The sequence below is a fragment of the Lactuca saligna genome, chromosome 4 (assembly GCF_052625555.1).
Source record: "Lactuca saligna cultivar CGN05327 chromosome 4, ASM5262555v1, whole genome shotgun sequence".
Classification (NCBI taxonomy): domain Eukaryota; kingdom Viridiplantae; phylum Streptophyta; class Magnoliopsida; order Asterales; family Asteraceae; genus Lactuca; species Lactuca saligna.
Genome location: NC_136420.1, coordinates 216,281,849 through 216,353,937, shown reverse-complemented (window position 1 = coordinate 216,353,937; position 72,089 = coordinate 216,281,849).

Here is a 72,089-nt window from a genome sequence, read left to right as displayed (position 1 = left end):
GCATTTAGGTACGTTCATGTGTAACACAATTAGGATATCAGAATACCTAGTTAATATAACAAGTACGAAAGGTAATCAAACATTACATCGAAATTCAATAACTAAACTTACTTTTAGGAAAATATAGGATTTTCCTGGGATAACAATTGTTCATAACCAGAATGAAGTAATAATACAGTTAACAAAACTTTACATATAAGAAAATATGGGATTTTCTTGGATAGCAAACTTTTCAGAAAACCAAAGGAAACTCGTACATTTTCAGAAAACAAACATCTTATGAACTCACCAGCTTTATGTTGATTTTAAAATTGCTTGTATTCTCAGGTCAACATTAGACAGGTACCTAGCGATCCTTTTGGAGAAGACGCAGCGTATAGAATACTCGTCTCTACTCTTGTTCATATATACTATGTATCAAAAATGTAGAACTTTACTTTTGAACAAATGTAAACTTTGATATGTAATGTAATGGTTGTTTACTTTGCTTACTATGTGCATTGAATTTGATACTCAACGTGGAGTCCGCCCCGAAAATATTTCCGCCTTCGGTTTTCGGGGTGTGACAAATGTCATGGGCTACCCCACATGGTCTTTCATCCAATGTCATGGGCTAACCCACATGGTCTTTACCTAGGATTTCCATGGGATACCCCACATGGTCTTATATCCAATGTCATGGTCTACCCTACATGGTCTATACCTAAGAATGCCATGGGATACCCCACATGGTCTTACATCCAATGCCACGGGCTCTCCTTGGGGTTTTCCATGCAAACCACCCATTCACATATCATATCAAATAACATAATGACTATTACATAAATCATAATCACATAATAGGTTGGCCTTGGTGCCTTAGACCCATGTGTATGGTGAAAAGACTCACCTCTGTCTGCTGAATACAAAATCTACTCTCCTAACAGTCTATAACCTCCCGTGCTGAATAATAATATTAATCACAGTTAGGATTTTAATTAACCAAAATAAACCCAAACTCCAAACCCTTCCATGAGGCCGAATTATCCTTCCCTTGTTAATGGGCCCCAAAGTCCAAGTCCAAGATCATTAATCGTCCTCTTGTCGCAATAAGACCCGATCGATATGTCCATGGCCCATAACAGATGAAATGACTTGCAATTCCCAAAATATAACCATATCCAATAACCAAATGAGGCCCAATAGCTCAAAGGCCCAAAAACAGACATGGGCCCAACTGTGATGTGTACGCTTGGCATACCATCCTGGTATGCGCAATGTACTGTGGTCTTCGCACTACGCGTGATGTACATTGGGTTAAACCCAACTTACAATCGTGTTAAGAACTTTCTCCATCAAGTGCTTAATACTTGATTCCCTTACGTCCAAAAGCCACATCTATGTTTGTTAGGACATCGTAAGGCATAAAGTTGGAAACTTTATGCCTTTGCATGCGCCATATATACCCAACACCTCCATTAAGACCTTTCCAAGGCCTTTAACCCATGCATGAGGCCAAAACTCCCATTAAGATTATATATTTATGATACTAAAGGACCAAGGGACCTCATATCTATCATTCCCATCTTTTGGAGTTGTGTAACTCAAAAGTGGAGGTCCAAAATCAACCACAATGACAAATCTAGAAAACCCTAGCTAAGTCTAGAGATTTAAGTGGAAAGGTGCAAGCTTTTTAACTCCAGAAGCGTTGCAAGATGTCTAAGATGCAGATTCTTGAAGCACCAAACCATCCCAAGCTTTCTTGGCCACTTCTTGTTCTTGAAAGAACACTAAAATTTTCACCAAAACCCACTCCTTAAGCTCAAAACCCTCACACACAATATCTCAGTTGAAGGCAGACGAAAAAAGGCTAAATAGGCTAATAGGGTTTGGTCCAAGAGGCTAAAACAGTTTTAAATAGGGGACAAGTCTGAGATTTAGGGTTTTTTCCCTCTGTTGTATATGCCTGGCGTACCCTTATGTACGCCCAGTGTACGTAAATCTCCTCCGCGATCCTTCATCCAGAGTACGCTAAGCGTACTCATAAGTACGCCAAGCGTATTCAAGGGACCAATTATGTCAAAATAGGAATTCTTCGAGGGATTAAGCCATACCTGATTTAGGGCATTATAAAAGACTTATGAATGAGAAGAAACATTGTTGGAATGTAAATTCTATAAAGATAAATAAAGACAAATCTTGAAAGTTTTAAATTCTTTTGCATGAATTAGCTATATCTTGATAGAGGTCAAGATACAAGATTAATTTGGAGGATTATTAGAATTCTCACTTGACACCATTTTTGAGTCTATCTCAAAAGGACCTAGCACATAGGTTTAAACTAGATTAAACGATTTATATTCTATTTTCTTGGCAAATAAATCCCTTATTTATGTCATATTATGCATAAGACTAGGTATATGATTATGCTATGAGGATATCATAAGATAATAATTGAATACATGCTTAAGCCACTAGATGACTATAAGAACATTCTAGGACTACTTAAGAATAAATAAGAGAATGTACATGATATAATCAATTTAGAAGAAGACCATGATGTAAAGAGCTACATAAAAAGTTGAATTAAAAAAGGATATGTATAATTATGAGTTATAATAGGATTATGACTTCATTATGGAATAAAGAGTAAGTTTTGTTGGAGTGAGGCCCTAGTAAAGCGTAATAGCACAATCTACTAAATAAAAATACACTATTACTTTAGAACCCAAAATCAGAAATGATTAGATTAATAAGTTCAATGAAAAACTATGTTGATTTCTTCCATTCAAGTATCACATAGAAATATTTGTGACTTCGAGAGTATAATTAATCAAGCTAAGAGACTCTTTCTCATGAAGGAACACCAATAATATTATCCAAGATATTTAACTATACTTAGAGTAAAGTCAAATATAGAGATCATAGTATTTGCAGGGTTCACACAAATTAAATTTAGTCAGACCTATTAATAAATTCTTTCCTTCTAAGCTAAGTATGAGGGGTTGCACTTCAATTATATGACTTCGTTATTCTAGACATGAATTTTGGTTTGAATTTTTTATTTGGATATGATAACATTATGACAAAAACTATTATATATTGTTTTGATATAGTGGGATATGATCATTACATCAATACTTGTTGTTAGACATGCACACAAAAACCGGTTTGGGCTATAGGATCCGATCCGATCCGAAAACCGGATTTGGTCAAAACCGGTTTTGACCGAACCGGATCGGATTGAACCGGCCACCGGATCGAGACTTCGAATACGAATCGGTTTAGACCCCCGGATCGAGAACCGGATTATGACGGAACCGGATCCAAAACCGGTTTGAAACCGGATTTTTTGTTACCGTTAAAAAACGGGAATTTTCAAATTTTTTTTTTTTTTTTTTTTTTTTAAAAAAAAACTAGCCATTGGAACTTAAAAAAAACGGCTACTTTGACTTTTTTTGACTTTTTGGCAATTCTAAACACCTATATATACCTTTCATTTGCTACATTTCAATTTTACACAAAAAATTTACTACTTATTCTCATAATACTCAAAAAAATGAGCTCGAGAAATTCAACCGCGGGTCAAGATTCGGATGCAACGGTGGTTAAAATCATACCAACCACTCGGAGTAAAGAAGTGTGGGAACATTACGATTTGTGTTTGTTGTCGAACGGGAAGGAAAAAGCGAGATGCAAGAAGTGCGGAATGTTTTTGGGAAAAGATGGCAATAGCACGTTAAGGAGTCATACAACAAAAACTTATCCGGCTGTAAAAGGTCAAAGCGATCCAAGTCAACCAAATATTACTCCCGACGGGTCGATCTTCATTTACAACAATGATGACCTTCGTGAAAGCTTTTGCAAGTTTGTGATTCAAGAGGGATATCCTTTCAACCACTTCGACAACCCACAATTAACAAGGATTTTGCGGGAAAAAATGCAACCGCAATACCGGCAAGTAAGTCGCACTTCTCTTAGACGTGATGCTTTAAAGTATTGGGATATAGCCAAAAATGATATGCAATTGGGATTTTTAAATATAAAAACCGGTGTTTCTTTAACCTGTGACGTTTGGTCCTCCGCCGGTAGTTGTCCCAAAAGCTATCTTTGTGTCACGGCACATTGGATAGATCCCTCTACTTGGGTAATGAACAAACGAGTTATTGCTTTTGAACTTTTTGCGCATCCTCACACGGGGGCAAGATTATTTGCAATTTTAGTAAGCGTTATAGAGACTTATAATTTACGCGACAAAATCTTCTTTATTTCGTTTGACAATGCAAGTAACAATACCGCAACGGCAAAAAGATTAATTGCAAAATATAAACCTATTTTGGATGGCTCGTTTTTTCATACTAGATGTGTTTGTCACATTATTAATCTTGCGGTACAAGATGGTTTAAAAATGATAGATTCGACGATTGAAAAATTCAAAACTGTGTTAACTAGAGTTTTTGGAAGACATAAAGCTACAATGGAAAAATATCGAAAGTTTGCCATTTCCATTAACGTAACTCCATATAGTCCTCATTGAGATTGTGACACTAGATGGAGTTCAACATGCATGATGTTTGAAAGTTTGACACGTCAAAGAATCGCTTTGCATTTATTTTACGACACAATTTCAAAAGGAAAAAACCCGGTTTCGGATTATGATTGGGATTTGATGGAAGAGTTTGTGGAAATGTTAAAAGTTTTTAAACAATCAACCACTTTTCTATCGGGTGTGTATTACCCTACAAGTCCGTTGTTACTAAATGAATTATGGTTGATGTCCGCACAATTGGAACGTTTTGAACAAAGAAGTGAAATATTTATTTTGGTTACGAGACCAATGAGACAAAAACTAGTCAAATATTTCAAAGAAATGCCACCACTTTTTACTTGCGCCGCAGCATTAAACCCATGTATCAATGTTACGGGTGTAGAGGCTTTGATTACTAAAATTGCTATGTCTTTAAATTTGCACAAAGATAACTCAAACTACATCCGTAACCAAATAAACATTTTTAATGATACTTTTACTAATTTGTTTGACATTTACGCTACAAAATATGGCAATATGTCAAACACTTTTGCAAGTGTAACCGACTCTACTAGCGGTGCATCGGGTAGTGGTGGGGGTCGAACGGATTTTCATATCGACCTCTATAACTACCTTTTGGAGGAGTAAAACAAAAGAGCACGCACATTAACGCCTAGTAGCGAACTTGGAATTTATATGGGTTCAAACTTTTTAAAATTCATGAGTGCACCACAATTTAAAAATTTGGATCTTTTGGCTTGGTGGAGAGAAAAGGAAGCACAATTTCCTATTCTCTCCGTCATGGCCCGTGATTTACTAACCGTCCAAGCTTCCACGGTAGCTTCGGAATCCGCTTTTTCTTTTAGTGGAAGAGTTTTATCAAAGTTGAGGACGAATCTTACCCCGGTTGCGGTAGAGGTTTGCGTTTGCTTGAAGGATTACTTGGATTCTGTGGAACGTATACAACACTTGGCATCACTAGAAGGCCCACTATCACAAAATGTTGAACCGGAGATCATGGATGAAGAATATGCACAAGGCTTATCAACACCTCCGGAAGACGAAGACGATGACGATGAAGTCGAAGATGAAGACGGGGATGAAGAATATGGCATTGATGAGACCCCTAGTTACATGCGTGGCGGTTGAAGAATAATTAAATGAAGGCGACACGAAGTGGAAGACCACAAAAACTATTTCCATTTGGCTAAATGTTATAACGCCACTTTATTATTATTATTATTATTTAACTAGTTTAAAAACTCTTTCTAATTCGACGTTTGATGTATGTTTTAACTATTTTAATGTACCCATGTTGCATTTTGTGTTATATTTGAAGTCCAAAAAATGTGAATTTAAAAAAAAAAAAAAAATAGAGAAAATCGGATCGGATTACACCGAATCGGATGCGGGGCTCGGAAAACCGGTCAAATCCGGTCAAAAACCGGTTTGAAACCGGTTCGGATTAAATGCCGAATCGGATTGGGTGTGTCGTAATCAAACCGGATCGGATCGGATCGGATCGGGTCTTTGTGCATGTCTACTTGTTGTGTTCTATATTAACATGTTTAATCCATGATTACTCTTATTATTCTAAAAGTTCATAAACATTTATAATTGTAGGAGTAACTATAAAGTAAGCCTAATATGAATTAGATTAGTTAACTCTCCATAGATGAAAGTAGGCATGTGGTTGTAATTTTTGGATTAGTGTCTAAGTCCATAACTATTTTGGTATGTACTTGACCCGATGGTGCATAGTCCTTTTGGGTTGCCTTCACCAAAGCAACTTGATTGGAGAAATAAATAAAGAGAGAGAGGTTATTATGATTTATTAATATGTTATAAGAATAATATATTAAAGGAGAAATCATATTTGCTTAATTAATATTGGTCAATAATTAATTAGGAATTAATTTTGTGATCAAGTGTAATTAATTAGACTAGAGGGGCTGAATTCTAATTATGTGATAGTTACAAAATATGGTAATGGTTATCCTAAATATGGGTTGAACGAATTCAAGGAGATAAGGATCCTTGAAATCGTCCAAAGGATAAAGGATAAGGGTTTTCAAGGCTTATCTTATGGTTGTTTTGTGGATAAGCAACTAGATAAGGATAATGATTGAAACCCTATCTCTACACCTATATAAAGACCCTAAGGACTTAGAATTCGTGTACTTGTTCCCAATGAATCCTAAGGACGAATTCTAACCTCTCTCCTCTCTCTTTATACCTTCTACATTTTCTCTTGGTGTTTGTAAGCCATTAGAGGAGTGATACTTGTGACTCTAAGAATTCCAAAGTCAAATCAAGGAGATTTGGGATTGTTATTGCTACATAACAATCAAGGTAACACTATAAATTTATTCTCATGTTAATATGATTATATGTATGCTAGAATTAGGGTTTGTAGTCTTGGATTCAAAGCATGTACAATAGAGAAACCTAGATCCAAGCATTAGGGTTTATATGAGCACATAGGATGTCTTATGACCAAAACCCATCAGTGGTATCAGAGCCATTGGTTTGGTTTCAATTGTATGAACTTGATATATTAGGGTTTATTGCCAATAAACCCTAAGAGGCTAGGGTTTTTCGAGATTAGGGTTTGCAAACCCTAATTTGCAAGAGTTTGAATAAGATCTACAAATCCTTTCCTTAAACCCTTAAATTTTGAAATCTAGGGTTTGTTATAATCCCTTGATTTTCGAAATTTGCCTCCTCCCCAAGATAAGATCCTAATTTTTAGGGATTTGGATTATCCCATATCTTGTAATTATCTTCTAATTGTTATATATGGTAATTCATGATCTTGCATTATCCATCCATATTTTCGAAATCTATATAGATATTTAAGGGATTAGGATAACTTAAATGTCTAAATGGTAATTATCGTCATTATTTAGATAATCCCTTATGATCTAATAATTAAACTAATAGTCTAATTCAAGATAATTATTGAATCAAGAGTTTTAATATTTAAAATTATGATTTAAATGTCATAAATTCGAAATTTTAAGATAGATTAAAACTAAATTGTTTTGAAATGTTTCAAAACTTGCCCTCAAGTTTTGGAATTTAAAAGTTGATTAAAAGTTTAATTAGGAATGTTAAATTCTAAAACCCTAGTAATGTTTTGAAAAGTTCAAATCACACCCTTATGGTTTATTAATCAATTAAGGTGTATAATTAAAAGAAGTTTAATAAATCCATAAAAGTTTAGGTTTACAATTTAATTAAATTAAAAGTATAATTGTTAAATTTGACCACCTAGTATTTTAAAAGTGTAAAATCCACCCTATACTATATATATAACATTAAAAGTCTAACATTATATATATGTATGAGTAAAAGTCAGTCTTACCGTTAGTAGGCCTCATTCACGAAGCTGGTCTATAAGGGGTGTTTAAGGAAACTGTCAATAAAATGGCGATTGAATGGGTATCCACTCTTACCCACCGCACTCTTGACTAGTGGAGGGTCGTTAGCCGAACGTGTAGGATAGGACGAAACCTTCCATTATAAGTATAATGAAATACAAAGTAACTAAATGTTTTTCAAATTCCCAATCTTAGTTACTTAGGCAAAAGTAAATTGATGCAATTCCATGGAATTACATTTTGTGCCCTTGCAAAGACGTTAGTGGAGCATGTGCGGTTTACCGGCACACTAAATGGTTCTAAGAAAAGGTAGCAAAGGGTGACTCAATGTTTGTCATAGTTCGGTGGAGCGTGTATGGTTTACCGGCACACCAAATAGGTGATTGTAACATGTGAGGGCACCATGTAAGTTTGCATGGTTATTCACACCCGCTTTGTGATCCTCGGCATCCCAATCACAAACAAGAGGGGCATATCAAGATTTAAACATCCCATTGAGTGTTCAATGAATCTCAAAGGATCTAGGATTTTTCATAGATTTAAAACTTAAATTTCTTTTTCGTTTTTCATGGTGGAAATTAGTGAATCGTCATTCACTTACCTTCAAATATTCTGCAACTAGATTACGACATCCCATTTCTAGGTTGTAGTGTATTGTGTTGGGTCCTAGCCTTAGTTTTTCATTTGGGTGATTTACTAAGGACTCAATCTATCAACTAACTTGAATTCATTTTTCTCCCGTTTTGTAGATGTCAAAGTTCGACAACTATGGTCTTCCCAAATCCCGTGGAACAAGCATTCCACATGAAGATGATATTCCACTATTTGATCGAGGAACAAGAAATCATGCTTCACTTCCTCCTCCTCCTCGAATTATTCTCCCTAACCCACAAGATTGTAAAATTGAAAGGTTCAATATCACTCAAGCCCTTTTGGCAAGTAAACATAAAGAAGGAAAGTCGGTGTGTGCACACATCTTAGGGATGAAGTAACACATTGATAGGTTAAGAATGATGGGATCCGTTGTCGGTGAAGAGATGGCTGTTGATTGGGTTCTTCAGTCACTTCCTAACTCGTATAGTGAGTTCGTAAGAGAGTACTATATGATGAACCACGAGGTGACCCTTATTGATCTCACCTATATGCTTATTGTTGCTGAATCAGCAATGGTTTGGCCCAATAGAAAAGCAAAGTTGATTGGTGAATCTGCCTTCAAGACCTCTATGGATATAGACAATGGCAATGAAATACATGCAATGATCGAAAAGTTTGATCATAAGAGAAAGGCGATGTTTGAAGTTGTTCCATGTGTTGTTCCTAAAGAGTCAATTTGCTTTTATTGCCAAGAGAATGGGCATTGGAGACGAAGTTGCCCTATTTACCTAAGAGATCTAAGAGATGGGAGAGTCAAAAGTATGACTACGCTTCAGGTAAAATCCACTATCTAACTCCGTTAAGTTCCTATTCATTGATTCTTAATACATGATGTGATAAGACTGCATTTGAATGTTTTGAAGGATCGGTGAAAAGAAAGGAAGCTTGATAAGAGAGCAAGATGAATCTAATCACAAGAGATGGATCTCGATCGCATAGACTTGAAGATTGGATTTTGAGCTTAGATAGTTATGATAGAGTTGTTAGAAATTTTCCTTTTTCATAGTTTTCAATAGATTTTGCATTGTAAGGACAAATGTTTTTCCGCTGCTTTTAAAAATAAAATAAATTTTGTTTGACTTATTTATTTATTTGTTTACTTCCTTGCAATGAAATCGTTATGAAAATTGATGTTTGCATATTTCTACAACGGATGGATATGATTCTTAGTTATGTTAGTTATGGAAATGTCGAGAATTTACCAAATAGGGAGAGTTTCTCATCGCCTAAATTTCAATGGACAGAAATTTGGAATCACACAACTTGGTTGCATGATGAATGAGAAATTTCATATTTGGAAATTAGACAAATTCGTTGACAAAGTGTCAAGTGAAGGACTAGGAGATCGAGTACACAAAGTTGTGTGTTGATCAAGTTCACCATAAGAGTAACAAAGATATTCGTCATGATTTACTAAAGTCTTAGTAAATAGGATTACACTTACAAGATTAAGTGTAATTCTGAATTTATTAAAGGGTTTAGATCAATAGTAGAACGAATAAGAAGAATCAAGTAGGTAGAAAGATAAAAGTTACTCCATTCTAAGAATAAGGGAGGGTAGCTTTTATGCTTTATGATAGATCTTAATGATTAAGAACCATATCTCAATTGATCCTCTAAATGAGTCTTAGTACAATTGTATGTTTAAGAAGAGGAATCAAGGATTGAAGAAATGGGTAAATCAAGAAGTCTATCATATTTCGTTCCAATAACAAGTCTTAAAGTTAAGATTGTGATAATGAGTGAAAAGTATTAAAGGTTTATAACATTCATCAAATGTGGAAATTTGTAATGTCTTGAATAAGACAAAGACCGACTAGGAACAATTTATGAAGTGTTTTGATAAAAACTACACTAACTCTTGAATATTTGTTTGTCAAGAATTGTTTATTGAGAAGAGAATCTTATATGTCAAGGAGTCAGTGGGAGTCTTAATGGTCTTGAAAGGTTTCATGAACAAATCAAATAAACCTTATTGATCATCACCAGCACACGAGTTGAGGTTTACAACCTATCGTGTTAACATTATTTTGTTTCTGTGCTGTTTCCAGTTGTGTTAATTATGTTGGGTTTTGAGCAATCTAACACTTCCTAAGTGTGCATGCAACCCTAATAAACCTTGGATCTATGTTTGTCTAAATACATGCAAAATAATAATTTTTCCAAGGTTTATAACCTATCTAACATGGCATGGGGAACATTTCAACATAAAAGAGTTAGAAGAGATTACATACCTTTTGATGAGTTTGGTTCTAAGTAGTTTGAGGGCCAAGCACCAATAGTGTGAATGCCTCAAATGGAAAACTTTGAGAGAGTGTATACACTTGTATATTTCGGCCACACACAAGCTCACACACACTAGTTCACTAGTTACACTTAGGCCCCATTTCATGCTCCATAAGCATGGTTATATAGTGTACATGGTTAGGGTGAAACCCTAATAACCCATGACCTTTCCTTTCCAAGGATCCATGCGTTAAAAGCTCCATGGATCATCCATGGACTTCCATATAAGCCTAGCCCATTAACAAAAGAGCATTAGCCCACACTATCTAAAACCAATAGCCCATAATCTAATTAGTCTTCCTTTTAATCTCTAAATTAATTCATAATTAATTTAAGACTAAAACTAATTAAATAACATAATCTTATATTAATATATTATAACTTATAATATATTAATGAACATATGTGTATAACTCTCATAAAATTATCCATAAATAGTTTGGATAAGATGCAACCCAAATGGACCATGCTGGGTCTGGTCAAGTATATACCAAATAAGTTATGGACTTAGACACCTTATCCAATAGACTCCCACTTGGATAAGTCTAATAACTATATTTGTGTATGTTACTTCAGGAACCAACCAGCAATCGTAGCTCTCGAAAACTCCGTTGAACTATGAAGACTCTGTTGAACTATGAAGCGCCATTTTAGATAAGTGATCATATAATCCTCTGTTCTCATGATATCAGTCGGACAAATACATGGAACAACGTCGTACTTATTATACAACAGTTTGTTTCCCGATTTTCAGATTTGTTTGACAAAGAACTTAATTGAACACATCAATTTAGTTCTGACCGGCCGGTACATAGGTCACAACAAAATCATCGAGAGGCCCATATATCGCTTCTATTTCTAGAAGGAACAGATAAACTTCGACTCATATACTTGTTCTACTACTTGTTGAATTGTATACAAAGGCACATTTTATAACATCAAGTTACTGATGCGTTTACGTGCAATCAATGCACAACCAACTCATAGGTAACAACTCATATCTCTAGGTTTGAAGATTTATATGATATTACTGTCTCACGATCACTCAAGATAAATTCCATGAAGTGATACAACTGAGCGTGGGTTTATTCCAATACTCATAACTTATGAGCACTCATGAATGTTGTAGCAACCATTGCTATGAGTAAACCCATTTAGCCATCTACAAACCCGATTCATGACAGTCTTGATTCATACCTACTTCCAACGTATGAACGACTATGGAGTGTTTAAATAACTTAGTCATTCGGAAAGAATAACCTAGCTATTTTGGAAGTCAAAACATGAAAAGTGAAACACAATAATAATCGAATCAATATGGTCTCAGAACCCTTTTGAATATAAATAAAACCACCTTTTATTTATCACCATATTGATTACACATTATTCATTGTATAATGTTTCAAACAAACAAATTAAGACTTGAATAAAAACAACAGTCGTCCCATGCTCCTAGCATGTACACTTTATTTTTCTAAACAATAGTTATGACATACTCCAAGTATGCGCACTATGTTTGTCTATGATCCTTACAATGTGATGTAGATCAATTGAACATGATTCCAATGATACTCATTTCACAATCCCAAATCCTTATTGTAAATGTAAGAATTTCTAATTTCTACCATTTACCAAAAATCTTTTAGACTTCAACTTATATGCATTGATCCTCTCATAATGATTATGCGCAAGGTCACCAAAACCTTGTCATCAGTCATTACAGAGAATTCCAAAGAAGTTCAACTTCTATGGAACGGAAGTCTCATATTCAAAGTACATTTCTTTGAACATCCTTCTTGCATTAAGGTTTTCTAATATTACATAGATTGAATAACTTCCACCTATGGAGACATTTCCATAGTCCCATTTTGACTATCACTTCCGAACAAGAGTTACTTCTTTTAAGAACATGTCAATACGGTCCTTTCTGACAACTTACATCATACTTCCAACTTTCACTGAGCAACCAATCTTTGGCGAACCTCAGATTGTCCTCGACAATTGCTTAATCACTTTAGTCATATCCAGTTCTAGACTTTTCCCTTCTCAGTGCCTTAAGCATTTGGAAAATCTAGAAAGGATGAATATTATAGCACATGAAATCGATCCTATATCCGAAGCATATGGGACACGATTCATGATGTCTCACATAAAGACATGATACTAGACCAGTCTTTTGCTACAATATTTTTTATTTGCCATGTTTTCAAAATTTAACTATGAAGAGGGATGACGTAGTCATAATTGAATTTTGAGAACGCAATATATAGAATTTCCTTAAGTCGAACCATTCAGACATAAAATTCATATATATATATTCTTGACTAAAGATGATTAAAATCTCAATCTAAGCTTTAGAATTGAAATGAAGTGTAATTTCCTCTCCCTTAATTATAGCAAAACAGCTTTTCAACCCCTGTAACTTCAAGAATTGAAACTTTGTTTTCTATAATTAACATTGCTAACTTGCAACACTAAACGTAATAATCATGCTCCCACTAACATGATGATAATCAGCATAACCCTTATGCTCCCACTAGCTCTGACATATTTCCAGAAATCTGCTGGACTTCTGAAATTTAGATTCATACACCCTTTCTTAGATAGCTTACATGTGTGTCTAAACAGTTTTCAGAACTATGAAAAGGGATGCCGTAATCATAGTCTCAATTTTCTTAGGCGTTTGCCATTTCTCACAAGTCCATGTTAGTGTGCCGGTTAACCACACACGCTCCACTAACGACTTTTGAAAATGCAAATAACACAATCGATATCTACGTAAAATCTACTTAGTGAAAGCGTTTCCTCACCATCATTTTCATGAATCGGAGAGGAACCTTATGACACTTAGATTTTATAGTGTATGAGTTCCTATCCATGTGAATTTGTCAAAACCATAATCACAATATAAGGTTAGTGACAAATTCAGCCTTACATGGATTAAACTTGTTCAATCTTAGTTTCTTGTCACCTTGGTAGCACAAGGCCCACCAATGCTTCCAAGTTGAACTCTGATAACTCACATGCAAATTCAACTTATTTTAAGTAGGTATAGAAATAAGAATTATGTCAACACGATAGGTTGCAAACATTAAGTCGTGTGCTAGTGATAAATTACAGGTTTTACTCTTGATTAAATCTTGAAACTCTTTCAAGATCTTTAAGGCTCCCACTGTCCCCTTGACATATAAGTTTCCCAGTCAAGAACCATTCCTTGACAAAACAAATATTCAAGGGATAGTGCGGATTCTTATCAAGACTAATACTTCACACAATTGGTCTTAGTTGGTCTTTGTCTCATCCAAGACATCACAACTTACCAATCTCAAATGTACAAGAGTAGAAAACATTTTACTCTTACATTTGACTAGTGTTAATAAATCTTTCTTTATGTCACTCAAGGTTACAATCTTGGAGTATGACTCTAAGAATTGTTTTGGAACGAAGTATGACTCATCTTCTTGATTTTAACCAATCCAACAATTCATGACCTCTCTTCTTAGCCATAACAATGCACTAAGACGTCCTTAGAGTATGAATTTGCGATATGGTTTCATAATCATTAAGATGATCATGAAATATGATACTAAAGTACTCTCCCATCCTTTCAGATTTGAGAAACTTTTATCTTTCTGCCTAATTTGATTCTTCTCATTTGTTTTGTCGTACATTGTATCCTTTCCAATGTTACAGAATTATACTTAACCTCATAAGTATAATCATATTTACTAATCTTTAGTAAATCATGACAAATCAATCTTTGTGGTGGACCTTGACCAGCGCACACCCAGTGTACCTAATTCCTTAGTCCTTCAATTGACTCCCATATACTTGTGATCAAAGAATTACTCTTAATTTTCAAAGATGAAAATTCTCATTCATCATACAATACAACTTGTATGATTCCAAGTTTCTATCCAATTGAAACTTGGGTGATGAAAAAACATCTTCATTTGGTAAATTCAGACACTACCATAAATGAAAGAATCAAATCCACTTTCCAGTATTGCTATTACTGGAAACATATAAGCAACAATTTTCCATGCATGCCATTGTAAGGATATTTTTAAAATAAATAAATAAAATTAAAACCCTTTTTTTTCTCTTATTTTAAAACTTTGCGGAAATTTATCCTTACAATCCACATGAAAACCTTGTTGTTATCTATTCATAAGCAATATATTATAACTCTTAAGCAACAACTCAAAATTCTGATTACCGAACAATGCGATCGAAACCCACCTTCGCAATCAGAATCAACATATACTTACTTTAAGCTTCCTATCTTTTCTTTGATTCTTAAAACATCAGCATCTGACCCATTCACATTATGTAATAATAATCTCCAAATAGGAACTTAATAGAGTTAGTCAGTCGACTTTAACTGAAGTAGAGTCAAACTTTTTTACTTGATCAATCTTATGACCTTTCAGGTAAATATAGCATCTTCGCAACCAATGCCCCTTCCTTTGGCAATAAAACATATAGACCCTTTGGTAATGGCACATGAGACTATCTAAGACTTAACCTTTCTCTTTACCATTTGGTCAACCGAGTTGACTATGTCGATCCCTTTCCATTGGGAAGAGAAATGCTATTCTAGATATCCAATGCTACCATTGCCAATGTCCATTTAAGCTTTGGGATGTCGATATTCTAATAAAATTTGCTTTACTGGTGTTCCAAATCATTGCTGATTCCACAACACCAAGCAAATAAATAACATCATTAAGGGTCATGTCATAGTCTGTCTCATAGTAGTCCCAAAGAGACTCACTATGTTACTAAGAAAGTGATTGAACATCCAACTTTCACGAGACTTTGACACCCAACTCTCCCGGCTTGTCAATATGTGACTTTATCTCCAAGATGTGAGCACACATAGACTATGCTTGCCAATAGGGATTGAGTGACTTTAAACTTTTCAAGAACTTGTGGGTGAGGGAGAATAATTGGAGGAGGTGGAGGAAGTGAAGCATGATGTTGAGGGACACCATCTTCAAGAGATTTGGGAAGATCATAGTTGTCTAAACCAGACATCTATAGTGGGAGAAAATCAAGTTAGTTGATTTAAAGTCCTTAATATAACACCCAATATGAAATATTAAGGCTAGGACCCAACACAATATTTTATAATTTGAAAGAGGGATGTCGTAATCCAAGCTATAGAATATTTCAAGGTAGGCGAATGACGATTCACCAATTTCCACCATGAAAAACGAAATAATTTATTAGGTTTTAATTGGATTTGAAATTCCTAGATCTTTTGAGATTCATTGAACTTTTCAATGGCATGTTTCAATCTCAAGTGTGCCCTCTCAATTTTTGTGACTGGGATGTCGAGGATCACAAAACAAGGTGTGAATAACCATACCAATTCACTTGGTACCCTTAATATTATCACCTAATTAATGTGCTGCTTAACCACACACGCTCCATTGATCTATGACAAACATTCAGTCACCCTTCTTGATCCTTACTAGTCCAAGTTAGTGTGCCGGTTACCCACACACGCTCCACCAACGACTTGGTAAGGTAGAAAGTGTGAATTCCATGGGCTAGCACCAAATTCACATTTTTCCTAAAGTAACTAAGATTGGGAATTAAATAAAAAAAAAAATATTTAGTTACTTTATAATAATCATTATACTTTTAATGAGAATTTAAAGTCATTGTCCTACCCGTTCGGCTAACGACCATCCACCGATCAAACAAGCGGTAGGTGAGAGTATACACCCATTAAGTCGCCATTTTATAGGCAACAACCTTATACCCACCTTATAGACCGGCTTCGTGAATGAGGCCTACTAATGGTAAAACGACTTGTCCTTATACATATATATAATAATTTACCATTAATGTTATAAATAGAATAAGTGTTGAATTTTAACTTTTAAAATTCTAAGTGTTGGAATTAAAGTTTATTAAAGTGTGTGAAAACTTTACAAATTCCAAAACTTGAGGACAAGTTTTGTAACTATGCAAAACTTTTCATTTCATAACTTCTGAATTAAAGGTTCATAAAAAATGAAGACTCTTCATTTTCATGTAACTTATGTGTTTTAAGTGTGTGTTAAATAAAAGTGACCTTTGGAAATCCATAACTTGAGAACAAATTATGGACTCCATTAAAACACATAAATGATCAAGAATTAATTCTAAACAATTCAGCAAATAATTCCTATCATTTTCTAAATTCATAAGAACATGAACATGATCATCAAAATTTCAAGAATTATATGAACACATAAAATCATGGAATTTTGATATATGCTATTGTAAATGGATTAGAACAACCATTACACCAACTAAAATAAGTTTTAAAACACCAAAACAGTTTAGGGTAATGTTTCTAGTCCATTTCCAGCATCAAAAGTCGAAAATATGCACTCTGTCGATCCTACTCGTCGAGTGCATGAACCTACTCGGTGAGTAGGTTGAAGATACACATGGACTCGACGAGTCCCCCCATGGACTCGGCGAGTTCATCAGTCAGACAACAAGTTTTTTCGACTTTTCCAACTATTTTGCATCAAGTATCAAACAAGTAAGCCTAGGCTCTGATACCACTATTGGGTTTTGAGCAATCTAACACTTCCTAAGTGTGCATGCAACCCTAATAAACCTTGGATCTATGTTTGTCTAAATACATGCAGAATAATAATTTTTCCAAGGTTTATAACCTATCTAACATGGCATGGGGAACATTTCAACATAAAAGAGTTAGAAGAGATTACATACCTTTTGATGAGTTTGGTTCTAAGGAGTTTGAGGGCCAAGCACCAATAGTGTGAATGCCTCAAATGGAATCACAAAACACCACAAACTCTTGGAAAACTTTGAGAGAGTGTATACACTTGTATATTTCGGCCACACACAAGCTCACACACACTAGTTCACTAGTTACACTTAGGCCCCATTTCATGCTCCATAAGCATGGTTATATAGTGTGCATGGTTAGGGTGAAACCCTAATAACCCATGACCTTTCCTTTCCAAGGATCCATGGGTTAAAAACTCCATGGATCATCCATGGACTTCCATATAAGCCTAGCCCATTAACAAAAGAGCATTAGCCCACACTATATAAAACCAATAACCCATAATCTAATTAGTCTTCCTTTTAATCTCTAAATTAATTCATAATTAATTTAAGACTAAAACTAATTAAATAACATAATCTCATATTAATATATTATAACTTATAATATATTAATAAACATATGTGTATAACTCTCATAAAATTATCCATAAATAGTTTGGATGAGATGCAACCCAAATGGACCATGTCGGGTCGGGTCAAGTATATACTGAATAAGTTATGGACTTAGACACCTTATCCAACAAATTATGCATGCGAGTTCTTTGAGTCTTATTTTGAATGCGTAAAAGGCAAGGCACCTTGATCAATGAAAGGTACATTGATAAGAAAAGGTGAGTTGCTTAACTACTTGGAAGACGTGGTGGGTAGCTGTGCAACCATAAGGCACGAAATCAAAATTAAAAGAGTTTGGTCCATATGAGTTTGAATTTGTCGTAAACTCTGGTTTTAACAAATTCACATGGATAGGAGCATATACACCATTAAAATCTAAGTGTCATAAGATTTCCTCCTTTATGAAAATGATTGCGAGGAAATGCTTTCACTAAGAAAGATTTTAAGAAGATAGTGATTGTAAAGTTGCATTCTCAAATTCAATCATGGTTACGATATCCCTTTCCATAATATGAATTGTGAGGTTTGGCAATTAGTCTTAATTGTTAAGACAAACATATGCACTAACTAAGGCAAAGGTGTATAAGTTCAAGAAGCCTTGATATAAGATTATGAAAGCATTAAGTATTAGAAACATGGACTTAAGAAATTCAATAGGTATTGTTTTCTGAAAGTTAAGATGTTTATGAATACATGTCAAAGCTAGTGGGAGCATAAGTGTTATGTTTTATAGTAATCATCATAATAGTGGGAGCATAAATGTTATGAGTGTATGATTATTGTGGAAAGTTTTGCAAGTTGGCAATATTAATTATAGAAAACAAGTATAATACCTTGCAAAGTCGTAAGGGTTGTAAAGTTGTATTGCTATAATTAAGGGAGAGAATATTATGCTTCATTTCAAATCTAAAGGATTAGGTTGTGGAATGTTAATAAATTTAGTCAATGGTACATTGTGTGTTCTTAAAATTTCGATTATGATTACGGCATTCCTCTTCACAATTCGAATTTTGAGAACATAGCAAATAAAACATTGTGCATCGTGTCTCATACACTTCGGGTATAGGATCGATTGAAAATGCTTTAATGTTTGACCATTCTAAAATTTTCCAAATGTCCAGCGCATTTAGAGGGAAAAGGGACTAGAATTGGTTTTGACTAAAATAATTAAACAACTATCAAAGGACGATTCGAAGTTCGACGAGAATTGGTCGCTTGTGAGTAGTTGGAAGTATAGTATTGGAAATTATGGAAATGTTTCCATATTGGATGGACAATATCGACATCATTACGAATAGATAAGATTCTATTAAGAATAAGTTGTCATATGGAACATATGGAAGCGTGTCCATATTGGGAAGTAAATATTGAAAATCTATGTCTAGATTAGAAACTTTTATGCAAAAGGATGTTCAAAGGAATGTACTTTGAGTAAGAGACATCATATCTAAGGAATTGTATTGTAACAATCTACGTTAGAGGACTTTGTAATATCATTGGCAATAGTCTTTGAGACTTTGGTGCAGTGACATTACAAAAGGATCGTTGCATAAAGTGTTAGAATCTAGTATATTCTATAAGTAACAAGAATTTGATATTCTTACACTTAAGAAAATGGATTTGGTGTTGTCAAATGAGAATGATTGGAAATGTGTTCAATTTGTCTATTTCACAAAAGTAAGAAGCATAGGTAAACATTGTGTGCATGCTAGGAGCATAGGACAAGTGTAATAATTCAAGTAAGAAGTTGATTACCCGAAACGACAAATAATGAGTAATCGATATGGTGATAAATAAAACGTGTTTTATTTATGCTCAAAGGGATGAGGCCATATGGGATTAGTATTATTCTTGTGTTTCACTTTGCATGTTTTGACTTCCAGAATAATTGAGTTTATTAAGAATAATCGAATTATTCTAACGGGCCACAGTCGTTCATATGTTGGAAGTAGATATGAATGAAGATTGTCTTGAATTGGTGTGTGGATTGTCTAAAAGAGTATTAGACATAAGCAAATGTTTGTTGCAACGTTCATGAGTGCTTATGAATATGATTTGAGCATTGGATTAAACCCACGCTCACTTGGATTACTCCATGAATTGTATCACGAGTAATTAGTGAGACGATAACATCTTATATTCTTGAAACCGAGAGGTGTGAGTTGTATCTTCCTAATCGGTTGCACATTGATAATATGTAAAAGCACTAGTAACTTGGTGTTATAAAACGTATTGTTGTGTGTGATTTGGTTAGTGAGTGCAAGCAAGCATTGTATCAAAGTTTATCCGTTCCTTTTATCCAAAGAAGGATAAAAGCGATATCTTTGGGACCCTCGATGGTTTAGTGATGACAAACGTAAATGCTCGGCCGAGCTAGGGCTAATTTGATTTGTTCAATTAGTCTGTCGTCATAAATTAGAAATCGAGAAGTAGTAAAAGAGAATGATTTGAAATCATATCTCATACGATATCTAGAATGGATGAATATATGATCCCTTATCTAAGGACACGTGTATCTGATAGGATCAGAGTTGATAGCGGCTTTGGAAAGCTATGATTGCAAATCAGAATCTGAAGTCATACGCAGAATAGTTATTAGACTTATCCAAGTGGGAGACTGTTGGATTAGTGTCTAAGTCCATAACTATTTTGGTATGTACTTGACCCGATGGTGCATGGTCCTTTTGGGTTGCCTTCACCAAAGCAACTTGATTGGAGAAATAAATAAAGAGAGAGAGAGGTTATTATGATTTATTAATATGTTATAAGAATAATATATTAAAGGAGAAATCATATTTGCTTAATTAATATTGGTCAATAATTAATTAGGAATTAATTTTGTGATCAAGTGTAATTAATTAAACTAGAGGGGCTGAATTCTAATTATGTGATAGTTACAAAATATGGTAATGGTTATCCTAAATATGGGTTGAACGAATTCAAGGAGATAAGGATCCTTGAAATCCTCCAAAGGATAAAGGATAAGGGTTTTCAAGGCTTATCTTATGGTTGCTTTGTGGATAAGCAACTAGATAAGGATAATGACTGAAACCCTATCTCTACACCTATATAAAGACCCTAAGGCCTTAGAATTCGTGTACTTGTTCCCAAGGAGTCCTAAGGATGAATTCTAACCTCTCTCCTCTCTCTTTATACCTTCTCCATTTGCTCTTGGTGTTTGTAAGCCATTAGAGGAGTGACACTTGTGACTCTAAGAATTCCAAAGTCAAATCAAGGAGATTTGGGATTGTTATTGCTACATAACAGTCAAGGTAACACTATAAACTTATTCTCATGTTAATATGATTATATGTATGCCAGAATTAGGGTTTGTAGTCTTGGATTCAAAGCATGTACAATAGAGAAACCTAGATCCAAGCATTAAGGTTTATATGAGCACATAGGATGTCTTATGACCAAAACCCATCAGTAATTAGATTTCATAGGTACTTGTCAGAGAACTAGAATTGAACGGACCCGTTTCAAGATTAACTCATAGGTCACATTTATAAGTGAAATTTGATTAAAATGAATATCTTTGTATCCTTAATACTCGAGATTCATAGTGGGAATAAGTTTAGGGAGTGATATGCTTTGTTATGGTCAAATGTTGATCCTTAACAAGACAGTTACATATGCCATTTTTAGGTATGGTGTAAACTATACAAGAGAGTTATATAGTCAAGATGGGATTTGTTCTTCTTATGTGTTGTGAGTTTGACATCTAATGTGTGTTACCCAAAGTTGAACTACACACGAGATTGATTGCGATCCAAGTATCATTTTTGACAAGATGTGATTGATAAAAGGATAACTAATAATGTTACCTTAAACATCACTTGATGCTTTTAGCTTTTGGGAATTGGATGTTGATAGAATGACACTAAGTAATATATTACTTGGGGTAGTGAAATGTTGCTAGAACTTCATCATTGTATATATCAATATATTATTTGTCTTGTGGGCGATTGAAAGATCTATATGCCTAAGAGTCATTATAGGATGATATTGATAGATAATATATGATCCTAAAAGGTCACACTAACAACAACTTGATGCAAGTATCTTATTTATAATAATTAGATTCTTTATATATATATATATATATATATATATATATATATATATATATATATATATATATATATATCTTGTAATTGATTATAAATTAATTATTTCACGAAAATATTAAGTTTTCAATGTTAAGTATCAAAATATATTATGAGGTATGATTATTATGTCTTGTAGATCTTTTTAGATCAAAAGGTTTTTTTTTTTACTTATATGGATTTATATGTTGTTACAACCTGAAATTTATTCTGTCATTGTAACCTGTTTCCGTTAATAAAACTCGTTTTTATTAAACTTTTCTGTTAACAATTGGGATCAGGCAAATTAAATTAGAACTTTTATTATGACTTCATAAGTGTCGGAACGAATTAGAAACACGTGAAACCCCCTCAATATTCACTCGAAAGGTTTTAGCTACAATCAAGTCAAATTACGACTATTTAATCGGGTATGACCATAAGCCTCGTTTAACGTCAGTATCGGGTAGATTCCCACCTGGCCAAAAACTCAACCCCTATATAAGGGTTGAGTGGACACTAAATTGAACTTTTCCCACTCTAGTCACTCTCTCTCTTTAAGGCCCGATTCTTCCAAAACTCCGCAAGTTTTATTCCCCAAACTGTAAGTTCTCTTACCATATATTGTACTAAAGCTCATTTCATGTAATTTTAGAATTAAAATCACCCAATAATGTCAAGAACAAGGAGTTTACGACCCAAGAACACTCTTAGGCCATAAACCCTTAAAATGGTGCCAAAATGCCCCCAAATTCCTTCCTTATGCTTAGAGACTAACTTAGAACTTACCCTTGAAGTGTTTTAGACCTTAAACATTAAGTTTGGAGGCTTGAATGAGGGTTTACGGCCCAAGAACATTCTTAGGCCTTAAACTCCCTCAAATGATGCAAAATGAGCCCTAAACCCCTTATTTATCCTTAGACCTTAACCTAGAAACTTGTAGGAATGAGCTGAGGACCACAAAAACGAAGGATAAGAGGTTTCCAAGGGTTTACGGCCGTAAACAATAGTGTTCACTACCGTAAACTCCCAACGAGTGGTCCAAGGACCGCAAACTCCAAGGGAGTGCCCATTTTGAACCCAAATCACTCCTCAAGCCTTATAATTGATCTTAGAACCCTTCCTAGTGATACAAGAGACCTTAAGGCACACAAATACACTCCTCCCATGAGTTTACGGCCGCAAACTCATGGGGGAATTGGTCCCTCAACCGCAAAATCACCTAAGGTGAGTATTTGAGGAGTAAACTCCATAGTGAGGCTTTACACTCCTTCATTTTAACCCAATAGCCTCCTGGCACTTGACCAAAGCGTTATTTTCGCATTAGGATGCCTAAAAATATGTCTTCATGTGTTACTAGGGTCATAAAGTGTGTTCAAGTCTTCACTTGACGCCAAGCACTCAACTGACACTTCCATCTGATCCACTCGTTGCAGGTGAGTTCATACCCCTTAATTAACCTTTCAAATGTCAAAAGGGATTTTCTATATTTTTAGCTACTTGTCCACAAAACTGTTTTAATTAATTATCAAACACATTTTCTATGTTAAATTGTTATTAATCTATTTTCAAACTGTTTTTAAACTTCTTTTCTTTTAAACTATATCTACACCAATATAATTATATAAGTAAAACTTGAAGGACTTAGGACTGATAGCTCGCCTTACTTCCTGTTCTTGTTTGATTGTGGTCTTAGGGTATACTGTTATTTGTCCGACTGTCATTGAATTCTTAGTTATATATCATATATATTTGTGTTAGATATGAAAGTCTTCACTTTATTCAATACCTTTGTAAACCATATTAAATAAAAGAGAAGTGACTTGATATATGTGTTGAGTATGTTTCCACCTTCATGTATATAAGAACATCAAAAATAGGTAAGAAACAAAGAAGATATAAGGGTTAGAAGTTGGGACAAAATTGTCTCAAAGCTGGAGTGAAATCAACTAAAGGAACTACTGTTAAGTAGTTTTTGAGGCATTGGAAAGTATCTTTCTGGCCCAAAGATCATTTAAATGGCCATTAACTTCTGTTCAAGAGGTCTCCGCGATACAGAAAATAGTTTCTACAGCACAGAAACGAGACATAATAAGAGTTGTTAAGCTCATCATGCTCATCATTTTGCACCCAAGACTTAGATTATAGAAAAGAAACTTATGTGGTAATTTTGATTAATTCAGCTAGTATTATGGGATGCCTAATTCATTAACTGGATGATACTAAGACATACAGAATGAAAAGATAGATTAAGGATCCATTAAGTAGTTAAGTTGACTTTAATTGTCAAAGCTCTTAATCAGCTAAGATAAGTATTAAGAACTTGTATGTATGTATGATTAGGCCTAAGAGCAATAAAAATGGATCTGAGATGCATCAATTGAGAAAAAGAGCCAAACTAGGATAGTTAGTCATCACTAATTGATAAGGTGAGTTAATACTCTCTCTGTAGTTATATATATATATATATATATATATATATATATATATATATATATATATATATATATATAGTAAATGTTGGGTATGAAAGAGGTATACATAAGGTACTTGTAGTAAAGAATGTATGTATACAAGAAAATGTGGGTTTATATGAAAAGGGTATTTTCTAAATACCTAAGAGATTCAAGATGATTATATGTAATATAATCATAGGAGTAGGTAAGAATGTCTAGCTATCAATAGTGTTGTAGAATGGTATATGGTAGTAGACATAGATAAAGACTAATTAATCAATAAGTTAAGTACTAGAATAGAAAAATAAGTGGTCTATTGATGAGATATGGAGATGGATGCTCCTACGGGGACAAAATATAGATGGTTCCTTCAGGGACAAGATATAGAAGATTCCTATGGGAATATGAGATAGAAGGTTCCTTCGGGAACAAGAGTATGTTTCCTTAGGGAACAGAGGTATGGTTCTTATGGGGACAAAAGATAGATTATCATGTTGAGAGCACATCCTTTGGAGCAGTTAGTAAGCAAGCATTCTTTTTAGGTTTGAGAGTTCAAGTGATGTGTAACCTTTATGTGTGATTGTATTAATTGATCTTGGAAGCTTAATAACCCCCCCTCTCTCTCTCTCTCTCTCTCTCTCTCTCTCTCTTGTGGACATAGGTCACCTGGACCGTCACTTGATTTATATTTTCGGAAGTTTTAATTTCGCGAGTGTACCGAAGTTTGTTTTAATATATGTCTAAAGTGTTTAACTTGTTTTGTTGTCACTCAACTAATCTCTTGAGTTGTAGAGTTTTTACTTGGTTAAAAATACTTTTGAGTTGTAGTAGTTATTAAATAAATTGAAAATATTCTTAGGTTTTAAATGAATATGGTACTAACAATATAACCTTTATTATAATATATATATATATATATATATATATATATATATATATATATATATATATATATATATATATATATATATATATATATATATATATATAGATACGTTCCTATGACAACTCAAATTGTTGATGGGCTTAACAAATGTCTTTCTACTGCACACTTGTAGCATATTAGTTCCTCGTTGCTTGTTAGTAATACTGTTTAGTTTGATGAGGGATATTAGAGTACTTTTGGCCATTTTAAGTTCTTATTCCGAAATTTTCAAAATCTAGTCTATGTGAAAAAATTTGCTTCCCTACTAGATAATGATAAATATAAATCTGTCATTTTTTCTCTCTTTAATATCTCCCTCTTGGTTTAGTTTTTTAGTGAGCATGTGCAAATTATTACCTAATCTTTCTAATAATAACTAGATAGATTGGCGGGTCCGTTATTTCACAATTGAGGAGAAGACACTAATCATAAAATTTTGAACCCCAGATGATTTTCCATGAAGGAATGGAACAAGTGAATTGACAATGAGGCCAGCATGATGTAAGTACGTGTACAAGAAGAAAGTGCAGAAACCATAACTAGTAACTTGAAAACCCTGTTGCGGAGAAATTCTTTCCCTTGCTCTTTTTCTTGCACAAAAAGCAAAGAAAGCTATAGTGGGGCTGAACCCTTAACGTTGGGACCATACATTCAAGATCTAGTTTCTTTTTCATTTTAATTAATGACTATATAAAACACAACTTTAAATTTTCAAATGGAATTTGAATTATTATTTAGCAAAGTTCTTGACACCAATGCCAAATCTTAACCTTTTCAAGTAGTAGCGAGCCATGTGGTTTATAAGACGTTATTTAAGACAACAATTATATATATATATATATATATATATATATATATATATATATATATATATATATATATATATATATATATATATTCTACTATTATTCATTTTTATATAAAGATATGACTTAAGACGACAATTTGTCAAAGGTCGACAACAACTATAATCATTGAAACCATGACGAGCTTTTTAGAACTTGATATTTCAACGATGTTCAACCCATAATATTATATTTCTTTTCACTAAAACGTATAATTATAATATAAAATAATTGACATTATACCTCTCAAACACATTACATTATAATTAGCATTGAAAATAATATTTTGAATATACATTCATATTTTTCTAGTTTTTTTTTTTTAATTTACCAAAAACAATGCTTGTATTTATTAATCTTTACAAACTCGATTCATAGGTGTTTATTAATATAACTTTAAAAATTATAAGACTAAAACTTTATGACCAAAATTAATTATTCGTATATTATTTATGATATTAGTAAAACAACCCGCTTATTAAGTAAAACAACATTATATTTCACACAAATAAAAAGAAATATCATTCATGCATTTTAGAAATTAATATAGCACATTCATCAAAAAAAGATACTACACAGTTATGTATTGCAATGGTTTTTTTATAAGTGGTCAGTTAAAGTATTTCGTAGATATCGGAAGGAAGATCTTTCCTATACAAATTTTATACATTTTAAATTTCTCTTATACTAATAAAAAAGTAGTTCTTTTTGCCAAGTGTCACCATTTTAGACATTGTAATTAATATCATGCCACTTGTCAATCTATTGATTGTCCATTTTAAATTTCCAATTTTAAAATTTAAATTTCTCATTTTAATTACATTATATTAATAATATTAGAATAAAAAATAAAATAAAATTTATACAAATTACAAGAAAATAAAATTTATACAAATTATAAGACGAGATAATTTTACGTATTTATATGAACCAACGATTATAATTTTATATATAACAAAAAAAATATATTTTAATTAATAAGTTATTTAAAATAATTAATTAATAATTTTGAGTTCTACTTAGAATGTTTAATTAACTTTTTAACCATGGTTCTCATGAGTTATAAATTAGTTACTAAATATAACAATAACATAGATAGAATATTAAATGCAAACTATAACTATATATGAAATAAACAAAAAAAAATATAAATTCAAATTTCAGGAATTAACATGTACAACCCAAATTTTAACAATAATGTTAATAATAACATAGCATTATATTTATTATATTTGATGTTATATTATTCAACAAATTATATTAAATTTTGGGTTGTAATATTTTTATTTAGAATTTAATGTGAAGTTGTTTTCATGTTGTGTTTACTCTTGGTTTCAACTTCCAAGATGTTTTTACTTGTTTCTAATATGTAAATTTTAATTTATACAATATTAGGTGTAAAACTCATATATTATATGAGTTAATTAAAAAAAAGTATAAAAATCTAGTTATTTAAATCTTTCTATACTAATAAAAAAGTAGTTCTTTTGTCAAATGTCACCATTTTAGACATTGTAATTAATATCATACCAATTTTCAATCTATTGATTATCCATTTTAAATTTCAAATTTTAAAATTAAAACTTCTCGTTTTAATTACATTAAATTAATAATATTATAATAAAAAATAAAATAAAATTTATACAAATTACAATAAAATAAAATTTATACAAATTATAAGACAATATAATTTTATATATTTATATGAATCAACGATTATAATTTTATATATAACTAAAAAATATATCTTAATTAATAAGTTATTTAAAATAATTAATTAATAAGTTATTTAAAATAATTAATTAATAATTTTGAGTTCGACTTTTTAACCGTGATTCTCGCGGGTTATAAATTAGTTACTAAATATAACAATAAGATAGAGAGAATATTAAATACAAAGTATAAGTATATATGAAATAAGCAAAAAAATATATATAAATTCAAATTTCAGGAATTAACATGTAAAACCGAAATTTTAACTATAATGTTAATAATAATATAACATTATATTTATTATATTTGATGTTCAACAAATTATATTCGGTTTTGGGTTGTGATACTTTTATTTAGAATTTAGTGTAAAGTTGTTTTCATGTTGTGTTTACTTTTGGTTCCAACTTCCAAAGATGCTTTTTGTTGTTTCTAATATGTAAATTTTAATTTATACAATATTATGTGTAAGACTCATATATTATACGAGTTAATTAAAAAATATAAAAATCTAGTTATTTATAATGTTGGATTTAAAAGAAAATAAAAAAAATAATGAAATATTAAATTTTATTTTTTTATCTTTTAAATTTAATCAACAAATAAAATAAACTAATGAGTTTTAATTTGAGAATTTTGAGATAAAAATGTAAGTGCATAAATGAAAATGGTATTAATTTATTATTATAATTATTGTAATTATTACATTAAAGTATTATGTGAAATTTATTAAAATAGAAAAATCTTTAAAATAACATGTAAAAAAAAAATAATTCACAATAATATAAAATCGCATTTGACAAATTGAATTACAGTGATATGTTACAAAAAAAAAAGCATTTACTTATTAGAGTAGATTGGTGGATTGACATTTATTCATAAATTATATTATAATATTTATTTAATTTTATTAAACTAGATGTCAAACTTAAACGTTGCATTTTTCACAAATAAATATCATTAAATAGATTTTTTTAGAAATAGAAAAACGAATACAATCCAAAAACAAATCATAAAATAAAGCCAAAACTGTAAAACAAAAATAAAGTCATAGCATTTTCATTTTTACTGTTTTGATTTATTTTGGATTCATGTAAAGCTGGACCCAGATTATGCAACCCGAAAGCGTAATGAAATTTCATTTGACTAGAATCTGAGTTGTATAATGAGAGGATGTTGGCTGATACAACTGTAAGACCTCTAACAAAAATCTAAGGCCAAATGGACTTTGGAAGGTGATGAAAACAGTGGCTCATTTCCCGGGTTACTCAACAAACATGAAAGATCACAAAAAATTAATGGCTTGAAAATAAATGGAAACTAGATCACTGATGTTGATGCAATCAAACAAGCAACTGTGACATAAGGAAAGTTTTCAATGACGGAAAAAACAGACCTACTTTGATAAACTCAAAATTCAAAAATCTTTCTACCATGCAAAGAAACTTTCTAGAGCAGCCATTCTCTTTTAAGGAAATTATAACAACTGTTTGGAGTTATGGTTTAGCAAAAAGTCCGGGTTCCAATGGTTTTTCTTTTGCATTTATTAAGCACTTCTGGGACATTATTGACAATGATTTTTACATTGTAGTAAATCATTTTAAAGCAATCCAACAACCCTACAAAAATTCCAACAACCCTACAAAAATTCCGACCTATTAGTTTGATTGGCTGCCTTTAAAAAACTATTGCAAAAGTTCTAGCAAAAAGGCTCAAAAAAGTGATTATTGATGTTATAGATCAATTCCAAACTGCATTCATTAAAAACAGATACATCCTTGATGACCTATTAGTCGGTAATGAAGTTATATCATGGTTTTAAAGATAAAAAAACAAGGCTTTTATCATGAAAGTGGACTTTGAAAAGGCTTTTGATTGCCTTAACTAGGGGTATCACGACTCTATTATGGCACAAATGGAACTCAGTTCTAAATTGCACTATTGGATCAAAAGTTGCCTATCTTCGACTAGAGCATCATAACAATAAACGGGGCTCTAACATGTGAATTCAATATGGAACGCGATATACGCCAGGGTGATCCACTGTCACCTTTTTGTTCATCTTAGCAGCCGAGGGTTTGAATATTACTTTAGAAGAAGCCATCAAATAAGCACTTTTTTTCAAAGGTATTTCACTTCCTTATGGGTTGGAAATTATTCATTCACCTCCTGTATGCAGATAGTGTGCTACTCTTTGGAAATTGGGGAGATGAAAACTCTAAAAATCTTATTCTCATCTCAAATGCTTTGAGCTAGCACCCAGGTTAAAGGTTAACCTGAGCAAGAGTCATATTTTTACTTTTGGTATAACAGTGATTGAATTCACATGTTGGAGCCCCGTTTATTATTATCGATGTGGTGTGGGCTCCATACCTTTTATATTTAGGTCTATTGGTTGGAGCTTCAATGTCTAGAATCACACATTGGTGTGGGCTCCAAACCCTTTGTATATTTAGGTATGCCGGTTGGAGCTTCAACGTCTAGAATCACGCATTAGACGTCGATCATTGGCTAGTTCCGGGAAAAACTATCTAGATGGAAAGCATCCAAGCTTTAACATCCATAAATTTCATGAAAATTTTAAACTTTTAAAACCATCCCACAAATCATCATTGTTTACAATATAGTTTTCAAAACATGTTTAATATTAGAGTTTTCAAAGAGTCATAAATCAAAACACGAGGAGGTGCACGATCACGCCTTTGCTTTCCCGTGATCATCTAAGGAACCTGAAACGTAAACCCAAAATTGTAAGCCCAAAGCTTAGTGAGTTCCCCAAAAATACCAACACAAAACAAATAACACAAATACAATAACAACATGCAATGGGTCCACAACTAACATATTGGATTACCCATGAGCCCAGAACATAAGTATGACTTGCCCTTGGGCCCACAACTCATGTTTGGCTTACTAACCGACTATATAGATCAAGAATGGTAAGATCAATCCGTCCTTCGCATGTATTTATACTATTCAATCTAATAACTCCTTTCACGCTATTTCTTGGGATCTTGATACCGGATGTGGTTTTCACATTTGTTCTGATTTGCAGGGCCTATGAAGAAATACGTATGTGGAGCATGCGAATATAAACTTGATCATGGGGAACAAAATATTGTTGTCTGTCACCAAGATTGGAGTTTACTCTTTAGTGCTTAGTAGTGTGTTAGAACTAGAGTTGAATAATTGTTGCTATTCGCCAGAAATGCAAAGAAACGTCATTCCTTTTCATGGTTTGTATAGACAAGGATTTAGATTTTCGTTTTATAATAAAAAGGGTTCTATTAATGCTTATCATAATGGTGTTTTATATTTTAAAGCATTGCCTTGTAATGGAATATATGAAACTGTGATGGATGTAGACAACTTAGGAACTGATGTGTTGCATATTAACTCTTCCAATAGTTTGGACAAAGCATGATTGTGGCATTGTCGTCTTGGACATTTCAACAAGAAATGCATAGCCCAACTCCAAAAGGATGGAGTGTTGGAGTCATTCAACCTTAGGGACGATGACATATGCGAGTTTTGTTTGATTGGAAAGATGACCAAGTCACCCTTCACTGGTACTTGTGAAAGGGGTGAGGGGTTTAATGGATGTCATACATACCGATGTGTGTGGGACGTTTAGATCCATCATGAGGGATGCAAGCCACTTCTATGTGAATTTCACCGATAATTATAGCATATATGGGTATATCTACTTAATCAAGTGCAAGTCAGAAACCTTTGAAAAGTTCAAAGATTTTAAGCAGGAAGTGGAGAATCAACTGGGCAGGAAAATCAAGATGCTTCGATCCGATCAAGTTGTAGAGTACCTTAGTCTTGAATTCAATGACTACCTTTATGGAATGCGAAATCGTTCGCAATTGACGCCACCTAGGACACAACATTTTATTGGTGTGGCTGAGAGGCGTAATCGAACCTTGCGGGACATGGTTCGTTCCATGATGAGTCATGCTTCGCTACCTATCTCATTTTAGGGGTATGCCTTAGAGATTTCGACCCATATCCTTACCTTAGTCCTTAAAAATAAGGTTGCCAATACACCTCACGAGATGTGGACGGAGAAAGCTCCCTCATTGGCACATATCAAGGTTAGGGGTTACATGTCTTTTGTAATACGAGAGAATCACAACAAGCTCAAACCTCGTAGTGAGCGGTGTATTTTCATCAGCTTCATATAAAATTCCTTTGGATATCTCTTCTATAGAACGAGTGAAAATGTTGTCTTCATTTTGAGGAGAGGGGTTTTCTGAGAACGAGAACTCATAAGCCAAGGGGACAGTAAGAGGCATATCGATCTTGAAGAGCTTCAAGAATCTAATGTTGAAGGAACCTCAAAAACTGGTTCTCAACTTGAGGAGGAAACTCTTGTTGAACCAATTGACGAGTCCTTACCTCTTAGACATTCCAGTAGAGTTAGTGTTCCACCTATGTTATATGGTTTTCATATAACAAGTGAATGTGATACATTTATTAGTGAGAGTACACTAATAAATTTTGATGAACCTAATAGCTACAAGGAAGCCATGAAAGGCCTGGAGTCTATGAAATGGAAGGAGGCTATGGACAACGAGATTCAGTCCATGTATGACAACCAACATTTTGAATTTGGTTGAAAATGTGTCAGGTTGTAAGACTGTCGGGTGCACGTGGGTCTTCAAGAAGAAGACCTACACGGATGGGAAAGTGCACACTTATAAGGCGTGATTGGTTGCGAAGGGCTTTACCCAAACTCCCGAGTTGACTATAATAAGACCTTCTCACCAGTTGCGAAGATAAAGTCTATTAATGTGATGCTAGCCATAACTGTGTTTCATGATTATAAAATATGTCAGATGAATGTCAAAACTGCTTTCCTTAATGGGAAGTTGGTTGAGGATGTTTACATGAGTCAGCCAGAGGGTTTTTGTCAATGCAACGCATCCTAATAGGATGTGTTACCTTGAGAAGTCCAGTTATGGATTGAAACAAACGTCTCACAGGTGGAATCTTTGTTTGACGAGAAAGTCAAAGAGTTTGGCTTCCTGGGAAGCGAGGATGAATCATGTGTATATGTTAAAGCCAGTGGTAGTATAATTAGATTCCTCGTATTGTATTTCAATGAGAAACTACTCATAGAAAACGACGTCCCAACACAGAAAGAAGTTAAGTCCTGGCTTGGGAAGTGTTTCACTATGAAGGACTTTGGAGAGGCTGCCTATATTTTGGGAATGACGATAGTGAGAAACATCAGTAAAAGACTAATAGGACTTAGTCAGAATACTTACTTGGAAAAGGTACTAAAACATTTTAGCATGGAGAATTCCAAGGAAGGGGAGTTACCGATCCAAAGCAATGCCAAGTTGAGTAAGGCTCAAAGCCCGAGTACGGAAGTCGAGTTAGCAAAGATGAGCCGATTACCTTATGCTTTCGCAGTTGGCTAGATCATGTATGTTATGACTAGTACTCACCCTGGTGTGATACTCGCTTTGAGCACGGTTAGCAGATATCAATGGAACCATGGCCGAGCACATTGGACCGCAGTCCATAATATTCTTTAGTACCTTCGGAGGACGAGGAAATGGTTTCTAGTCCTCGGTGGGAGTGATGTCTTAAGGGTATGATGGTATAGTGATGCCGGTATTCAGACCAGCCGGGACAACTACCGCTCTAAGTGGGGATAGATCTTTACCTTGAATGGAGGAGCAGTGAATTAGAAAAGTTCCAAGGAGGAGATCGTAGATGACTCAACGTGCAAATCAGAGTACATAGTGGCGAGCGAAGCGTCAAAGGATGCAATATGGTTAAGGAACTTCATCGGAGACCTTGTACCTTTGCCAGCCATAAAGGAGCCCATGGAAATATCACTTTATTATACATTGGGTGGAAGATGGACTCCTCTTAGTGAAGAGGGTATCATCAAAGGATAACCCAACCGACCCCCTCACGAAGGGACTGAGTAGGGTTAGGCACTTGCAGCACGTTAGGAGCATTAGGATGAAGGACATTATTAGTTTATATTAGATAAATTCGAAACGTGTAATAGATAAATTGTAATTAACATTTGATGATTAAATAAAGGAGTATTATTTATGAGTAAATTTACTATCTTATGGTAGTTATTTTCCTATTGTTTCACTTTGCATGTTTTGACTTCCAGAATAATAAGATTAGTTAAAAACTCCACAGTCGCTTATACTTTGGAAGTAGGTATGAAAAAAGACTGTCATGAACTGGTTTGTAGATTATTTAAAAGTGTGTTAGACATAGCAATAGTTTTTTGCAACGTTCATGAGTGCTTATGAAATAAGATTTGAGCATTAGATTAAACCCACACTTGCTGCCATCATGTCATGGAATTTATCACGAGTGATCGCAAGACGATAATATCTTATAGTCTTTAAACCTAGATATATGGTTTATTGTTTTCAAGTTGGTTGTGCATTGATAATGCATAAACGCATCAGTAACTTGATGTTATAAAACACATTGTTGTGGATGATTTGATGGGTGAATAGTAAATGCATATAAGTCAAAGTTTATCTGTTCCTTTTATTCTAAAAGGGTAAGCCGATATTTGGGCCCCTCGATGATTTGGTTTCACTTATGTGTCGGGCCCAGTCAGGACAAAATTGACGTGTTCAATTAAGTTCTATGTCATCTGAGATCGAGAAACAAACAATTGGACAATAACTATGACTATGTTCCATGTAAATGTCCACACGATATCTAGAATGGCAGACTATACGATCCCTTATATAAAGGACAGTTTACTGATAAGATCAAAGTTCAACAGCGGCTTTTGAGAGCTGCGATTGCTAATCAAATCCTGAAGTCATACTTGCATTTATAGTTATTAGACTTATCCAAGTGTCGGACTGTTGGATTAGTGTCTAAGTCTATAACTATAATTGGTATGTACATGACCCGATTGTTGCATTGTCCTTTTGGGTTGCCTTCACAAAAGCATCTGGATAGGATGATTTATGGGGAGAGAGAGAGAGAGAGAGGATATTATGGTTTATTAATATATTATATGAATGATATATTAAAAGAGAAATCATATTGTTTAATTAATATTGGTCAAGAATTAATTAAGAATTAATTTTGTGGCTAAAAGAGATTAATTAAACAAGGGGGACAGGAAATGCCAATTATAAGATAATTTACTTTGGGATATGGATCTTATGGATTAAAGGAGTGGATGAATTTGAGGTGGAAACCCACCTTGAAATCATCCAAGGGCCCCATTCCAGAAGATTCTTGGAGCTACTTAGGGCCTAAACTATCCAATTAGGATTTTGATTGAAACACTAGCAACTCAGCTATTTAAGGACCCTTAGGGCTTCATATTTCGGCTACACCTGAAACCCTAGAAGTCCTTATAGCCAAAATTGTGCCTCCATTCACTCTCTTCTCAATCATCTTCTTGCCTTGGTGTTTTTAAGCCATTAGAGGTATTACACTTGTGATACTATGCTCTTGAAGTTGAAGATTTTTTCCACTATCAAAAGGTAATCATCTAAAATTGTATTAGTTATAGATTTCGATTTTTATAGTATGCTAGATTAGGGTTTACAAGCTCTGGATAAATTTGCATGTCCAATAGAGAAACCTAGATCAAAAGCTTTAGCGTTTTGCATTTACACATAAGAATATTCTTATGCTCAAAACCCATCACCTTTCCGCACTTATCACAAGTGAAGCCCTTCCGGTCCCCATATCTAACATCAACAGCCTTAAACCGCTTCGGTGCAAGCTAGTATTGCATTGGGTCTGGTCTGTGCTCCATCGTCTGCAACTTAATATCAATCTCATGCCACCTGGCGGCCTCCTGCAACACCAAAAAAGAACCATAACGTTGGATGTATACAAACCGTCTGATCTCCATCTTGAGAATGCTCAAATAGTGGGTCATCTAATCCTGCTCAGATGCAACAAACTCAGGACAAAACATAGCCCTCTCTGTGAACATCTTGGTGATCTTTCTCACTGACTCCGTCCTCTGCCTCAGGTCCAAATACTCCTAGGCCTACCTCTCATGGTCCACCAGCGACACATACCTAGAATGGAACATCTCCAAGAACTGCTCCCAAGACATAGCAGCTCTCTGCTTAAGAGAATATGAGTTGGTTACAAGTCTCCACCAATCCTTCGCTCTGAACCTAAGAAGGTTCAGAGCGCACCTGACCTTCTGGTCAGCTGGGCAAGAGCAGGTGCAAAAGCATCCCTCAACATCAGATAGCCACCTCATGGTTATGATCGGGTCCTGGAGTCCATCGAAAGTTAGGGACTTCATATTGAAAAATTCCCTGTACTGAAAAACCTGCCCAGTGCCAATCCCTATAGCCACAACGGTGGAAACAACAACAACCTCAGACAAAGCAACATAACGCTCATCAAAGTACTCTATCATGGTGGCCTTAATAGAACCAAACATCTATGGAATGAACTCAGAAGCGAGCAATAACCTTCTCATGCGTGATCTCCTTAATCTGGTCGTCAGACGCAATTGACCCACCCTGACTACTAGTTGCCGATCTCAATCCAGACCAAAACTCAAATGGTCTTGTCATCACTATACTAAAAGTAATTAGGGAGATAGCAAATAAAACGCATATCATAATAGGGGAACTAACTCACAATCAAAGCCCTAGGTGTTGTGATTTCCTTGATACGTGTACATGTCCCGTGCTTTTAGTACTGTTGGCCCATACTACCTTCCACACCTACCCATATTTCTCTCAGACAACAAACCTAATGATACACACTAGCATTCTCACTTACGAAATCCTCAAACCCTAGATGGAGTCTACACATCTTGAGACTAGTTGGCTAACCCCACATAACTCATCCTACCACTAACTACCACACGACTCTCCATTGGTGCTAAATAACTATTATATGAATACAATCACATTCCGCCCAGATTAAACAATCTTAGACTAGAAGACTCAATCCTACAATGGTTAGACTCAAACAAGAGTTGTGTAGTAGGACCAAATCCCTTATCCTAAGATCATTTAAACCATATACCATGTAACTTAGCATATTGGGGTCTCCTTATTGGCTCTGGTTGATTGTACACATCACATCCTCCTTGATTATTTTGAAAAATATTTAAAAATTGTTTTAAAAATATTTTTCCTTAGTTTTAGACTGAATTCGCACAAGTGTTCCTCCAATTCACTCAAACCAAGGCTCTGAAACCAACTTGTAACATCCATAAAAATAATGAAAAATTTAAACTTTTAAAACCATCTGACAAATCATCATTGTTTACAATTTAGTTTTCAAAACATGTTTAATATACGATTTTTCCTAGAGTCATAAATGAAAACATGAGATGGTGCACGATCTCACCTTTTCCATATCGTAATCATCTGACGTACCTGAAACATAACCCAAAACTTAGTGAGTTTCCCCAAAATACCAACACAAAACAAATAACACAAATACAATAACAACATGTAATGCATCCACAACTAACATACTGGATTACTCATGAGCCCAAAACATAAGTCTGACTTGCCGTTGGGCCTACAACTTATGTTTGGCTTACTAACCGACTAGACTAGTCCTAGGACTAGATACCACCAGGCCTTCTGAACGAGTCTGGCATGCCCTTTCCGGTGCTCATCTCATATCTAGAATGCTCAAAAGCCCTTAGTATAAGTCTGGCATGCCCTCCCCGACCCTCAGCTCATATGTGGATCACCCTAAGGTTTGTTGGGTACCGCACACATCAGTACAACCTCAACCCAACCCATACAATATGTTGACATATAATAGATACTAACATATACATATAATCATACAGACAATATCACATGTAGTCCTAACAATCTACTAGACTAGCATATAAAAAATAGATTGTATATCTAGTCCATACTCATCATATCAACAAATATCAGGTTATCAAACCAATGGGCCAGCATCGGTGCTTTTGACTTGTAAGTAAAGTGAGGAAAACCTACCTCCCAGACTGAACAAGACTGATGATGTCCGACTCCGAATCTTAGTTCTCTAACTGATACCTATTTCCACTAAATGACCAATTCCATCAAAATCCCAAAATAGCCTAGATACCCTCAACATCCAACTTATTCAAAGTCAACGGCCAAGGTCAACATTTCATGTTGACCCAACACGTCTTGTTCCCTTTGGCCAAACTGTGTTCCGTCAGCATCCATACAGTTGGGAAACCCTCAGCCAACATGTTGTGTTGACTTGCAAACACACCGTGTTCGCCTGAGCTCTAACAACTTAATACATTCAGATTCCTCTTCGTCTCCAAGAGCTCTATATCTCAGATCTAGACCAAAATGCAATTAAGAAGGATAAAGTTTCCATGTTTATCCATTAGGACTACCAAAAAGGTCCAAAAACCCAAATCGTAAGGTTGATAATGCAATGGTTTAACCAAAACACACTTAATCCTTAGGGTATGAAGTCCATCCATTCTAAAAGTGATTCTAACACCTAAAACCATCACAAAAGTTGTTGCTTTTTAGATATACATGTCCAATGCATGTCTTTAACCCATATTAGGTTAAAATGAGGATTTATGACTTAATCTCTATGCATGACATCAATAGTTGATTATAGACCAGATCGAAGACACTAATACGTCACCTTGACCTGGAGATTCATAAATTTGCAAACTTTATGAGATCTAACCATTGCAACATTCAAGAACAAGAATCAAAAGGGAAAAAACTCAACATTTAACAACTTTGAATGATAAAAATCAAGTTTTGGACACTTACAAAGGTCTAGAAGAGTGCCAAACTGAAGAATGGGGCTTGCTTGTTGAATCTTTGCTTCCTTCTTCCATCTTCTTCCTTCAAAGCACCAAATTAGCGACACAAATATGAGGGAAAGATGATTAGGTTTTCTTTCAGGGCTTGAGGGGATGATGGGGGATGAGGGTGAATAAACCCTATACTATAAATTCCTTTAACTAGAGAGCAAAACTCGTAAGATCAGGGTTGCATTCCAGCCATCTATACATCGTGTTCCAAGGGGTAACATGTCGTGTTGCCTAAAATGAAACTCGCGCGTTCTCATCTTTGGACACATCGTGTTGGTGCCTCTAAAATGTCGTGTCCAATCCTCAATTATACCCAAAGGTGCTACCACTTGGCCAATTTGATATGAAGTAGAATTATAAGGATGAATTTAGGAACACATGCACATCGGGATGTTACACACGCTTTCATATGGTGGTAGGGTAACGTTATGCAAACCCGTTCTCGGGAATATTGGCGAAAGTATTCGGTGTAGTTTGTTTTATGCAGTTGTGATGATAAAAGGGAGATAGCTTGGATCGCTTGGGATAAAATCATAGCACCAGTGGATTGTAGATGATTGGCGATGAGCAGCTTAAATGCACATAACTATGCTCTATTAGGTAAATAGTGGTGCAGGTTTCCTCTATGCGGGTCTCTAATATGGTCTGATATCATAAAATCCATCTATGGAGATGGTGTTGGTTTCTCACATCCCTTAATGGGAAAGAGAAAAGGGGGTTGTTAGGGCGTTATTAAAAAAACATAACTCAGTACATATAAAAATAAAGTATTGATTTTCAAAGTTTCTTCTAAATGTCTTTAGGTTAGAATGTTGATGGTTGATGGATTTGGTTCCTAGATCGGTCTAGGAAATACACAATGGCTTCTTTTAAACATTATATCTAAACAGCTTCCATCTTCAAGTGGGTTGTGGGTTTGGAATAACTTAGTTCCTAGGAAAATCAGTGTACTAGAATGGAGTATCTGTCATCTGAAGCTCACCACATCCAAAAACCTCACAGGGTTTGGTATAGGTTCTTCTTCTCTCTGTATAATGTGTAACTCAGGCCCTAAAAATATGGATCATATATTATTAACATGCTCCAAAATAAAGGAGGTATGGTTCTTGTTAGGACTTTGGTGGAAAAGCTTTCCTATAACTTGTCCATCTATTGAGGATTTATTGGAAAATGCAATGAAGGTGTCAATTGGTCTCTATGCACTTCAGGAATCGACCATACTAGTGTTCCTTTGGTTGTTTGGTGTGACATCCCCAAACTCATGGTGATTTTTAAATTTTTATTTATGCTTATTTTAAAATTAGAGTATCCATTTTGATGAAAAATATTATGGAATTTGTTCCCAGAAAACTTTATAATAATATTATCAAAGCATTTCCAAAAAAATTATTATTAAAACGTTGGGATGTCATCTTCAATACAAAAACATAAGCATAACAAAATATTACAAGTCTTAAAGTAATTAAACTAGTGGCCTAATACTCCTGTAATCTCTCAGCATAATGTATCTTTCGTATAGCTACATGTGATACAATAAACTAAGTGGGTTAAGTTAGGAAACCTGGTGAGTACATAGGGATTTTAATGCCCCAATGCTATATATATATATATATATATATATATATATATATATATATATATATATATATATATATATATATATATATATATATATATATATATATATAGTTTAGTGCTCGCAATATAGAATTTAACCCTATAAGCAATTTAACCTACCCCGTCGATCCTCACAACGATACGATCCATACTCTCGGATCAGGTATGTATAATCCATGCTCTCGGATCAATAACAAATGACTATGCCCACTCCATACTCTCGAACTAGTGACGAATGACTATATGTAATCCATTCTCTTGGATTAATGACAAATGACTATGCCCACTAAATACTCTTGGACTAAGGATTAATGACTATGTCCAATCCATGCTCTCGGATCGATGACAAATTTTAAAGTTCTACCCTCTGTGTATATCTCAACTGTACTTATAAGAGTATACTACCCAATATTCATTTTAATAAATTTAGGTTTATTTTTGTATCCTAAATCATAATATATTATCAGACATGCTCTTATCACGTATTTCAGTCAATATCAAATATTTCACATAGAAACACATATTTAATACTTGAATTAATACTTGTATTAGAATCATGTTCATGAAAGAGACTATACACTCACACATAAACTCTTTAACATATATTTAACTCTTTAACAAATATTTAATACTTTAATTAATACTTGTATTAAAATCATGTTGATGAAAGGGACTAGGCAATTAGACATAAACTCTTTAACATATATTTAACTATTTAACATATATTTAATATTTTAATTAATACTGGTATTAAGATCATGTTCATGAAAGGGAATATGTACTCACACATAAACTCTTTAAGATATATTAAACTCTTTAACATATATTTAATACTTTAATTAATATTTGTATTAAAACCATGTTCTTGAAAGCGACTATGAACTCACTTGTTAATGTGATGACTCAAAATTTGGGTAGCGCTTCGCTTCTAACAATTGTCTTTTCATTTGACGAAGTCTAATATCATTATCACTAAGTATTAGTCTATTATTTACTACGACTAACTCTTTTCTAGATCCATCATTAATTCAGTGTCTACTTTGATATCTATCAAGTAACGAAGAACTACGTAGGATCATATTGGAGATTTAGTTCGTTTGGTATATGAAGTATACTGTTTGGAAATCCCACTTTAATCACCTCACTAAATCACAACCTACACATTATCCCTCTAAATAGATCAATCAGTATAACGACTTGGTATCACTGATAAATATTGTTTATAGGTTCATAATAATGATAATGAACTTAAACATAAGTAATACTTAAAGTTTTGTATGCATAACTTACTTGCTAGGGATTTTAGCGAGAAATAGGACTCTGCACGGGCAAAACTTCTTAACCAAAAGCTCTTCTTCTTGGTGTCCTATAGAGCTCTAAGACTCGCTACTAACACATAGGAGGTTCTAGGGAAACGATTAGAGGGTTTGGGGAAGTTTGAGAGAGAAGGGATGATAGATGTGTGTGAAATGAAGTGATTTACGCCTCTATTTATAGGCTATCTGATCGACGAACGTTAAGCGTTCCCTTGCTGAATTGGGCTTTCCCATGCCATGTGTCACCATCTGGTGGCAAGACGTGATGAGGAAGTAGTGGCTCAGATTGTGCCACATGTTACTTGTAGATTATTCCAAAAACAAATTGTCTTCTAATTTGTAACTTTTGCAAACGAGCTCCATTTATGATATTATTCATCTCCAAGAATACGAGCTCCATTTTTGATGTTCTTCATTCGACATTCATTTTTACTCTCTGTATGTTGTTGAGTTGTTATTAATGATATCTTCAATTATGTGACAACCCGAAATGTATTCCGTCATTTTTAACCCCTTCTTCCGTTAATAAGCCTCGTTTTATTTAACTGTCCATTAACTTTTGGACTGGTTAAATAATTTGGGACTTTTTGAATAACTTTATGAAGGTTGAATTAAATTCGAAACACCCCCAATTTTTCCTTTGAAAAATTTTAGTTTCAACCAAGTCAAAATACAACCACTAAATCAGGTGCGACCAAAAGCTCCGTTTAACAGCAGTATCAGGTAGATTTCCACTGAGCCCCAACTCAAACCCCTATATAAGGGGGAGTGGAGTCCATTTGATACTTTTTACTCTCTCTCTACAACTTGTTTTCGACCCAAAAACGCCCGTTTCAAGCCCCAAACTAGTAAGAACTCTATCCTAACTTCTTGTATAGCTTAGTTATCATGCAAATTCGTGTTTAAGACATAAAATAGGGGCAAAATGATGTGTTTACGGCCCAAGAACACTCTTGGACCGTGAACACCCTTAAGTGCAGTTTTTAAGCCCTAAAACCCCTCCAAAGTACCAATAAGGCTTAGATATGACTTGTGGACTTACACCTTGGAGCTTAGAACACCAAAAACTTATGATATGGAGATTAAACATGAGTTAATGGCACAAGAACACTCTTGTACCATCAACCCCTCTTCAAGGATCGTGAACACCTTTTAAGGTGTTAGAAATGCCCTCAAACACCTCCTATGGCCTTTGAAAATGTCTAGAAACAACCCACATTGTAGTAAGGACATTAAACATCAATAAACCAAGGAAATAGGAGTTTACAACCGTAAACCCCCCTAGGAAAGGTCCATGGGCTGTAAACTCCTAAAAGGTGCCCAAATGATGTCCTAAACTCCCCATTTGACTTGGAAAAATGCATAGAACTTTATTCTCTACCATTTAAGACCTCAAAACAAAAAAGTAAAGGGTGAGTAGGAGTTATAGACATAAACTCCATGTTTACTACCGTAAACTCCCAAAAATGGTCCATGTGAGGGCTTAAACCCTGCATAAGCCCTAGATTTGAGTCTAGCCTAATTCCTTGAGTGATATAAGACATTTTGGCATCCTAGAACACCCTCACCATGAGTTTACGGCCGTAAACACATGCGGAGTTAGTCCCAGGGCCGTAAACTCTATAAAGAGTTTACTCTTGAAGAGTAAACTCCCTATCTAAGCCATACACACCCTTAAATGTTACCCGGGACACTCCAAGCGCTTAATCAAAGTGTTTTCCGCACTCTAGGATGCGTATACATGTTTAATTAGTATTATATTTACTAATTGTATGTAAACATATATTATCATATGTTAATAGGACACTAAGTGTGTTCAAGTCTTTACTTGACACTGAGCACCCAACCGACACCTTCGTCAGATCCACTTACAACAGGTGAGTTCATACCCCTGAATTAACCTTTTAAATGTTTTTACATGCTTCTAGGGGGGGATACAAGTTGAACATGGCAGTTATCATATCAATCACATACGATTGATAACCCGCATGCACAAGGATTCATTACATTGTCAACTATTTTACCAAGTATGATACTGTAAATGGTTTTTCTAAAACATCTCTATGTATTCAAAGCATTTGTCAAATTGTCTCTCGTGCCGTATGTTTTATTTCAAACTCTATTACAGCAGCATTTTAAACAAAGGTTTTCTCTACTTTATCAAAGTTATAATAAAAACATTTTTATGAATGATTTTCTAAAGTATAAAGGATTTCCAAAGTTTTCATCAAAGTTTTCTTCCATGTTTGTATACTACTACTTTGTTAGATACTACTGATTCGTTATACTTCTACCTAGTTAATGCTCCTACTTAGTTAAATACTACTATTTTTTTAACGCTTTTAATTCACGATACGCTTCTACTTGTTAACGCTTCTACTTAACAATACACTTCTACTTGTTAACGCTTCTACTTCACGATACGCTCCCAGTTATTTACACTCCTACTTTATTTATGCTACTACTTCACGAAGCACTACTACTTTATTAATGCTACTACTTCACGAACCACTACTACTTTATTACTACTACTACTTCACGAGCCACTACTACTTTATTAATGCTACTACTTCACGAACCACTCCTACTTTATTAATGCTACTACTTCATGAACCACTCCTACTTTATTAATGCTACTACTTCGTAAACGCTTATACCTTATTAACACTTCTACTTTGAGAAATGCTTCTACTTCTTAAAATACTTCTACTCTGTTAATGCTTCTACTTAGTTAAATGTATGCTTGTGCTTGTATAGTTATATAAATAATGTTTAAAGGACTTAGGAAGGCTTGTTCGCCCTATTTCCTTTTCTTTGTTGAGATGTGGTCTGGTGGGATCGGATGTCCGTCCGAAGGTCGTTTGATCATTAGTTATATATTGTGTATACAAGCATAGACATATAGGATTACATCGATCAGTTCACTTCCCTTAGGTAGCAAGGGCATCCTCCCACTCTTCACTCATAGATTAGAGACACTAGTAACTATTATAGGAATAGTTAAGGGACTCTATCTCTTACCCTATCTGTTTTACTATCACTCTCTCTATATCTCTCTTACTTTAGAATGTGACACACTATTACTCTCTACGGCACTTCATTGCGCCAATGCTGTGTAACCAGAGTCTCTGGGAAGGAGAGCGAACATCATGTGTATAGATCTATACGAGACTGACACTCCCACACCCTGACTACTAGCTACAGTCTGCACCGGTAAGGCCCATGGGTGACATGAAGCCACTACTACTACTACCACTACCTCTACACGTAACCTGGAGGGTCATCGGATACTTTATCGTCAGTCAGCATGGTTACAAACAAGTTCACATTCACTCTTTGTTTTAGACCTTGCTTGACTTATAATTCATTTGATACTGTCTGGGTCCGTGTTCACTGTTTTTAGACCTTGCTAGACATATCATTTATTTAATATTGGCTGGGGTCTGTGTTTTCTCTCGTTAGACTGATCCAGGCGCGTCGTTCATTCGATACTCTCCTAGAGTCTATGATTTCTTTTGTCTTAGTTAGCAGTCTTCACTGCTGAGGCATATGTTATTTTCCTTGATATTCTCCTACTTTCCTTACAATCAATACCCGATTTTGATATTGATAGTGTTAAGGGAAAAATCGCTTTTTACAACGTAACTCCGTCCAGTCTTGGTAGAAGACTGCTTTTTAAATTAGAAAGTTATTTGAATTAAAATTATTTGAATTAATCACTGTGTACTCTAAAACTACTACTTGTATAAAGTTATTTGAATTAAAATGACACTAAATACTTATGAACTCACCAACATTTGTAAAAATGTTGATACTCACTTTCAAATAACTTGTATTCTTAGGTGAGCAATAGACAGGTACATCCCAGGAGCATTTGGTGAAGACAGTTTAGTACCACGCTGCACCTATATTATTACTTGTATTACTTTGATGATGTAGTATAATATAAACCATGTAAAACTATTACTATTAATGCAATGGTTGTTGTACTTTGATTACTATACTGCATATGTTGTGATACTTGACATGACGTCATCCACCCCAGAATCTTCCCCCGTTCCGGTTTTGGGGTGTGACAGATTGGTATTAGAGCATTGTTTATACTGAGCTAAGTATATCAATTCAAAAAAGATATACAACCTATAAATACATAGCGATAAAACACTCTGACCAAGAAATATACTTTAAAATATTACCATATTTTACAAATGTATAAGAACATCCAAAATCTAAACACTCGAACACAAGTATCACAAGAAGAACATGAATAAAAGTCTTCGGATGTTGAGCATTACCGTCAAACCTGGGCAGTTATGTAATCGTAAGCTAGAATAAATTTAACCTGATCAACTACATTTATTCGAGATGCGATAAACGTGTGCCTGGGAGTGATAGTGGTGTTGCAATAGGTCTGAAACTTACCAACTAGGAATGCTAGAGCCAAACATAAAGTTTAAAATACTATAGGAATATGTTGGAATACTAAAAGACTCACACTAATCCCAGAATCATATTAAGAAGATAAGGAACAAACAAGAAATTAAAATACCATAGGGGTATTTTAGGATCTCTAGATAACGTTTTATGAAGAACTAAAAAGATCCTTATTGATATAACTACAATTATAGAGAGTATACTCCCAAAGTTATATATAATAAGGATCCCATAGGTTCAGAATGTGTGGTTTCGCTCTACTTCCTTTTCCTCGTTGGGATGTGGATATAGAGTAGTATCACATATTTGAAGGCCTGTCGGATCTAAGCTATATATGATTTGTATACCCTATGTAATTGTAGCATGACTCGATAAGGATCACCCACTGAAATGTTAATGATCTCTTAGGATTCTTTAGACATTTCAATTCTCGCACAAACCCTGTAGAAAACCCTATCCACTTCAGTACTCGGCAGAAGAACTAAATGAACCAAGACGAGACTATTGAAATCCCTAAGTGCCTATATCTTTTAGGGACATGGTGGGAAATTCGCCTAAACTTCCGATATTTCCAGTCACACATCCTGAAGCGATGACACTCAGAGTCGGAGTCAGAAGGATGGCGGAGTAGAGATTCGATATGTCCATACAAGGAGAGAACCCTAGGTAACTACTCGAAGGAAACCAACATCGGTCCCAGTCAAAAATACGAGGTAGACAGAGGGAGCCAGTACTTGGAACCCGAGAAGTGTCTTTTCTTCGTGTTCGTCACGCTAATACACCCATAAAATAATACAATTGAGTGAGTTAGTGGTTACACTACTCACACTATGTGTTAGGTAAATCGCTATTTCCCGATGCCAGTAACACAATTTGAGCGTATCCCAACACCTCTATTGAGGACATGTAGCCATAAGTCTTCATGAGTCGTTCATCTCGCGGACTTCGTTCCGAACTGTTCTCAAATCATTCCAGGCCGAAAAGTGAAAGCTTTCCCAGTATAAAGGTAACTTAGTAGGAACGATTCCCATCTTATAGTTTCTTTTTCCGAGACTCACACTCCTACCTTGTACACCAGGACTACATCATAGGAATGTAGGTCAACACTCAGATAACCAATATCCTAGGCACAGGAAAAATTTATGGCTAATATAGTAAGGATAGATATCCCAGGGTTAACCAACGTCTCTCATCCGCTTGAGTTCCCTTCCGTATAGGGAAAAACCATGGCTCTGAGCAAGCGCAACCAATCCACTAGCAAGAAACCTACTCTCCTACTCGATGAAGCTATGTTCCAGGCTGTAGTCTCGGCAGCCGTTGCAGCTGTCACGGCTCAGCTGAATGCTAACAATGCCATTGTTAGCAAGAGCCCTATTGGGAGTTCTGATACAAGCCACAGACATCATGTAACAACCCGAAATTTTCATTTGGTCAAACCCTAAAAGTCAACCACTTCGTATCATAAATTAATATCATTATTTCTTATTTTTAAGAAATATAAAGTTCGTTTGATTATTTAAATATTATTTTTAAGGAATGGGTGAAAGAAAGTGTCGTCTTGGGTTTTGAATTTTAAAAACCGCAAACACTTCCCGTATTAGAAACACCCGACCAAACTTTTATGTTTTGGGTTTACGAATAACCCAAAAACTGTAAACTCATGCCTATGTACGAGTTTACTCCCCAAGAAACTAGTCATTATGTTTACTCCCCAAATAGTCAAAAGAGTAAACTCCAAAAACTCTCTCAACTATCATCTAACATTTAATTCCAAATCTTCGATCTTGTAAGTGTTCTAACCATTTCAAGTTAGTAAAAAACTTAATCTAGTGTTTGTACATCTATTCATCCATTCATTTCCGGTTTTTGTTAAGATTTTCCAAAACGCCAAGAACACCAAGAACACACACTAAGTGTTCTTGGCCTTTTAGCTCAAATCAAGCATCATTATAGTAAGTACTTCCATCCTTGAGTGCTTGTAGGCTAGTATATCAATTAATCACCAAGAAAATAGGCCAAGAACACCATGTTTGAGGTGTTCACGGTCCAAGATGATACTTGGGCCGTAAACACCATAAAGTCCCCCAAAATGGACTTAAGTCCCATGTTTAGCACTAGTTTGGAGTTTAAGACTTACCTTAACATATTTAAACCTTCCTTTGATATGTTTAAGCTTTGAAAAACACCAAACATCACCATTTATAGGTTTTTATGGTCTAAGGATATCCCCAAAACCGTAACACCCAATAAGGTGTTTAAATGAGCCATTTTCCTTTCTTAGCTCTAAAAACTAACTTAGACATGTTACCTAGTTGTGATAAGGACTTGAAATAAAGGCAATATCCTTTCCCATAAGGGTTTAAGGTTGTAAACCCAAAGGAAAATACCTTTAGGCCGTAAACACCTCAAGGAGGGTGTTTTGTGGCCCTAGTCCATTCCAAAGGCCAAACCATTTAGCAAGATTGCTTCAAAGGACTTGTTAAACATCCAAACAACTCATGGTTGCAAGAAATGGAGTTTAGACCATAAGACCTTGAGTTTACTTTTGTAAAATCCCAGGGTAAAGGTCATTTAGACCGTAAACCTATAGGGTAAAGGTCATTTAGACCGTAAACTCCCAAGGAGTTCACCCTTGGACCCCAAACACGCTAGTTTTGCCCTACTAGCACTTGGATGCAATACTTGTAATCTTTAACACTTGAAACAAAGTGTTTCATGTTTTAAAGTGTCCCAAATCATTTTATTAGTTATAATGAGGTTAATTAGTTATATATATATATATATATATATATATATATATATATATATATATATATATATATATATATATATATATATATATATATTCATTATAAGATAACTTGGCTCGCGCGTGTGTACAAGTCTCCATTTGTCACCTAGCTACGTAATCGACACTTCAATCCAATCCACTCACCATAAGTGAGTTCATACCCCTTTAATTAAACTTTGAAATACTTTTAAATGTTTTAAATGCTTTTATGGGGGGGGGGGGGAGGGGGGAATACGAGTGGAATACTTATAGTTATTACATCAATCACATGTGATTAGTAACTACAAAACCAATGATTTTACTACTATTCAAATTGTTTATCAAAGCTGTTTTACTTCCAACTGTTTTACAAACTAGTTTAATTATCAAACACTTTTACATAAACTTTGTTATTCTTATTATAAATTGCATGCCCGTATATGTATAGTTTTATAATCAATGTTTAAAAGGCTTAGGAAGGCTGCACACCTTATTTCCTTTTCCTCGATTTGGATGTGGTCTGGTGGGATATCAGATAGTCGTCCGAAGGTCATTTCAATATTAATTATATATCATGTGTACATGTATGGTCATAAAAGTTCTTCCATGTTAATACCTACTAGTTACATCATTTGTAAGTTACCATCGGGGTAACACAGGATCATACACATACTATTGTTAGATCAATGAGTCAGTTCATTCATGAGTCAATACTTATTACTATGAGAACATATACAATTATACTAGATAGAGAACATATACAACTATACTATCAGAACATATACAACCATACTAGAAAGAGAACATATACAACTATACTATGAGGACGTATACACCTATACTAGAAGGATAAAATATACAACTATACTATGAGAACATATACAACTATACTAGAAAGAGAACATATACAACTATACTATGAGAACGTATACAACGATACTAAAACGAGTAACAATACATTACAGACACATATATACATTGAAAAAATTGTGATCCACTATATCGGAGCATGCCTTAAATGTCATGGCCCGAGTTGTTGCCAGAGTCTCTTGGAGGGAGAGCGTGAGTTTGCGTATATATCTATACTGGATTGACTATCCTACACCTTGCTGCTAGCTACAACCGGACCTGCAGGTCTGCAGGTGCCAAACTTCATATCATTTTACGACCTACATTTGTCGTTGTTTATCCAGTCGATAGTATGGTTCAACTAATCACATGACACCTTAATATAAATCCGGTTTAAGGTAGTTAGTACAGCAGTAGTTCCTTCAATACAACACTACAATACTATATTAGTTTAGCCTTTTCATATTTAGTGATCTTATCACTTAAACACAAATGTACAAACTATATTTTGAGAATGATAGTTACACTTGAGTAAATTACACACTTTTACAGTAAACAAACATACAAAATAGTTACGCCTTGGTAGAAGGCTACTTTTAAATAGAAAATATAGGTTTTTCTAGGAGATTCAAACATTTAGAAATAATTACAAACGTTTACAAATTCATACTTATAACTACGTTCAAACATTTTGATACAACCATCGAAACTAAAATAATTATGAACTCACCAGCTTAATGCTGATAAACTCTTTCAAAATAACTTGTATTCTCAGGTCATTAGTAGACAGGTACCGAGGCCAGCTTTTGAGAAGATGGAGCACATTCAAGACTCATCTTATTATTTTGAATTACATTTTTGGTGTCTATAACTATACAGAACACGCTTGTATTAAAATTTTATATTTAATGCAAAGGATGATGTTGTTTGCTTATTTACTGTTATACTGTGTTGTGATACTTTACATGACGTCCTCCACTCCAGAACGTTTCCGTTATTCATGGTTTTGGGGTGTGACAAATTGGTATTAAAGCATTGTTTATGGTGAATTGGGTATATCAGCCCATAAAAGATATACTAACTATAAATACATGGGATTAAAATACTCTGACCAAGAGTTTATACTTATAAATACTAAAATATTTAATTAAGTATGCAAGTCTGCATTCATACTAAACTCAATGTCACTAGGACAATACAAAAGAATTACGATTGTTGAATAATACAGGTGGACTTAGAGACATATAGTCATAACTGGGAAAATATAGCTTGATCAACTATATTATCCGAGGGTTGACTAGCATGTGCCTAAGTATAATTGTGTGGTTGCAACAAGTCTGAAATCTTACCAACAATACCACAAGAAGATCAATAGAATCTAAAACTTAAAATACTATAGGAGTATTTTGTGTTACTACAAGTTACTTGTACACTAGATTCTTATACCTCTCCTCTCGCGTAGATCTAAATGGATGGATTCCATCATGGCGACTCATACTTTCCAAATGAAGGCAACACATGATGGCTCGAAGCAGAGTCCGATGATGAGCACCAAATTCCGTTGGATGATCATCAAGCTGAAGGCTTCTCGGATGGATCTGACTCTGTGACCGAAGTCAACAACCTACCTCCAGTAGGTCAAGCCCCGAACAACAACCCTAGACCAGCTTTTCCAGGTCCCACGCCCTTGTGGGTAAATAACCTGAATCGTTAGAGTGACGAACAGGGTCAACCCTTACCTTACTTTGGAGACCGAACCTTTTACCACATTAGCGAAGGTGGCTCTGTGGATCGAGCTCTACCCATCATCATCCGAAGAATAGCCCGTAATGATGAACAAGGTCGATCAGCTATCGACCGAGTCATGGAGATTGATGCCATTTCTAAAGTTAACACAGTCCGCATCCATCGTCTCGAAGAAGAAATTGTAAGGACAAGGAGAACCAATAAGACCCTGCAACAATAACTGGCTACCTCTCAAGCCGAAGCCATAGAACTTCGAGCTCGTCAAAGGGCTCATGAACAACACCTTCAAGAAGTGGTCCGTCAAGTGGGAGACCTCAGGGTTCGCCCGAGGAATTCCCATCACCGTTAGAAGATCTCTAACACATCTTTATCTTTTGGGTTAAGGATTAGCCTTTAGAATCTGTGCTTTATGTAGCACTTGTATGTAAAATATTCCTAACTTTCAGTACTCTAACTAGGAATCTACAAACTATCAAAATTTCCATATGGTATGATGTAAGACCTACTGTTAGGTCAATTTTCATTTAACTCATTACATCAGTAATACCAATATTATTGACAACTACCTACTCTGCGGGAAAAATCTGTACGATTGTGTTTTCCTACTAATCTTCTATGTTGTGATCTCAAACACTCATTCAACTGTTGGGCTATAGGTAGTTAGTCCATGTGTCACTCTCATCTCGTTTGCAATTGATTCTTACCATTGCGTTTATCTTTATAAACTTATAGCTGAAGGATGCCTCCTCGCAAATCTCCCAGGAATAATCCTGCACCTCCACCTCTTCCTCCAGTCATCGATACTACAGCCCTGAATGTTGTCGTAGCTGCAACAGTGGCAACTGCCATGGCACAGTATCTGTCACACCCCGAAAAGCGAAGGTGGAAACATTTCCGGGGTTGACTCCACATTGAGTATCAAATCCAATGCTCATAGTAAGTAAAGTAAAACTGTTGGGCTGGAGATCATTTTTGAAGATTGCGTCTTTTGGGCTCGTTTAGCATAAGGCTTTTTGTATTCCGGTTTGGGCCTGTCCAACCATGAACCTTTTATGTTTTGTATATAAGTTTACACTTGCATGCATATTAGGTTAAGGTTTTTAGAGATCCGAGAATAGCGGTACATCTAGACGATATCAGGTTTCTTTGATCGTACTTGTAACCTTCCAATCCTCTACAGTTGATGTTCTTAATCGAGCTCTTCTGAGGATTTTGTTTAATCATTCGACACGTTTGATTCCATCTTGTCTTGTTCTTATTATTGTGTTTATATCGTTTTTGTTTACTTACTTGTTCAAGATCTAATCGATCTTTATAGATTAAAGGTTAGTTTAATCTCATCAATTGGTATCAAAGCAGGAGGCTGTGTAATTGATACACATCTTTTCTGTGATAAAGATTTCCATTAGGGTTTTTCCGCAATTATCAATATTTATTGAGCCGTCATCTCTTTATTGACGTATCTTGATATTTATTATTTTGCCCTAATCTGCTTTATTACAAGTCTGATCTTTGAACAGGTTTTTACGATCATAATGGACGCGACACAATCAAACCTTATTAATATTTCCAACAGCATTGGTTCGACGACAAAGATTCCAATCTTATACACCCATGACTATGAAGTATGGGCGCATCACTTCGAAGACTACGTTATTGGATCGGAGGATAATGGGTATCTCATTTGGGAAGCCATCACCGATGGACCGTTTTCTCATTCTGTAACGTCCAGAATCATCAAGACACAAAAAGAGTACAATGATCTACTAAAGGACGTGAAGGATATTGCACAAGATGAAAAGGATAAATTCCAGTGCAATATCAAGGCATTAAGGTTGATCAGATTCGCCCTTCAGTCCGACACATTCAGATTGGTTAGCTCATGCACGACGACAAAGGAAGTTTGGGATAGACTTCATGAACTGTATTCTACAGACGAGGATCTTGAACATTTTATTCAGACTTTGCTTTTATCTGAGTTTGGAGAATTCAGGCAAGGAGTCGAAGAAACCGTGACCCAGACATTTGATCGCTTCAATCATCTTCTCAGCAAGATGATCAAACACGATATTGAAAGGGAGCTTATTGAACAGAAGGTTACTTTCCTGAATGGTCTGAGGTCTGAATGGAGAGCAGTGGTTTCCACAGTTAAAGCCCATGAGCAGTTTAAATCATACTCTTTGGCGAAACTGGTGGGTATTCTCAAGTCCCAAGAGAAGATTGTGGTGCAAGAAAAGAATGTTGCTACTATTCTTGGTTCGTTGGCCCTCCTATCTAAAAGTAAAGCTGTGATGGAGGATGAAGACCTCAACCTGGAGGAATATGATCTCACATCAGAGGATTATGCCATGATGGTGTCCAATCCCAAGAGGTTCATAAAGAAGAGATCTCCCAGCAACAAAAACCGAAACTGGCAGGGGAGTTATAGCTCTGAAAAGGTGAACAATGAACCGAAGGCGGAGGAGCACAAGAAGGAACCGAAGGTGGATGGCGATTCCGGAGTAAGCTGTTTCTACTGTGGTGGGAAAAACCACTATGCTAAGGACTGCGTCCTTAAGAAGATGGCTGAAAAAGATGATCGGAATGACGAGGAAGCTGTGTTGCAGAAAAGACTGGACGAGTTGAGAAAGAAAAAGTCTACCGCTAACCCTTCTATTAATGCTCTTATTGTGCAGGGTTCGGTTAAAGGTGATGAGTTCGGTAGCATGGAAGTTTGGTCTACCGACTCAGAAGACGAGGAAGTGAGGAAGCCTACCCATGGAAAGGCTTATGTGGCTAAGGAGGAAAGCAGTGGTGGAAGATGCTTCATGGTAACTGACGTATCTCAAATGAGGGGATACAACATCGATGGAGGATGTGATGGACCGAAGGTACAGGAGGATATGTGTTTTGCGGCCAAACCACTTAGCCAACAGTTCAGTGAGCTCGATGAACTGATAAAGAAGGTACAATCTGTTTTTATTTCATGCAAAGTACCCTCATCCTCATATGAGAAAGAGCTAAAAAACGTTAATACAAGAATTTCTCATCTAGATAGTAGCTTAACTCAAACTCGAGTCACCAATTCTAACCTAACTGATCAATTGAGCAGGGCGGCGTCGAAGAGTGAGGAGCGGAGAATGTGGATAGAGTTAAAAGAGTCGGAATTAGTTAAAGTTAAAGATGAAAACATTTATTTGCAAAGAGACAATTTAAAATTGTTAAAACAGCGGAATGTTTTTTGTTTAATTGCTAAACGTCTGTATTCTAATATTACTCAGCTTCACTTGGATTGTGAAATAGGCCAAAAGATCCACCGCATGATTTTGCCCTTCCTAGAGTTTAAGGAAAATGAAATCGATGCCGAAGCCTACAATTGTGAGAGTGTGATATCGTCTGATAATGTCAATCCGACCTACATGTATGGACTGGACAAAATTGAGTCCTTCATTAAATCCAAAGACCACAAGGACATGCTTAAAAATCTTTTGGATGAAAATGATAGACTTAAACTGAGAACCGAAACCATGCAAAAATTTGACTCTTTAAACGCCAACGTAAGCTCAGAAAACAAAATTGATGTTGAAAATGCATCTGAGCTTAACGAGGACGAAAACATGAGCGAAATTTCTGTAGGGGGCACGGTTGACTGCTCAGAATTTATTAAAACCGAACCTGAAAACCACAAGAATCTTATTTCTGAAAATTCAGTGGAGTTCGCTCGGCTGTCCCATCAAAAATCCCCAAAATTAGTTGAGAAAGTTGTTGTGTATCAAAAGGTTAGGACCACTCCGAATCAAGTATACAAGGTAACAGAAGTTACCGAACATCAAACAGCTGAACTTGTAGCCATTGTAAACGAAGACAATGCTGATGGCTGGGATGAGTACTTCTGGGAAGCTCCAATTGATAATGCAGACGAAACCATTGGTTTATCTGAAAGAACTTCCTGGAAGAGCAAAGGAAGATACATACCTGAACCCTTGAATAAGTCGAACAACTTCGATGAGCCAAGCACCAGTGGTACAAAAGATATTCCTAAGAAGAATGATCACTCGGCAAAAGAAGACATTCCCTCGGCTCCTTCGGCTCAAAGTAAATGTTCATCATCAACCTACACAGATGAGGAATAGGAAGAGAGGAATAGGAAGAGAGAAAGGAACAATAGAGAAAGCAAATGTTCATCATCAACCTACACAGATGAGGAATAGGAAGAGAGAAAGGAACAATAGATACAGGAAGAACCTTTCTGAAAGGAAACAATTCTGGCATTCCCAGAATGCATATTTCTCTCATCAAGACAAGAATCTGAAGTATGAAAACAATCCTGTAGGAAAGCTTGAAAGTCACAAAAACCGAAAGCCAAGGTTCGGTTCACAAGAAGATATCAACCGAAAGCCAAGGTTCGGTTCACAAGGAGATATCAACCGAAAGCCAAGGTTCGGTTCTGAAAAAGACTTCAACTGAAACCAAAGGTTTGGTTCCAAAGACAGCTCCAACCGAACGCAAAGGTTCGGTTCCGAAGTCAAAAGAGAACAAAACTCTAAGGTCAGTCCCTTCAACGATCAAAAGCAAAAGGGTCACCTAGAGTCTCCAGCCAGAAAATCCTCTCAATCCAAACCCTCTCGTTCAAATTCTTCTCGTTCTTCTAATTCTTCTTCTCGTTCTTCTAATTCTTCTACTCCCACCGATTCGTCTCCGTCTTACTCTGAAGCTGATTCCTCTTGCTTTCAAAAATCTCATTCGTCAGCTGAGAAAAAGGGGAAGCAGAAGGTCAATGAATCCAAACCAGAGTCCAAACCTAACTCACCCAATCCTAACAAAATAAAAGTTTTTACCATTAAAAGGAAAGATGAAACAACTCTTATAAAACGAACTTATCTTGTTGATGTCTCTCTTATTGTTCCCATTCCCATGCAAAGCTCACGTGGACCCAAGAAACTTTGGGTTCCTAAATCTGTCTAATTTTTGCAGGTTATAAGTGACGAGCAGTTCGACAAAGAATGGTACATCGATAGTGGCTGCTCACGTCACATGACAGGGAGGAAAAAGGAGCTTAGGGAATACAGATCTCTTGCAAATGGTGGCAACGTCAAGTTTGGAAATAATTCTTTCGGCACCATAAAGGGATACGGGATGATAATAAATGGGGACTTTACTATAAGGAAGGTGGCTTATGTGGAAGGACTCCAACACAACCTAATTAGTGTATCTCAGCTTGTTGAAGGTACAGGTCTCAAAGTCTCGTTCGATGATGAAGGTTCTGAAATCATAGAGAAAAAGTCAAAGAAAGTGATTCTCAAGTCAGAGCGAAAGGGTGAAATGTTTCCCTTAAACCTTAAACCCATCAAAGGAAACCCAGTTATATGCTTGTTGTCAAAAGCTCAATCCGACGAAAGCTGGTTGTGGCACCGAAGATTATCTCATCTCAATTTTAAAGATATCAACCGACTTGTCACTGGAGGTCATGTTAGGGGTCTTCCATTGCTCAAGTTCGACAGAGATCATTTGTGTGCTGCATGCGAAATGGGGAAGCATAGTCGTCAAAGTCACCCATCTATAATCAACACAAAAGTTGTTGAACCACTCGAATTACTTCATATTGATTTGTGTGGTCCTTCATCTATCGAAAGCATCGGTGGTAGCAAGTATATTCTTGTTATCGTTGATGACTTTTCAGGATTTACATGGGTGTTCTTTCTAAAGCTCAAATCTGAAGCGACTCAAAAGCTGAAAGTGTTTATCAAGCAAATTGAAGTACAGCTCAAGAAGGTTGTTCGCAACATCAGAATCGACAATGGTCTCGAATTCAAGAACAGGGAGTTTGAAGAATTTCTTGCAGAAAAGGGAATTAGACACAATTTCTCAGCTCCCTATACACCGCAACAGAATGGAATAGTCGAAAGACGAAACCGATCTTTATGTGAAGCTGCCCGAACTATGCTAAGTTTCGCTTCCTTACCTCTTTATTTTTGGGCTGACGCTATTTCGGCTGCTTGTTTTACACAGAACAGGTCCTATCTCAACAAGAGGTTCAAGCTCACTCCATATGAGATACTGAACAACAGAAAGCCCAATGTGAAATTTTTCCATATGTTCGGCTTGAGGTGTTTCATCTTTAATTCTAAAGAACACCGCAACAAGTTTGATGTCAAAGCAGACAAGGGAATTTTTTTGGGTTACTCGCTCACATCCAAGGCATACAGGGTCCTAAACAAGCGTTCGAGAAAGATTGAAGAGACATACTATGTGACCTTTGACGACAACTATGTCAAGAAGCTACAGGCTAAAGAAGACACCGCTGGGGAAATCTTTCCTCTAACTGGCCAGGTCACAGTCTCGGTCGCCAACTTATATGACACATTTCTGGAGCTCTTTGACGAACTGGAGAACGCTTCACTCTCCGAAGCAGGTGCAGCAGACAACAAAGTTGATCACATGAAGCAGATTGTCGATGATGCTGCAAGAAGAATGCATGAAGGAGATTCCACCACTAACGACTCTCCATCCAACAACGCTCAAGTCGAGGGGGAGCCAAGCGCACAAGTCGAAGGGGAGCCAAGCTTACAAGTTGAGGGGGAGCCAAGCTTACAGGTCCAGGGGGAGCCAAATTCTACAACTTCAACTGAAGGTCCTTCATCAACCGAAGAGGCCTCAACACCAGGAAGCTCAGAACCACAAGAAACACCTGAACCTCATGTCTCTCAAAGCTCATCAATTGAGGACGAACATGATGATCTGACACTTGATTATGATAGCCAATCTGAGGCAGAAGAAATAATTAATGCTGAACTAGATCCAACCTTTAATCCGAATTACCCTCCTCTTGTCAAATGGACCAGAGATCATCCTGTCTCTCAAGTAGTTGGCGATGTTTCTGAAAAGGTTCTGACCCAATCACAACTGAAGGCAAAAAAGACTTCCTTAATCCGAATTACCCTCCTCTTGTCAAATGGACCAGAGATCATCCTGTCTCTCAAGTAGTTGGCGATGTTTCTGAAAAGGTTCTGACCCGATCACAACTGAAGGCAAAACACAACTGAAAAGGTTGAACCGAAGACAGTTAACTATGCCCTAGATCACTCTAATTGGGTTCAAGCTATGCAAGATGAACTGAACGAATTTGAAAGGAACAAAGTCTGGCGCCTCATTCCAACTCCTCCAGATGCTTCGGTTGTTGGTCTCAAATGGGTTTTTAGGAACAAATTGGACAAGGAAGGTAATGTTATAAGAAACAAGGCTCGTCTGGTGGTAAAGGGATACTGTCAGGAGGAAGGGATAGACAATGAAGAGACTTTCGCTCCAGTAGCTAGGCTAGAATCTGTTAGAATATTTCTGGCTTATGCTGCTCACAAGAACTTTGAAGTCTTCCAAATGGACGTCAAGTGTGCATTTCTCAATGGAGAACTTGAAGAAACTGTGTACGTGGATCAACCTCCCGGGTTCGTGAACGAAAAGCATCCAAATCATTGCTATATTTTGGATAAAGTTGTGTACGGCCTCAAGCAAGCTCCGAGGGCCTGGTATGAAACGCTTACAAAATTTTTAAAGATGTCTAAATTCAAACAAGGTTCGGTTGACCCAACCTTCTTTCGCAAAAAGGAAGGTAACCACCTTATGATAGTTCAAATTTATGTCGATGACATCATCTTCGGCTCCACGAATCCCAGCTTAACAGCTGAATTCAGAAAGCTGATGGAGACTAAGTTTGAAATGAGCTCAATGGGTCCTATTAACTTTTTCCTTGGTTTAAACATAAGACAGGGACCCGAAGGCATCTTTATTAATCAGGAAGCTTACACGAAGACTCTCCTAGCAAAGTTTGGTATGATGGGAGACACAAAAGTCAAAGTCCCAATGGCATTCGGCACCAAGCTTACCCCATCCCTAGACAAACCGGCTGTCGATATCACACTCTTTCGTCAAATGATTGGATCACTGATGTATCTAACTGCTAGCAGACCTGATATCATGTTTTCTGTGTGTTATTGTGCTCGATTTCAGGCAAACCCACGTGAACCTCACATGCTTGCAGTGAAGAACATCTTACGATATCTTAAGCGAACCACCTCCTTAGGTCTATGGTATCCATCCAACTCAGGCTTCTTTGTTCAAGCCTATTCTGATGCTGACCTTGGAGGATGCGGACTCGACCGTAAAAGCACAACTGGTGGTTGTCAATTTCTTGACGGGAAGTTAGTCAGCTGGCAATCCATGAAACAAACGTGCGTGTCGCTATCTACTGCCGAAGCGGAATACATTGCAGCTGCATCCTGCACATCACAAGTGATTTGGATCCAAAGTCAACTTCGAGACTATGGACTCAATATGAAGAAGATCCCACTATATTGTGACTATGAAAGTGCAATTAGGATCTGTCATAACCCAGTGCAACACTCCAAAACCAAACACATAGCACTGCGGTATCACTTCATCAAAGATCACGTGGAAGATGGAAACGTCGAAGTTCACTTCGTAAGAACCACTGATCAACTGGCTGACGTCTTTACAAAAGATCTTCCTAAAGCATCATTCAATAAAATATTGCAAGGACTAGGTATGATGGAATCAGAGTCAGTACCTCACACTATCTCTCAAACTCAAACGTAAGAACCGAAACCAACCGAACATTCGGGTTCGGTTCAACTATCTGACTCACTCATTACTTCAAAGGTAGTTTTTCAATGTTGTATATTTCTTGTACAATTCCGTTTGATTCAAAAAAAAAAAAAAAAAAAAATCTTTTCCTTGTTTGCTTAAATTTCCAGGTTCCTCAAAATTTTCTAGAACCGAAACCAACCGAAGGTTCGGGTTCGGTTTTTCAAAATTTTCTAGAACCGAAACCAACCGAAGGTTCGGGTTCGGTTTTTCAGAATTTTCTAGAACCGAAACCAACCGAAGGTTCGGGTTCGGTTTTTCAAAATTTTCAACAACCGAAACCAACTGAATGATCGGGTTCGGTTTTTCATTTGTCAATTTTTCAAGTTGTTTAAAGTTTTTTTTATGTCTAATTTTTTTTTAAGTCTTATTTTTTAAAATCTCAAAAACTCCAAAAGATTTTTATTTTTTTTCATTTCTTGTGTGTTTGTGTTCGTTTATGGGGATAAATTTGATGAAATACCTAAGTGTCCCTAGAAGCATGCTGCTGTATGTGTCTCAAGCCTCATAAGATTTTGAATAATGGCCCTCATGACCTGGTGTACACAAACCTTGTCTTCCCAATAAGGCCAACTCTTTTATTCTAATCGTGAGCTACCTCACTCTTTTCTCACATGAGTTAAGAGTTTCCTGCTTGGTCCTTCTTTTCGCAGCAGAGGTACTTCGCTCTCTTACACTATTTCCACATTACTTCTCCACTACACTCATTCCATCATAGTAACCCTTGAGACTCTCAGAAATTACCACTGAGGTTTATGGTTACACAACATCTGTGTTTATGATCTTAGTATTGTGTCACTACGAACTAAGTGAAACCCAAAATTCAACACCTAATGAATTGACGGTGAACAATTAAATTGCTCAAGTTTTCACTACAGAATTGACGAAAGTACCCTATTAAAATCTCCAATTTTATGTGATTCCTATGAAATTGTTTAAACCCAAAACATTTCTTCCCTTGGGATCGTGTTCTTATTTTTCTCTCTGAGATTTTATTTCTTTTCAAGCCACTCTTATTTAGCCTAATTAAAAGAAGCCTTTCAACATTTCTTAATAAATGGTTGATCGTAATTTAACGGGAATCCTCTTTTAAACCTTAAGCTCTCTTTTGTCCTGTGACATTAAATGCGCGTGTGGGAATAGTAACGGCTTGTCCCTATGAAACGGCGCTTGTTGGGCGGCGTGATCCTAGGAACCTGACACTCTCTCTCCTACGTGATCATCGCACGCCCCAACTGTCATCCATAAGAGATTTGAAATGATTTTTCTCTCTCCTATCACCCACTATAAATAGCCCACTACACCACCTTTTACCTCTTTACAACCTTCAAAATTTCCAGAACGCAAATACTCTCAAACAGTTTCATGTTCATCATCTTCGTCACACCTGCATCAATGGCTGATTCCTCTTCAGTTCATGCTACCTCACAGATCCTTCCCATTCGCCCACAACAATGTCTGGTCATTGATCTTAACCCACTGGCGTACGACTCCTATATGTCGCCGGTCATAGAGTGCTTGAAGTATTCCCAACTTGTTCTGGCTCTTACCAGAATCGAATCGGTGCCAATGGTGGCCCTATCGCAGGTCTACGCGACTGCATATTACGACAAGGCTGTCGACCGGGTGTTTTTCGAGATTGGAGAACACAAAACCTCCGTCTCTTGTCCACGTTTCTGCACCTTGCTAGGGTTTGCTACTGACCCTTCAAGAGTTCATCCGGAGTCGATACAAATTGGTCATCTGTATAACATATTTTACAACATGGGATACACAGAAGTTCTCACCTCTGTCGCAAGATTCAAAAAGTCATGCTTGCCGCCACAATGGAACGGTTTATTTACAGTCCTTTTCAAGGGCTTGTCGGAGAGAAGTTCAGGATCAGATGGCGCAAGTCGTCTCTTCCTCACCATCATGTACGGGGTTTACAATGGGATTAACCTGGATTATGGGTTTGTCCTATGGCAACAACTTATTCAAAGCCTCTCCTCTTCATCCCGACACTCTGAGGTCTCGTTGGCCCGATTCTGGATCCTGATCACAAAATGGGCCATGGATAGATTTGAAGTTCCCACTGCTGAAGGTGCATCGATGTCTTCTGTTGGTACTTTCCATACCAAGAAGATGCATCAAAATTCTCCTTTATTGGCTCTATCCCGGAGTCAATGTATGGTGATGTGCCTTTTGATAGCTGGTTGATTCGGAAGCTCAAGGAGCTAAGGCCATCTGGTCCAAGGGATCTGACCACGAAAATGCTCAGGTCAATTCACGATGCAGACAAACCGGTGAGCAGGGGCAAAAAGGCAGACAAAGGGAAGCAAACGTCCAAAGCTCCAAAGGGGCCTTCTCCTAAAAAGAGGAAACAACCGAAAGCTGCACAATCCCCACCACCGAAGAAGAGGAAGACCCAACCGAAGCGAAAGCTTGTAATACCCTCTTCTTCGAGTGACTCTGAGGGTGAGAGTTCGGGTTCTGACGACTCTCAAGGGGACGCATCTCCTCAACGAGGCAACACACCACCTCGGTCCCCTACCCTAGAGATGGAACTACCAATTTCCCCAATTCCTTCCCCTCGACCAATCTTTACAACTACAACCGAATCACCACATGTAACCGAACCTCCTCAACCCAAAACCCAAACAACCGAAACTACCCATACTCAACCACCAACCAAAATTATACCATCACCCACTCAACCTGATCCAACCAAACCCACAACACCCCCAACCTCTCCACGCCCTTCATCTCCTGAAAATGCATCTGAGGGCGAAAACCCTTATCTTGTGGGAGAAAACATCATCTTTGATTCGGTCTACTATAGTCCGTTTCAAGTTCAAAGTGACGAGGAGGATGATTCTCTAGTAACCAAGAAGCATCTCAAAGAGCTCCACGAGAAGATTGACCTACTTCTCGCCTCCTCTTCCAACCAGCAGTCCTCTCTGTCTGAAGCTGCCCTTCAGAAGATTGTTGATGCCTTCTCCAGGTCTCAACATGATTCAGCGGCCTCAGCAACTGCTGCAATTGAATCATCTACCAGAGCCTGTGAGGCATCGACCGAAAAAGTCGATAAACTATTTTCTGATGCCTCTACCCTGCTGCAGTCCCTGCAGGAAAGTGCAGATGCCACAAAGACATCTTTAGAACCAATTGTCCAACAATTGGCCAACTTTGTCTCATCGGAGTTGCCTTCGTTCGCTACTCTACGCCAAACCATAAGCGACGACAACTTGGCCTTTAGTGCCTCCATTGATGCTCGCCTCGCCAAGCTACAAGAGGATCTGGCAACCGAGCGTTCGTTAATGGACGATCTGGCAACCAAAACAACCACACTTGAGGTCAAGACAACTCAACTCTCTCAATCCCAACAACAACTGGAAGATCTTCGATCTGAACGGGAGGTGGTCAAGACGTGTGTTTCGGATGTTCACGCTGTTATATCCAACATTCTGGAAGCACACGATCCCATCTTAAACTTTTCGGTGAGGCGTTCCCTTGCTGAAAAGCTCTCTCCAGCCATCGATCTTCTTAACAAAGTAGAAGGGCTCCCAAGTTTCGTGTCCATTCTGAAACAAGGGGGAGATGAGAAGACAGGATCAAAACCACCTCCTTCTTCCAAAGCTACTCACACGACCGAACCATCTCCGACTGGTCATGCTTTAGGCTCCGGTGTGAAGGACAAAGGCAAAAACATAGCTGAGGACGAAGATGAAGAAGGCGACAAGGAGACCATTGCTGACATATTAAAACGAAAGAACAGTCGCAAGGTTGATGAAGATGCCAGTCGTGTGGCGCGAGAGGCTGCTGAAGCCGAACGCAAACAAAAAAAAGCCCACGATCTCCTTGAGAGCCAGAAGACTCTCTTCCCTGCCTGGACCAGGGAACGTTTAATCAAAGAGGCCATTGAAACTCCCAGCATCTTATGGCTCGAGCCGGTTATATCGTTCGACTGCAACAACACTGTCGATTCGCAGTTCGATATGTCGCTGACTCGAAAGGCGTTCATCTTCCACGTCTTCTCTAACATCTTTGAAGTCCCTCACCCGAATGCTGAGCTTGATAGGGAGCTCATTGACTTCTTTCTGGCGGCTGCTCGTCCACAATTCCTTACTTGGAGCGCCCAGAAGATTGTAAACGTTCGGGTGCTGAAACCTTATACTGAGGGACGTTTTATAAATGTTCGGTTCAAGTTGATTCGGGGATCTGCAAGAACTGCTCATCTTATCTCCCTGGCAGATCTACCGAATCTAAATCCTCATGATTGGATTGTCCTGTATAATATCCTTTTGACTAATGAAGCTGAATATGGTCCCATTCTAGACCATGTCAAAAGGATGTTAGTCTGCTACATCATGGAGGTTGCCCTAATGGATCAGGAGGTCGCCACAGTCTTCAAGAAGAAACCCAAAATTGCTCCTGTGGGATCGGCCAGTGATCTCAATCAAATGCTACTGGGCAGGATCGACCCGAGACGCAACTCGGTTATGTTCACTAGAGCGGAAGGACAGAAATGTCTCTTCGCTTTAGCTGACAAGCATCTTTACACCACTACCTGTTTGGAGCATGTGTTGTTCATTGTCAAACGGTGTAAAGAGAACTCAGCTGATGATGTCAAGTATTTTGAAGATATGATTAACTGGTACATCCAGTTTAGACATACCATTCTTTCCATCACCAAATGTCTGTTGAGTACCGTGAAGAAGAAGGTACTTGCTTCAGCTGCTGGCCCCAGTAACTAGTGAAGGTCTCGCTCCAAATTGACGCAAAGGGGGAGATTGTTGGGCTGGAGATCATTTTTGAAGATTGCGTCTTTTGTGCTCGTTTAGCATAAGGATTTTTGGATTCCGGTTTGGGCCTGTCCAACCGTGAACCTTTTATGTTTTGTATATAAGTTTACGCTTGCATGCCTATTAGGTTAAGGTTTTTAGAGATCCGAGAATAGCGGTACATCTAGACGATATCAGGTTTCTTTGATCGTACTTGTAACCTTCCAATCCTCTACAGTTGATGTTCTTAATCGAGCTCTTCTGAGGATTTTATTTAATCATTCGACACGTTTGATTCCATCTTGTCTTGTTCTTATTATTGTGTTTATATCGTTTTTGTTTACTTACTTGTTCAAGATCTAATCAATCTTTATAGATTAAAGGTTAGTTTAATCTCATCAAAAACAACCATTACATTACATAAGAAAAGTTTTACTGTTGTTTTAAAAGTAAAGTTTGTACAGTTGTGATACATAGTATATATATGAACAAAATGAAACGAGTCTTCATGTACTCTGTCTTCAGACCAAAAAAGGATCTTCGGGTACCTGTTCTAACGCTGACCTGAGAACACAAGCGGTTTAAAAATCAGCATAAAGCTGGTGAGTTCATAAGCGGTTTTTGTTCTCGAAAATGTTCAAGTAACCTTTCTGTTTCTGAAATGTTACACACACCAAGAAAATCCCATATTTTCTTAAAAGTTGGTTGTTCTTTCACACATGTAAAGTATAGTAAGTTTGTACACTGAAAACATGTCAACTCATGTGAAAATGTATAGTTTAGTTATCCGACATGTTAAATTGTTCTGTTTACCTATCATGTATTCCCAGGAAAGTCCCATACTTTTCTTACTGTATATTAACAAATGTAAAAGATGTAACGTTACCCAGTTTTTCACCCTTCCTAGTCATGTAGGTGTTACCTAGGAAAGCCCCATGCTTTCCTGCATGTTGGTTTCCAATGTGAACGATGTAAAAGATGTAAAAGATATAAACGTGGTTAGGTTCCATGTTTTCCCCAGGAAAGTCCCATACTTTCTTGAATGTTGGTTACTGTACGTGAAAGATGTAAAAGATGTAAAAGATGTATTAATTGGTTCATTATTACTATAAGTAAATCTCTGTTATCCTAATTGCGAGTTCCATAAACATACGATGGAATAAACCTATGGCAATACGTAGTCCACATGTGGCAATAAGTAGTCCACATACTTATGACTTTCGTCACCCTTGAACCATTTCGGTTCGGCTGTAGCTAGCAGCCAGGTGTGGGGTAGTCAGCCCCGTATAGATCTATACACTCAAGTCACACTCTCTAAATACCAGAGATTCTGGTTACGGGTGTTGTCGTCCACTCGCGTATCGCTGTGGAGTGTTCGCCGAGGACGTGTCTCCAGTCATACGGGATTAACAAATTTACTAGTAATAATATGATAGTCCTCCACTCGTGTATATGTGTGGAGTGTTACCGAGGAAAAAACAGTATACAAGTATTATATTCAAATGTCTAATGTCATGCTTTTAACTGATAAATTGTGGAAAGCCATTTGTGAAATATATGTAAAACATAACAGTTTAAAGACCCATTTCACAAATATATGTTACGTGATCTGCATGTTCTAATGGTTATCAGTTGTAGTAATCAGTATTAAAAGCATATGGAATATGAAACACACATTTGAAAACATGTTTTGAGTACAAGAATTCCCTTGTACTTTGGTTGTGTTCCCCCCCTGAAAACAGTGAAAACAGTGAAAAAGGGTAGGGGTATGAACTCATCGGACTCGGAAATGCATCGGTTTTGGATACTAGAAGTTGGTTCGGGGTTTGGTTACTCGTGATGTCCCTATGTATAATGAAATAATGTCCATGTATATTCAATTAGGGATACATTCACTAATCATATGGAACATTACACTCCAACGAGGTTAAGCACCTCAAAACTAGCGTTTGGAGTGACCCGGGTGACATCTTCGGACGTGTAATGACACTAGGGACTTGGGACTTGAGTTTACTCCCCAAGAGTAAACATTTTAGGGAGTTTACAGCCACATGTCACACCCATACATGATTTTACGGCCGTAAACTCATGTTGCTGTGTTTTTGAGTGTTTAATGGCTTGTTTGGACATGGGGATTGTTGGAATGGATTTTTAAAATGCCTTGGAATGGATTACATGTAATTATACCACTTAGAAGGGAGTTTATGGCCACAGCCTTGGAGTTTACAGCCGTAAACTCACCCATGGCCAAGAAAAATTCTTTTAAGTTACAAGGGATAATCACATGTGATTCTAACTAATTTTCTAAGGCTTGGTATCAACTTGTGGCTTCAATTAGCACCTTTGTATGAGTTTACAGCCCAGATACATACCCACTGGCTGTAAACTCTAATTTGGTTAAGAAAAGATTAGTTTTTGATGCTAAGAACAATCACATGTGATTCTAGGAATTTATCCAAGCCTTTGGGGTGGTTTGACGCATCATTTAACAAAGTTTTATGAGTTTACGGCCAAGGGTATGCTCCTAGGCCGTAAACTCCTATATGTGGCATTTTTGATGTGTTACAAACCCTTAAACTATTTTTAGATGAATCTAGGATTTACCACAAGGCCATTGGTTGAGTTTCAAGGCATTTGGACATGTTTAAAGGCACTAAATCCCCCTTTTGGAGGAGTTTACGGCCCAAGAAGGAGCCTTGTCCATAAACTCTCTTTTGTCTCATATAATTCATGTTGTAGATGTTGGATAAAAAGTTAGGGGTGTTACCTCTTTGATTGGAAGCCTTAAATCTCGGTTTTGGACCTTTGATTATGGATGAGGAGAGAGGTTGGGAGAGTTTTATGAGAAAATGGCCAAAGGCTTGAAATGGAGTCTTAAAACACTTTATATAGTGTGTAAGTTTTGGACACGGTGAAATTCTACCCGATACCATCGTTAGACAAGGCTTTTGGTCGTACCCGATTAAGTTGCCATAACCCGATACGGTAATTTCTAGAAATATTCCGATCACTAAAGTTGGGTGTTAAAATGATTTCTAAATGTACTAAGACACCCATTAAGTCATTTTAAATACGTACTAGTTAATGACTTAATTAAATGGAAGATCGGAAATCGAATTTGGAATCGACGATTGGTTACGTGAATTGTACTACGAAAGAGTTACAAGAGATGATACAAAAATTTCGGGTTGTTACATTATCCCCCCGTTAAAGGGAATTTCGTCCCGAAATTCAATGTTTAAAACACAAGACATGATACAAATCATGGATCTGGAAAGAGTGGTGGATACTTCTGTTTCATTGCATCTTCCCGTTCCCAAGTGAATTCCGGTCCCCGCTTGGCATTCCAGCGAACCTTCACTAACGGGATGCGACTTTGCTTTGTATGTTTGACTTCTCGATCCATGATTTCGATCGGTTCCTCCACAAAGTTGAGGTTTTCATTGATCTCGATCTCTTCTATGGGAATCGTTAGGGTTTCATCGGATAGGCACTTTTTGAGATTTGAAACATGGAAGACAGGATGAATGTTACTGAGTTCGGGAGGCAAACAAAGTTTATAGGCAACTGGACCGATCCTGGAGAGGATCTCGAAGGCTCCAATGTACCTTGGATTAATTTTCCCACTCTTACCAAAGCGTACAGTGCCTTTCCCGGGTGAGACCTTCAACAGTACACGGTCTCCAACCTGGAATTCTAGTGGTTTCCGACGATTATCAACGTAACTCTTTTGGCGATCTCGTGAAGCTTTCAATCGGTTACAGATTTCAATGATCTTTTCGGTGGTTTCGTGGATGATTTCAGGACCAGTGACAGCACTGTCGGGGACTCGACTCCTGGCTAACTGTGTATCCCCTACCTCGGCCCAGCATAGAGGGGATCTACACTACCGACCGTATATGGCTTCAAATGGAGCAGCCCTAATGTTGGTGTGGTAACTGTTGTTGTATGAGAATTCGATCAAGGATAGATGTGTGTCCTACGACTTTCCAAAGTCAATGACACATGTCCTAAGCATGTCCTCCAGGGTTTGGATTGTTCTCTCACTCTGTCCATCGGTCTGAGGATGATACACTGTGCTCATATCTACTTTGGTTCCAAGGGCTTTCTGGAGGGACTGCCAGAATCTGGAAGTAAACCTGCTATCTCGATCAGAGATAATAGATACAGGTACACCGTGTAGACGTACTACCTCCTAGATGTAGGTTCGCACGAGTCTTTCCATGTTGTATGATTCTTTGATCGGAATGAAGTGAGCGGATTTTTTCAAACGATCGACAATTACCCAAATGGTATCGTACCCACTAGAACACTTGGGCAGTTTGGTGATGAAGTCCATGGTAATCATCTCCCATTTCCATTCGGGGATCTCGGGCTGTTGGAGCAGACCCGAGGGTTTCTGATGTTCAACTTTGATTTTGGTGCAAGTTAGACACTTGCCCAGGAATGTAGGTATCTCAGCTTTCATGTTTGGCCACCAGTATTGCTTCTTGAGATCCAGGTACATCTTGTCCGAACCTGGGTGAACAGAGTATTTGGTTCTGTGCGCTTCCTCCATGACTATTTCCATGAATCCTCCGGACTTGGGAATCCAGATTCGATCCATGAAACAGTAGGCTCCGTCACCTCTGATCTCAAGTTTCTTTTCCATTCCTCTCAAGGCTTCGTTCGACATGTTCTCGGGTTTGAGGGATGTTAACTGGGCTTCTCGGATTTTCATGGGTAGGTTGGAATGGATGGTCATCGTCTGGTTCGTCACTTTGTGGCCTGCACTATCCTTTCGGCTAAGGGCATCTGCTACCACATTGGCCTTGCCGGGGTGGTAACGGATTTCACACTCATAATCACTGAGTAGTTCTACCCATCACCGTTGCCTCATGTTTAAGTCTTTCTGATCATAGATGTGCTGCAGGCTCTTGTGATCAGTGAAGATCATGCACTTGATTCCGTAGAGATAATGTCTCCAAATCTTCAATGCAAAGACTACGGCTCCAAGTTCCAAGTCATGTGTGGTTTAGTTGACCTCGTGTGCTTTCAGCTGTCTTGAAGCATAAGCAATCGCCTTTCCTATTTGCATAAGCACGCAACCTAAACCTTGATTGGATGCATCGCAGTAGACAACGAAGTCCTCTGTCCCTTCGGGCAGAGATAGAACATGCGTGCTGCATAAGGCTCTCTTCAACGTTTGGAATGCAGTTTCTTGTTTATCACTCCAACAAAAGGGTATACCTTTCTGTGTTAGAGTGGTTAAAGGTTTGGCGATTTTGGAAAAATTCTGAATGAATCTCCAATAGTAGCCGGTGAGACCCAAGAATTGACGAATTTCTGTGGGTGTCTTCGGTGCCGACCAATTCTCTATCGCTTTAATCTTAGAAGGATCTACGTGAATACCCTCCTCGCTTACCACGTGACCGAGGAAAGATACCTTCCGTATCCAGAATTCACACATGGAAAATTTCGCATATAGCTTTTCAGATCTAAGGGTCTCCAACACTAACCTCAAGTGTTGCTTGTGGTCTTCTTCGCTTCGGGAGTAGACGAGGATGTCGTCAATGAACACAATGATGAACTTGTCTAAGAAGGGACGGCACACCCACTTCATCAGATCCATGAACACAGCCGGTGAATTGGTTAGACCGAAGGGCATCACTACGAACTAGTAGTGTCCATACCGAGTCCTAAAAGCTGTTTTGGAAACATCATTCTCCTGAACTCGTAACTGATGGTACCCTGATCGTAGGTCTATCTTTGAGAAATAGTTGGATCCCTGGAGTTGATCGAAGAGGTCATCTATTCGTGGAAGAGGATAACGGTTCTTAACGGTCAACTTGTTCAGCTCACGGTAGTCGATACACATTCGAAAGGATCCATCTTTCTTCTTGACAAACAGAACCGGAGCTCCCTAGGGTGAGGAACTCGGTCTAATGAATCCTTTACTGAGCAACTCATTGAGTTGACCGGATAACTCCTGCATTTCTGCTGGAGCTAAATGATATGGAAAATTCGCTACGGGAGTAGCTCCAGGAATTAGGTCAATATGAAACTCGACCTGACGTTCAGGAGGAATTCCTGGAAGATCTTCGGGAAACACATCTGGAAAGTTACAGACTTCGGGGATGCTCGCGAGGTCTCTAACTTCTTGTTTCTCGTTAATCACATGGGCTAAGAATGCAATGCACTCCTTTCGTAGGAGCTTTCGAGCTTTGATGCAAGAAATGATATGAAGATTAGAACTGGGTTTATCACCATAGATTACGAGAGTTTGATCCGAAGGAAGATTGAGACGGATGGCTTTTTCGTAACAAAGGATATCAGCATGACTGGGACTCAACCAATCCATGCCAATGATAACATCAAAGCTCTTAATGGAAACTGGCATGAGATCTATAGGAAATTAGTGATCATTTAGGGCAAGCGTACAACCTATGAATACATCGTTAGCGCTTTCTTTCTCACCATTAGCCATCTCGATGGTAAACGTTTCAGTTAGTGGTTGGGGATTACGTTTTAGATTATGTTTGAATGCATGACTAACAAAACTCCTTTCAACACCCGAATCGAAAAGAATACTAGCAGATGAGTTGTCAAGAAGGAACATACCCGAAACAACAGTGGGATCAGCGACTGCTTCCTCCCGTCCCATGGTTAGAACCCTTCCGGTGTTGTCAACAGTTGATTTCTTAGGACAGTTCCTTTTAAAGTGCCCAACTTCTCCACAGTTGTAGCAGGCTTGACTAACACCTGCTCCAGATGATTGGTTGGCTGATTGGGTAGGAGTTTTGCAGAATCGAACTGTGTGCCCTTTCTTACCATAGTTGGTACAGGATAGTTCTCGGCAGGGACCCGGATGGTGATGGTATTTGTACTTGTCACACAGAGGAAGATTACCAGCATATTTACTTGTAGGAGTTGGAGCTGTGGATCCCACAATAGAAGCAGCAGCAATAGGGGTAGTAGCAGCATGAACTGCTACCGTCTGTTGTTTCTTGGAAGATCCTTGAGAAGATTGACCCTTCTTCTTCTTCCAGAATTTTCTCTTTTCGCCGCTCCTTTGGGTCGGCTCAGAAGTGGTAGTGATTTCCTTAAC